At 49.2% G+C, this 71,296-nt stretch overlaps 1 protein-coding gene across 16 annotated transcripts; it reads right to left on the bottom strand.

Annotated features, from left to right (window-relative positions):
• Positions 1 to 14,162: 14,162 nt before the first annotated feature.
• On the bottom strand, positions 14,163 to 62,965 carry Adcyap1r1 (ADCYAP receptor type I). Of its 16 annotated transcripts, XM_063285464.1 has the most exons (21): positions 62,705 to 62,843; positions 59,472 to 59,587; positions 58,316 to 58,409; positions 54,811 to 54,934; positions 53,412 to 53,517; positions 43,436 to 43,543; positions 43,206 to 43,277; positions 41,461 to 41,481; positions 40,489 to 40,530; positions 37,763 to 37,872; positions 37,202 to 37,299; positions 36,697 to 36,829; positions 35,952 to 36,105; positions 35,573 to 35,633; positions 34,879 to 34,948; positions 30,960 to 31,051; positions 28,298 to 28,381; positions 24,677 to 24,757; positions 21,882 to 22,011; positions 20,607 to 20,648; positions 14,163 to 18,758 (listed from the first exon to the last, which is right to left on the bottom strand). In XM_063285464.1, exons 4-21 carry the CDS (start codon positions 54,856 to 54,858, stop codon positions 18,570 to 18,572), a joined length of 1,641 nt encoding a protein of 546 aa, XP_063141534.1. In that variant the 5' UTR covers positions 54,859 to 54,934; positions 58,316 to 58,409; positions 59,472 to 59,587; positions 62,705 to 62,843; the 3' UTR covers positions 14,163 to 18,569. The 16 variants fall into 16 exon arrangements, with proteins under 16 accessions (XP_063141534.1, XP_063141535.1, XP_063141533.1 ...); XM_063285465.1 differs by lacking the exon at positions 58,316 to 58,409; XM_063285463.1 differs by lacking the exons at positions 58,316 to 58,409; positions 59,472 to 59,587 and having other exon boundaries at positions 62,705 to 62,844.
• Between the last annotated feature and the right edge of the window lie 8,331 nt (positions 62,966 to 71,296).

The raw sequence follows: 71,296 nt of genomic DNA, 5'->3' as shown, positions 1-71,296 counted from the left end.
AGTCATAACCAGGTTTATTCTAAAGCAAATTTCTTGGCACACACATAATTTTACAATGTATTAAACACAAGCAAATTTGAATGTTAATGAGGGGCATACACATCCCAACTTTAGATAAGGAATTAAGTCCTGGCTATTTGATGCTGTAATTTGTAGAGCATTTTCAGTGTCTTCATAGTTGACTCATATTTTGGTTTTATAATCATCAGAACTGAGGGCCGCTCTCAGTTTAAAATGGTACAAAATAGCAGAATTATAACTGATGACATTTCTGAAATTGCTGGAAACTGTCCTAACTATAAGCAAAAGAAAAAAGTATTTAACATATTTTCATGAAACTCAAGTCATGGACTCAAATAATAATTTTTAAGATTAGATATTTTAACATGATACAATCCAAAGATATACTGATTTCATATACACTGAGGAATGGTGATAGGAAAATGTTTTATCTCTGTTTTCCATAACTGAGACATTAAGTTTCTTTAAGGACTAAAACTTTGCCAGGGTGTCTCAGCTAGCATTCATCATCAAAGTCTGGGCTCACATGAGAGCACACACGTGTTCAGAACCAAGCTGCAATGAAATTGCCCAATGTAACAACATGACTGTTCTGGAGACTACTCATTTCATGATTGATTTTGAATTAGGTTTTGATTGCTGCATGTTCAGAGACCTCTGGCTGCTGCCAACTTGTTCATGGCCCTCACTTTCAGTTCCAAGACCCCATCTGGGTGGCCACCCATAGTTAAGAAGCTCTGCTGTAGACAGCCCCTCTGCTCTGAAGCCAAAATCAAGTGAAATGGTTTTTAATGTTATTTGAAAAGCCAGAGGAATGTCCTGAAAACCCAAATATAGGCTTTGGAAATGCCTGAAAAATGTTTATTCAAAGTGAGTGTCCACTCCGGAAATCTAACAGATATTGACGCTGATTGGAGGTGAGGAGTTAGAGCCACAGGACAAGGTTTGACTGGATCGCCGAATTCCTCAAAGCTTTGGAGAACCACAAGGGTTACAGTGTGTCCAGCCTTCCACCTTCCCTGCAGGGCTTAGCAGACGTCACTTTACCCGATATTTATTTTCTTGTATATTTCTCTCATCATGTCATGGGGGGGGGGGTGCGATGATAGCCCAGACCCCGTCACGGTTGCTTCCGTGACCTGAAGGCTTAAGAGAGCACCGAGTTCAGGAAAGGCACGACATCAGGGCGACTGAGGAAGGAAGGAATACACGTGGCATAAAGGAAGAAATTCATCCTAGTTCCCTAGTGACAGAGTCTAGCATGTCAACCCTGGAACAAGTCACTGAGGGAAGCGGTACCCTTCAGAATCAGTGCAGAAGAACAAAAAAGGCCGAGAGAGCACAGGAATGGGCTAGGCAGAGATACCCAAGCCAAACTGACTTCGTCCCGACCGTGCACAATAGGCTGGCATATACACTGAGCCACAAAAATTGTCCCTCCCAGGACCATAGTCCTCTTCCCTCAGCCTGTCATTGGCTGTAAAATGGGAAAGGGAGTGGCAGAGAGACAGGCGTTATCCCCATTGGGTCTCAATCAGCAATCTATGGAGAGAGAACCAGCAAAAGCTACAGGGGCCCATACCTGTAGGAGCTAAGCTAGCACAAGAGTCAGCGCTCCCAGTAGCATCTGCTGGGTATGTTTCTCTGCATACCTAATTATCTCAGGCTGCAGCCCTACCTGACCCACCCCCCTCATCCCCATGTCCACAGGGAACCAGTTCCTGCCTTACCAAGTGTCATAGTTGCATATGTTTGTTGTACAAAATAGTGTACACAGTCTACATGTCTGCTCCCAGATGACTCAAATCATGTCTAGACGATACTCAGCCCAATGTGGGAGTTATGCAAATAACTGCTGAGTACCGATTTGCCCAGAGTAGTTTCCATGCGAGGTTTTCTGCATTCGCAGATAAGGAGCCCACAGGGAGGAGGGCCAGCCGAACTCATTAACCTCCCTACAGACCGTAAGCTTCTGGGGGATCGTGGTGGGAGGAACCCTCCTTTCTCTCATTTCTATCTTCTCCAAAGCCTCAATATGACAAAAGCAAATCCCCTCCATGAAAATCTGAGGTGTGACCAGATGTTCACGCTTACAATTAACTGTGAAAGCTCTTAGACACAAATACACGTTCTAAAAGGCACCAAAGACACTTTTGTATGCTACTTATATGTAGTGTCCAGAAATAAGTTTTCCGCGTGAGCATACAGAAATACAAATGTGTGTGCCCTGCGAGAAAAGCCATGCACGGTCCATTGTGGGTCACATTCTTCTTATAAGACATTCCGGATGTAAGTCTCTCCCCCCAGTGTTAATTATAGCAAATATTTAAGCTTGTTCATTCTCTCATTATCTCATTACTAGTCATGAGCGTGTTCCCTTGGACTGGAAGCACAGCGTTAACACGGTCATCAAACAAAATGGCCACCAGAGGGCAGTGCAGACCTATGAGTTGATGCCCCCCCCCCCCCACCTCCTGGCGCGTCCCACCCTCAATTCACACCCCTTTTGCCAGGAAAAATTCTAGATAAGGGAAATTGCTGGAAACGGTTCCCAGTTCTTGCATGTATTCTCAGGGCTCCCACCTCTCTTGCCAGCCCCTTGTGTTAAAAGTCTGTGCTCATGTCATTGCCTGTTTTAGGCCTCCCTCTGTTCCCTATGCAAAGGTATAATCAGGTGACAGAATAGGATCTTTCTTCCGCCGCACCACCTGCAAAGCCCACAAGGCTGATCATCAACCCCTGGCGTTCATGAGTGCTACCTTATGGCCGGGGAGCAAGTAGTCTCAGGGTTCATGTCTCTGGGACACTCTGTGAGACTCCGGTCTCATGCACACATCTCCTTAGATTTGAGTGTGGGGTTCCCACCAGGGATGGGCCCCCTCTGGTCCTTGGGCACCAACTCAAAGTTGAAAAAGGGAACATCAGAAGGGAACAAGGGCAGATCCTATTACTGAATAAACTACATAGGGAGTGCCCCTCTCTCCTCCTCTGCAGCCCCCTGGTTTCAGTAGAAGTTTCCTTTCCAGCAACTTTCTTGGGAGCAAATAGGATGGGGAATAGCAATTCTTTGGAGAAGGCAGGGACCTTCTCCATTATGTAAGTGTTTCCAGACCCTTATTCTGAAGCCTGGATTTGTCCACTCCTTCAGGAAAGGTTGCAGTATCCATGTTCTTTCCAAAGAAATTTCCCACAGTTTCTACCTTCCCTGGGCTGAGCCAATCCAATCTGAAGGCAAGAGCCTCTGTCCCTCAAACCAGTGCATTCGTCTCCATTGACCACTTTAACAAAAGAAGTCCTGTGGTCCTGAGCGTGTGCAGTCTGTCTCTACTAATCTGATCCAAAGAGGAATATAGAGCCACCACTTTCCAGCCAGCATTGCAGACAGCCACTTACAAGAGATTTTCAGATGCTGGCCCTGGGACGGCCACATGAGTCTAGGCTTTGTCTGGGGAGGCTTCTCTTGCTCCTACAAGCATAATGTCCGCCTATATAGCCTGAGCAGGGGTGGCTTATAACAAAGCTGCCCTACTCCTAAACAACGGAGACCTTGTAGCCAGTCATCCTGACCCAGGCAGCCACACCTCATTCTTGGGGTCCTCCTTGGCTCCCCTGTCACTGTACTTTCCTCCCCTGTCACTGTACTTTCCTCCTCTGTTGATGTGCTTGAGTCTCATCGCCTCGCTGTTGTCAGCTCCATGATGGCTTCCTCTATTTCCCAGAAAAGCCCCCAGCCTGATGTCTCAGGATCCTCTCTACAGTGAGAATGGTTAAAGCACTTCATCGAGAGGCCCAAAGGAGACCAGAAAACCCTGAGACCCAAGGCTGTGTGGCTGGGATGGTTGCAGGAACTGGGTGCTGCTTCAGTTTTAGGGATCACTATAGTGCCAGAGGCACTGTCTGAGAGCACTGCTTTCCTACTGACTGTGATTATCAGCCAAAAACAGTCCATGAGGGTGAATGCAGCAGAGATGACAGGCAGAGTTTGGAAGCCCCGGGAGTACCTGTGGAAATGAGGATACCCACCTACCTGGACCAGCTGTAGGGAGGCAGATCAACTTCACTTGGGGCGATTCAGGGCTTACATAGTCTAGGGTACTGAGAGGTCAGAATAACCAGCATGGGCAAAAGTCATTGGCTGAAGGTTTAAGATGATGAGGTAACTCATTAACAGGAAGAGGCATGCCAGGAATCTCAGGTACTAGCTGGAAAGATTCTGATCTGGAGAAAGAACCTTGACCCTGTAATCCGACTAAGGCTTCATGACATTCTGCAGGTAGAGGTGTATGTGGGGGGGGGGTGAACTCCCCCAAACAAGGTCAGAGAAGGGAAAGCCCTGCTAATGAATGGAGTCCTCCAATTTGTTCTGCCCAGAAGGCTATCCAGACAATGGTAGACTTTTACTCTAACTCGTGGGGTGTCCCGCGCTACGTCTCGCCAGCAGGAACGACGCGGCACACACAGGATCCTACTGCAGAAAAGCTTTAATGCGTCTTGAGAGGGAGAGCATAAGCTTACAATGCGGAGACGCCGAGTGAGGAATAACCGTCCCTTATATAGGAAACTATCCTCGCCTAGGACGTGTCACTCTCTGACTGGTCGCTGCCAATTATGCCAGATGACGTACCAAAGTGTACGTGTCCCTTTGAGTAGGGAAGTTACCAGGTGCCTGCGTATTGCCCTTTTTACTAGGTGCCTTCTGCCGGATGCCGGTGCCATCTTGTAATGGAGTATGTGAGGACAGCTCCTCACATATGTGAGGACAGCTCCTCGGACAGCTCCTCACAGTGGGGCAACACTTGACCTTGGAATTCAGTTCTGGGTGAGCACCAGAAATGCTGTCCTTAGCTTTTCCAGCATTTGTAAGTTTACAATTCCTCCTGATGATGTCATATTAGGAGTATAAAGAATGCCTTCTACCTTCCCTGACTGACCTTTTACTGAACATTGCCTCTTTGTGACTCTAGTCAGGAGCCTGATGCCAGGTGCTTTACCCTACACACACCTGAGCCAAAAGCATCTCCTGCTAGCTGTCTCCAAGTCCCCATAGCTACTCATGCATGGTAGTCTCTTCAACAAAAGAGATGTGTACCTGTTTTCCACCTGGAAAGCAGAGAATGAATGTAGTTAACAGCCTGGTGACCTGTGCTATCTGTACACACTTGAGTCTCCCCAGACTACTATGCTTGTCCCAGACTCTTGCTTGCAAGACCCTTAACCTGAACATTGTTTCTCAGACAATAGATCCCAGCCTTAGGGGAGATGTCACTCGTACTTTACAATAGCCTACATAACTTCTGCGCTATTGGTAGGACCAGGCCACCCCTGACTACTGCAAACTCTTATGTTGTCTTACTCATCTCCATAGAGGCTTATCTTGAACATTGTTTCTCAACCAATAGAATCCATCTTTATGAAAGAGATCATATTACTTAGCAAAGAATTTCAATGTAAGCATGTCTTAAGCGTCATTGTACATAGGGGATTGAGTGAATTATCGGAAACGTTTTTCCAAAATTGTGCTATGCTTAAATATGGCTAAAACAAACTATCCGGTGTGAAAGACTCTAAAATTTTGAACTAACACCAGTTGTTGAGTTGGGTTGAAATGTATTTCCTTCTTGCTTCATGTGGATCATGATGACTGTGGCATTTGCCAAAGCAGGCCCTGTACCCAAGGGTAGTTAGGACAACTCAAACTGCACTCAATGGAAAAAGAAAAGAAAGCTCAAAGTCAGATGGGTAGAGAGTAAGGATGGAGAGGGAGACATGGGAGGAGGTAGGAGGGGACAGATATAATCAAGAATGAAATACAGAGTTAATAAAAATATTTTAAAAGAACAATAGGTTAATTAAACATGGTAATATATTCATATGTTTTCGCTCTGGAGTAGGTTAGTGAATCTGTCATATGTGTCTTTGTACTTTGATGCAATGTCATGGTTTGAATATCCTTGGCCCAGGGAGTGGCACTATTAGAAACTGTGGCCTCATTGGAGTAGGTGTGTCACTGTGGGTGTGGGCTTAAGACCCTGATCCTAGCTGCCTGGACGTCAGTCCTCCACTAGCAGCCTTCAGATGAAGATGTAGAGCTCTCGGATCCTCCTGCACCATGCCTGCCTGGATGTTGCCATGTTCCTGCCTTGATGATAATGGACTGAACCTCTGAGCATGTAAGTCAGCCCCAATTAGTTGTTCTTATAAGAGTTGCCTTGGTCATGGTGTCTGTTCACAGCGGTAAAACCATAACTAACACTTGTAATTATTTGAAAATTTGACTGTAAGAAGACATCTTACCTCTCCACAGCCTGTTTAAATAACTCTTTCAACATTGGCCCCTACGAAAGTCCCAGAGGCCAAGGGTAGTCTTTAGTCAAGGCTAGACCCAGTAGGTCAAATGACAGTACCAGGGTCCTTGTTTTCCTTTATTTCTCCCTCCCATCTCCACCATTGCCTGGTTTGCCTCTGAGTTTCCTACTGAGTGCCTCTCTCCTAACTGCAGATGGTTGTGGCACCTGAATGTCATACTCTGATGGGCTCCTTCCTCTTTTCTAGAAGCCTTAGAGGTAGCTTAGAGGTAGCTTTTTCATGTGGCTCACAGGCCTTCCTTCTTAACCAGGAAGTGGGCCTGTTAGAGAGAGCATAATATACGTGCACGGTTATGAGAGAGCAATTATTCCCCAAGTCAGGAACTACTTGAAAGGAATGGTAGGTAATAGAAGTGACAACTACAAACAATCATCTTCGTCACATACCCATGGATCCCTTCATAGTGTAAGTATGGTGATTTCATAAGCAATGGTGATCGGGTTTCTTCTAGTCTTCTTCATCTGTGATGATAAACTTCTGTCAACTTGACACAGACTAAAGTTATCTGAGAAGATGGAACCTCAGTTGGGGAATTGTTTCCATCAGACTGGCCTGTCAGACTATTGGTGGAGCATTTTTTAATTAAAATTATTGATAGGGAATGGTCCAGGTCATTGTGAGCAGTGGCACCCTTAATCAGGAGGTCCTGGGTTACACAAGCCATGAGTAACAAGTTAGCAAGCAGCAGAAACAGAGAAACCATCTCTGTTTCAGTTCCTGGCTCCGATTTCCTTCCTTGAGTTCCTACTTCTGCTTTCCTTAAGATGGACTGCAGACTGTAAGCTAAAGAAACACTCCCCCCTACCTTGTATCTGGTCAGCATTTTATCACAGCAACAGAGAAGCAAACAGAGACACATGTGACTCTGAGTGCAGAGTGAGTTACATTGTTACTGGCATCAGTGTCTCCTCAGAGCTGCTACCTCTTAGTGCTGAGCAAGTAGTTTTGAATCTGAGGGGTGACCGAATGCTTCTGGCACATACAGAAGTATCCAGGAGGTGAAACTTAGAAGGCTCTGTGTCAGAGTTCCCAGGGACTAAACCACCATCCAAAGACTACACATGGACAGATGCATGGCTCCAGCTGCATGTGTAGCAAAGGATGGCCTTGTTGGGCACCAATGGAAGAAGAAGCCCTTGGTCCTGCCAACGCTGGACCTTCCCAGTGTAGGGGACTGTCAAGGCGGGCAGAGAGGCAGGGGTGGGTGGTTGGGGGGGGGGACACCCTCATAGGAGAGGGGGAGGGGGAAGGGACAGGGTGATTGTGGATGGGAAACTGGAAAGCAGATAACATGTAAATTTTAAAAAGTATCCAAAGGGGGGAAAAAGAAGTCTCTGGGTTTGTGAAAAACAGGCACATATATTTTAACAGAAGAAGGCTCTTCCTCTGGTGACAAATAGGCTTAGGTCTCAGCCATTGCTCAGTTTCCAGTCGCCAGAATCTCAGAAATGTGTTCAAAGGGTCTTGGGAGAATTTGTCCCTGATTGGGTGATCCCACAGCCTTACTGCAGCATGGCGTCCTCTCACCTCACCTCCTCACACTGTATGTAGTACTAAAGTAGCCAGGAATGTTTTGGTGACCAATCCAGGGAGAAGTTGTCAGAGAGCTACTCAGCCTGACTTTGGGGTTATGGATGAAGGAAGTCTGTTTCACTTTATAGTTGTTAGCTCTATTCCCTATCATACACAGGACTAGATGGCATGGGGCATCATGGAATGAAGGTGCCCTCTGGTACTACAAAAAGAAAGGGAGCCAGGCTCTATTCTGGAAGACAAACCCATCACCTGTGTGTAAGTGAGTTTTTAATTGCAGGATTCTGTTTTCATCAATATAGAGGCCAATCAAAAATAAACAAAAAAAACCTCCATTTTAATTAACTTTAGGACTAAATTATATTTCAATTAGTTATAACAATCTCATGAAAAGTGTTTAGTAAAGAATACACAAAAATGTTATCATTGTGCTTATGATTGCTGCCACACTAAAGAAAAAAACATCATTTTTGCCTGTTTCGTGTCAAAGAGGAAGTCCTGAATAACAGGAGTTTCAGACCCCATAGAACCTCTATCTGCCATGTTCACAGCAGACAATAAACAGGACTTCAACAGAAAGCAGTGTCATGGAGCTGTCTGTGGTGCTGGACAAGAAGCTCGTCGAACTCCTGCCTCCTGCACACACAAGTGCCTAGAGGCCCAGGATAGCAACCAAGGTCATGGCTGTCTCCATCAAACTGGCCTGAAAGCATCCCCATGGGGCATTCTCTTGATTGATAATTGTTGATACATTGGAGGCCCCAGCCCACTGGAACAGTACTACTCTAGTCATGTGGTACTAAATTGTACAAGAAAATAAATGGAACAAGCCAAGAGGAGCAAGTCAGGAGACAGTGTTCCTTCACATTCTCTGCTTCAGTTCTGACTTCCAAGGTTCCTGGCTTGAGTTCTTACCCCTCCTCCCTTCAGTCTTTTTTTTAAGTAGCCCAAGTACCAGGCCAGCCAGTGAAACTGCAAACCATTGTTCATTCCTACAGGTAAGTTATGCTTCTCAAGATAATATACTGAAGACTCGTTAAATCTTTAATCAATGGACTCACTAATTAATTAACTTTTCAATTAGGGTGATCTTAAGAGAAAGTTCTTTTGGTGATAAGAACGAACATCATAATTGACATGAATTCCTAATTAAGATGAGACGAATTGAAATCATACTGGATTGTGGTCCTAAATCAAATAGGACTTGTGTCCTTACAATAAAGTACAGCAAGGACAGAGACACAGACATAGAGAAAGCCATGTTGATGGTGGGAGATCAGGTTGGTGTATCTACAAGCCTAGAAATGCTAAAAGAAAATCACCTGCAAGATACAGGACTCAGGAAAAGAAGATAGAACATTCTCCCCAGCGCCTTCAGGCAGAGCATAGCTCCAACAGCACTTCGGCATGATGTCTAGACTCAAGAATTGTGAGAGAATAGATGTCTGTCCGATGTCTTATAGCCCCTCCATGGGCCTGTAGCAATGTATCATTGTATCTGTAGGAAGCCTCATTCCGAACACCAGAGCATTCACGTGTGGTGGCCCTTTACCTGGGATGCTCTTGCAATTGGCATCTGGGGAGACCTTAATAAAGTTGCAAGGCTTAGAGCATTATAATTCTCAAATTTCTATATCTCCAGCTTTCTGGATACCCACTCTAAAATAGCTACCCAGCCCCAGAATTGTTCTTTCTTTAACTGTTTCATTTTCTTCATGACACAAACTTCCACCAAAAATCACAATCTGTTTCTTTCCTTATTGATGACTCAGTAGAATATGACAGTGGGGACCATTCAGAGTAATCCAGTGAAGAATGAATGTTCAACAAGAAGCTACTGAATAAACAGATGAAAGTCATGGGCCTGGTCACTGCTGTACCTAGTCTTCCTTTTAATGAAAACCCGGAATAAATGCACAAGTGAAGAAAATGACCTTTACGATGTTGTCTAAAAGACAAGGTTTGATTCTGGACAAAATCCTCTCCTAAGAACTACTTCTCTAACCTAAAATGGGTGTAAGGAAGAGTGGTTGATACCCAGGTTTCCACAGGGAATTCTAATCTTTCAGCCTTAGCTGCAGCAACTGCACAGTGCTGTCCACTAGGGGGCAACCTAACAATGCAGAGACTGAGAAGCATTTAACTTCTACTTAAGGTGACAATTAGGAATTCATGTCAGTTATGATGTTCGTTCTTATCACCAAAAGAAATTTCTCTCAAGATCACTCTAATTGAAAAGTTAATTAATTAATAAGTCCATTGATTAAAAAATTAAAATTAAAAGTTAATAGTTAATGAGTACAGAAGATCCCGCAGCATAAAACACACTCACAAATATAGACATATGAAGGAGCTCAAGGAATGAAGGAAACCCAAAACACTGAAGCACATGTTCATCCCTTGATGTAAGCAAGGCTACAGAGGGTAGGAGTAATCAGTTCTAACTGAGGGACTTCAGGGTCATTCTGTGGTCCACATAGAACAACCCATGCCCCTTATTTGGTTCAAATAAAGTGGGAATCTAAAGATAGGCAGTCTCTACAGGTGTGAGAAGGGCCAGGTGACTACCATCAGACTTGCCAGAGAATTGGGGGCTTGAAAGTACAACGTGAACTATCTTTTTATAGTCAGTATACACTTTTCTCTTCCAGAATAATTGAAGGTGTGTTAGCTCGCCTGTTTTGATGGTTAGAATAGAAAATGCCCCCCGTAGGCTCATGTATTTGAATGCTTAGGCACCAGGGAGTGGCACTACTTGAGAAGGATTAGGAGGTGTGGCCTTGTTGGAGTATATGTGTCCTTGTTGGAGGAAGTGTGTCACTGGAGGTGGGCTTTGAGGTTTCAAAACTCTGAGCAAGGCCCAGTGGCTCTCTCTTCCTGCTTATCTGGATGTAGAACTCTCAACTACTTCCCCAGCCCCATGTCTGACTGAATGCCACCATGCTTTCCACCATAACGATAATGAACTAAACTTCTGAAATTGCAAACCAGCCCGAGTTAAATGCTTTCTCTTGTAAGAATTGCTGTGGTTATTGAGTCTTTTCCCAGTAATAGAATATAACTAAGACAAGTGCCTTGGAGTGAGGCACAGTGATTTGATTGACTAAATAATGGACAATGGGGAGATAGGTGCTTTCTCTCCCTTCACTCTTGAGTATGCTGTCATCCAGAGTTCCAGGTGCCATCTTGACTTTGAGACCTGGACTCACATGCTAAGGAATAGCCCCTTGGGGGACAATGAAGCCACAGCACCAGTTCCAGACTCTCTATTTCAGACTTAATGTGAGGAAAATAAAATTCTGCCTACTTTAGGCCATTTTTTACTGGGAGTTTTGAATCTGAGTATGGAATCTGAATTTGCCCCTAATGGCTCAAAGACCCAAGATGATTTGTATTCGTGGATCCAGATTCTCAGATCATCTCTGGTGGTCTACAGGACTGCCTGAAAAGCCATCTAAAGGTCAATTTTCTTGTGGTTCTTTGGGCCTCTTAAGAGAGACAGTGACCCCATGCTGTCGGTGTCTCTTTACTGTCTACCCCACTAAGAGTTGAAGCCCTGCTCAAGTCCAAGGCTCACACATGGGCTGGGGTATCCAGCCACGTCTCCTTAGGTAGAATGGGTAGAGCAGAAGTTCTTGCAGCGCTAGACACAAGCACTGCTGAAACCAAACTCAGCTACTGTGGTGGTTTCAGTAGGAATGGTCCCATCGCCTGGTGTGTGTGAAGATTTGGCCATAGAGACTAGCACTATTAGGAAGTGTAGTCTTGTTGAAGGAAGTGTGTGTCACTGTGGAGGCATGCTTTGAAGCCTTCCACACTCAAGCTATGCTGAGGATGGCAGAGTCTCCTCCTGCTGCCAGTGGATCAAGATGTAGAACTCTCCACTTTTTTTTTTAAATTGGATTTTTTAATTTACATTTCAAATGTTATTCCCTTTCCCGTTTTCCCGGGACATAAGCCCCCTATCCTATCCCCTCCCCCCGCTCTTCTATATGGGTGTTCCCTTCCCCATCCACCCTCCCTTCACCCCCCCAACTGGGGGGTCCAACCTTGGCAGGACCAAGGACTTTCCCTTCCATTGGTGCCCAACAAGGCCATCCTCTGGTACATATGCAGTTGAAGCCCTGGGTCAGTCCATGTATAGTCTTTGGGTAGTGGTTTAGTCCCTGGAAGCTCTGGTTGGTTGGCATTGTTGTTCTTATGGGGTTGCAAGCCCCTTCAGCTCTTTCAATCCTTGCTCTAATTCCTCCAATGGGGATCTCATTCTCAGTTCAGTGGTTTGTTGCTACCATTCACCTCTGTATTTGACATGGTCTGGCTGTCTCTCAGGAGAGATCTATATCCGGTTCCTGTCAGCATGCACTTCTTAGCTTCATCAATCTTATCTAGTTTTGGCGGCTGTATATATATATGGGCCACAGGTGGGGCAGGCACTGAATGGCCATTCCTTCAGTCTCTGGTCCAAACTTTGCCTCCATATCCCCTCCTATGACTATTTCTTCTCTAGCACCATGTGTGCTTGGCGCCATGTCTCCCACCATGAAAATAATGGACCACAGCTCTGAAAATGTAATCCAGCCCCAATTAAATGTTTGCCTTTATAAGAGTTTCCATGGTCATAGTGTCTCTTCACAGCAATAAAGACCAAACTAAGAGAGCCATGCTGCATCAGAAACTGCAGGTGGGCCCAGAAACATAAGGTGGTTCTGGTGCAGCTAAAGATTGAGAACCCTGGATACCAGAAAGGAATTTTACTTGTTACCAAAGAATAGCCAGGAGTTACCTAGGAAAAACTGGAGTTCTGGGGTTCTGTAGGACATAGGAAGAAAGAGGTTGAACTAGTCGTCAGTGTTAGGGACAAAGATCCTTAATTCCCACGAAGTATTTAGTTTGATGTTCACATTTGCCAAGAAATTCCACCTTAATATGGAACTCAAGATTCCCAACCTGTCAGCAGTTCTTTTCAGCTTTGATTCTTGAGTATGACCACTAAGAATGAAATACAGAGCCTCCATTTGTCCTCGTTCAAATGACCACAGCTCTAGGAAAGTCTTCTGAGAGACCGGCCAGCAAATTGACTCACTGAGAGATTATCTTTCAGACTCAGTCAAGGACCATGGCCTATCAATCTCCCAAAAGAAGAAAAGGACAGATGCAGCCTCAAATGGCAGAACAAGCTAGCTTCCTAGACACCGGAGAGGCCTCTAGGGCCTATCCAAGTAGAAGGCTGACATCTGTTGTCTTTCAACTTATCTCATTGGTGTCACTTCAGAGTGGTCTGATAGCTGGCGCAGTTATCTCTATAGTGACTGTGACTTCCAGGCGACTGTGACCAGTGCTTTCTATTTTCAGGCCTCCTGAATACTTTGGGAATGATTTCCAAATCTCCAGATTTGTAATCATGACCTGCTTTCAGAAGCAGTAAAGCGCCATGCCCGCAGGTGGAACAGCCCTTGGCAAACCTATCAGATGAAACTCTCACCAATGCCCTGTTAGAGGCAGGATGCTCCCTGCGGGGTGCTCTGCTGCAGATTATCTCAAGCAATGGACCTCAGAGGCAGTGACAACCCCAATGTCAATATCCCAGCACAACAGACTCATCGCTTGGGATGGTGGCAGCCGCTGTGACAACAACCTGGTCATCAGTTTTCTGGCATGACATGTAGCTCTGGGTAACTCGTCTTGTTTATTCACCCTAACATGGATTCTGTGGCTTTTCCTGACATCCTTTTGTTGGCAATTAAAATATTACTAACGTAATGAGCTAGAGAGTTAGAGCAATCACTAGGCCTTCGAGGAAAGGAGAGCTCCTTAGAATCCATTGCTTTGTGTGGTGGGGAGAGGGGTGTCTCTCCAGGAACACTGACAGGCAAGGGCACACCTGGGCTGGGCTGAAACACATCCTGCAGGCAAGCTTTCAGACTGTGTGGGCCATTCCTACCAAACTATGTGAAGGCCATGAGGCATCAAAGACTTTGGGGTAAACCACTTCCATTTTCAGGCACCCAAGTGAACAGAGCTCCACACATCATGCGAATGGCCTTTCGAGGCCAAAGTTTCCTTTCCTCCCCTCCTCCGTCTTCAGCTCTCCCAACCCCATCCTCATGCCCCTCTTCCAGAATCCAAAAGGACCTGAGGCCTTGCAGACTACATTATTATGAGATAATCAGATCTGGGAGGAGTCTCCTCCCCTTCTGTCTCTCTCCCCTGCCCTCCACTTTCAGCAATTTACAGGCACCGAGGAAAACGATAAGACATTTATTGAGTCATCTACAGCAGTTTGACATCCTTAAAATCCCAGACAAGGTGTGAGTACAGCGTTAATGGAGGCAGCAGTAGCAGTGAGGTCCATGGGGTTTATCTTCATTGTGGGAGATTAAACCCAGACCGGTCCAGCTCCCACGAGTGAGCCTGGAACCACATCTGGAGTACCAAGGGCTGAACCACCCCAGCCCTGACAGATGCTAAGCCTCAGGAGACAGACAGCAGACAAAACACACACGGCTGAGTACAGACACAGCACAGGACCTGGAGTTCAGGGGAGGGAGAAAGAATGGGCATTTGGTTCACTTGAGGAGTGTCCCATACCATTGAAGGATTCCTAGGCAGACAGCACGGAGCTGCTCACAGCAGAGTTCTCCTCGTCCTTACCTTCAAAGCAAACTAAACAGTGATGGTGGTAAAGCTGGGATTTGATGTCCACCAGAGCCCTCTGGCCTCATCCTCACATTCATGCTGGTGGTTTTACCAACGGGTTAACCCAGAAGGGCTCAAAGCACTGGACAGGCTGCAAAGGGTCTTCCCTCTAAGAATGAACACACAGCAATGTTGTTTTCAGGGCTTATAAACCCACAGGGAGCATTTCACCTCCACCTCATCCCTAGCTTGAGGGTAGATAATGGTGTAACCATAGCCACCTCGGGTTTGAGGGTAGGGAAGTGTGGAGTCCTAGAAGAGATGGAGAGGCCATGTTTGCTAGTAGGTATCCTTACACCAGGCCAACTCTGTTGCTTCTGCTGCACTGAACTGTGGACTCCTGGGCTTTCTGTAGGTACAGCCACTCCTGCAAAAGGTACCTTGCATTCCACAGCTGCTTGGAGTGTTGCATCTGGTTCACATGCAGGGCTGTGCAATACCGGTAGACTTCAATTCAATGCAATTCAAAAACAGGCTAGGCCCACCTGGTTTCCCAGTTCCCTAGGCTCAAGGGAAACTTGCAGTGTCAGAGGACTTGCTGTCTTCTCTTGGTGGGGGGCAAAGGGTACTCAAGGAGTTAAAAAGAGAGTCTCTTGTAGCTTTCCCTCCAAGGAAGAGAGGGTACAGACCAAACAGCAGAGGCCCTGAACTGGGCAACAGGTGCAGGGTTATTTCCACACCTGTCCCTGGCCAAGCCCCATCCCAGCTCCCCAGAGAAGTCAGTTTGGGGGAAATGAGGGTTAAGAAAGGACTCATTGAGGGATACTGAGCATGTCAGGGAAAACCTCCTCGCTGTACACTGAGAGAGCAGTCAGATCTTAAGCATGGTGCATACAGAGGCTCAAAGCTGCAGCACCTCTAAGTCCCTCTGGCTTCCTGACAGCCTAGGCATTCCTATGTGGAATACCATACTCTGAGGACCACATCCTCTCCTGACACTTGCTGCTTACTCTGTAGCTGGACAGTTTTGACAGAGATAAGGACAGGGATGTCCTCATCCCCAAAGTGGGATGGTCCATTTGGCCTTTAAGGTTTCATAGAGCAAGACCTCACTTCCCAGGAATAATCTTGCACTGGCTGGATGCCCCTTAAACCCGCTGTTCTTGCCTCCAGGTTTGCAAACCCATGAAGCCCTTTTCACCTACAGGACAGGATTTCCTTAACCTTTTCCCTTTTCCGGGTCCAGGCTATATTAACACAAGCCTTGCCTGGGGCCCATTCCAAGAGAAGATGGTTGGTGTTTAGACAGAAGCCCAGATGTACACTGGGATACACACAAATCAATAAGTCTTATTGCTTGCACTATGTAAGAGGGTCAAGGGGGAAGGGCTTTACCCAGCCTCGTGCTGTCCCTTCACTGCCTGCAGCCTGAGAGCCAGACCCTCATGGAACATGCAGACTCCTTCAGGTACATCTGCTCAGGAGACTAACAAAAGGATTCCTTCAGACAGAAAAACAAAGCAACAGGAACCTGGACGTTTTAGGAGGACACAGGCCCATGGCACAGGAAGCAGCGGGGCTCAGGTTATCCGATTTTTGCTATTTTGCAGTAATGCAACTAAAAAGTCACAGTTTTTCCTTCCACAGTGAAGCAGACCCACTGGTGGGGGTGACGACAAGTGAATGAGGTTCATAGCCCAAGGGGTGCACCTCAGATGGAGGGTGCCACAGGCAACCTGTCCCTGCCTGGCATAGAAGACTAGGTCTGCACATCATGCCTGAGGCCCCACTCAAAGGTCCGTGGCCCGAGCTTCCCTCTGCTCTACCAGCTTTGGATAGCATGTGGTATCCAAATGGGAAAATAAATGGAATGTCATTCCCCTCAATACACACACGCACGCACGCACGCACGCACGCACGCATGCACGCGCACACACACACACACACACACACAGACACGCACGCACGCACCCACACACTCATGTACACAGAGGCACACACGCATGCACACACGCACGCACACACACACTCATGTACACAGAGGCACACACGCTTGCACGCACACCTTAAATGATTTTCACAAGGATGCATCTCGGTTTACCTGCCTTAGTTTTTAACTAACACAGAACCTGGAGAGGCACTAGAAACCACCTCACTCCTTCCTTTCAAGCAAGGAAGTTGTGGCCCAGCACAGGGCACATTGTGTTCACAGTCATGAACCCAGCTGGAATCCTGAACCAAGGCTTCTGCTAAACAGCTTGGGCTTCCTAGAATTGTCCAAAGTGCAAGGGGATCAACTGAGTCTTGTTTGGCTGACAACCTGTTTCTCAGAGCAGGGGAGAGGATGGGTAGGGTGCAGGGGAGAAGAGCAATGAGTATCCTCAGTGACTGGTCCAAGCCACTAAATGTTTCTGGGAAAGAACAAGGAGGTCCTTTCCCTTTCCAGCTTTGCCAAAGACCCAAGAACTTACTTCACTGGTCAAGAACACAGAACACATCTCTAAATCATACCAACTAGAACCTTCTCCAGTCTTTCTAATGGCTCCTTCAGAAACACTGTCTCAAGTCTCCTAGAACTCCTTCTACTTAATACAACAGCAAGCAAGGCACCATCCCACACTCCCCATGCATTGCAGGGCACAATCATGAACACATCCACAGAGGCGGGGACAAGAACAAGCATCTACGTGGAGTGAGCTGGGCCAGGTGGCCCCATGGCACTAGTTTCCCCCTCTATCTTCCCAAATCTGGATGTGGCCTTATTTTAAAGTCTTAGGTTATGGCTGTGCAACTTCCAGCTGGAGAGCGAAGACGGGCACTGGAAGAGCCACCACTCCTTCCATCAGCAGCTTCTGCCCATGCACATGATAAACACAGTATCACTTCCAAACACCCTAAGAGGGCCCAGGAGTGACCCAAATGTCAAGGGCACATGGAGGAAGTCTTGCAGAAAATTCTGAGTTTAGTAATTGTGTCCAGGCTGGGAGCGGCATGTAGGAATCCTTGTAGTTAGTAGAGGTGGGGCTGTGGGGGCGTCCCTGGACCCAGGACTTGGCTCGTGGAAATTGAAAGTTGCTTCAGAACTCAGTGATTTCATCACAAGGTGGCTGGTCCGTTCTAAACATGGCTTTGACTTATGGAGAAACGAGAGGGGAGAAGAAAGGGCTTTCTGTGGTTGTTGTGGCTGAAAGAAGAGCTTCCTCAGACTGTCCATTGTGGACAAGAAGTGTAGAAATAAAGCCACCACATGATCCGGTCTTGAATCAGGGGCACAGTCATGGACATGGTAAGATCATCAGCTATCCCATCTCCTTCCCAATTGACTCTGCATTCCTGGCTCTCAGCTCTTAGAACAAATGAAAAGCACCAGAACTTTTCTCTGACTCTCACCCCACCTCAATGTAAGTCTTTGACTGAAAGACCCCGGAGCCCTCCTGTCATCCAGGCACACAGGAGCCGAGCACCTGGACAACTTAGATGTCGGGTAAGCAAAAGGAGCCTCAGGTTGACCTGCTCCAAAGGATGCTCAGGAAACTGAGCTGCATCCCTAGCCAACTGCAGTACTTGGTACAGGCTGAGAAGGGTCCACATCCAAAGTCAATTTGCTGAAAGGCTGCTGGGGTGGGCACTACCCCAGCCTCTCCAAAACAGGCCTTTCAGCCTCAGCTCACAAGGCCTTGTACCTGGGATCAGACTATCACTGAGGCTGGCCTTGACACAGTAGGTTGAGCTGGGGCCTGGCAGAGGTGAGCAGGGGCATGGGTTGGGGGCAGAGATGGGGCAACTTTCCAAATTTGAGGTGTATTTACATGTCAAATCAGGCTCAATGAATCACAGTAGGTGGGACCCAAACAGGAGGAGCAATATCAGCCTATACCCTATCTCTCTCTTCCCCTTTGGGGAGGAGCCCAGCTTCCTACCCAGGGCCTGCCCAAGGAGAGGGGAGAGGCACAAACATGCTCAGGCACTGGCCCGCAGCCCCAGCCTGTGCAGAAGGAGGAGGGAGACAGGCCTCAGGTGGCCAAGTTGTCGGCCGGGAGGCTGGACATGCGGAGCTGGGAGCTGCTCTTGCTCAGGATGGACAGCTGGGTTCCCCCATTTACTCCACTGCTGGCCAGGGACGGGTGCCGGTGCTTGAAGTCCATAGTGAAGTAACGGTTCACCTTCCAGCTCCTCCATTTCCTCTTAATCTCTGCCTGTACCTGCAATGAGCAACACGCACGTGGCTTCCACGACCTGGCCTGGTGCTTTGCCAGCTGCCATCGTGACTGCCCACCCACCTCCCACTCCCCAGCTGTACCCTGCAACTTCGTGCCAGTCTATCTTGGCAAAGCTCCTGCTGATAAGGCCTCTCAGAGACCAGCCCTTTAGAACTGTCGAGAAATCTTTCCTAGCGACCACTCGAAGCATATGGATCAAATAAAGATCCCCACCATTGTGTACCATTGTGGGATGCACATAACATTTACTCAGATAGCTTGAAATATCCCAGATGCCCAACGCCCATGAATGGTGATATCAACATCTCCGGATAAGACCTAGAAATCCACAGCTTTGGATACTTCCAAGATGAGAAAACTTCTGAGACTAAGAGTTATAAAATAGTCCATGCCTCTCGGCAGCCCCTCCCCTCACGTAGCTCTCCATATACTAAATGGTGGTCACGCCAAGAAAGCCTCAGCCTCCATATGTCACTTCAGCCAAAACCTTTATGCAGTACACAAACTGCATGACTAGAAGCAGCACCCCTACCCATTTTCCCCACTTCGTGCTTCCACTCCCTTGGCAAACTCCTACCCAGATGCCCATACTCCCACACCTTGGCTCTCCCAAGATCTCGAAGCAAGGCTCTCTCTATCTGATCTGTTGGAGCCTATCTTCACTATAGGTTGGCTCCATGGAGGTGAGTTGTCTTGGGTCTTAGATGCAAATAAGGGGAAGAGCCTGCTGAGGCCAAGACCTTGGCATGAAGACCAGAACCTCAGGGAAAATGCTTCTCTCCCCTGAGCCAGTCCCCACCACTTCCCAGGCACCCCTACTTGGGACTCTGCTCTAGAACATTACCCCAACATGCTAGAGAGGGTGTGTTGTGGATTGCCCTGGAGCTATTTGTATTTTGATGCTAATTCCACTTCCCCAAGAAGGGCTGCCTAGTCAGTCAAGTACTCAGTCTCAGGAAACTTCATCAGAACCTTCTCCCCATTTTAACATGTAAAATAAAGGCAAGAGCTGGTGATTGGGCAGGGGAAGGGAATGTGGAGCTGAAGAGTTGGGGGAAGAGAGGGAGAGGGGGAGAGGGAGAGAGGGGGAGAGAGAGAGAGAGAGAGAGAGAGAGAGAGAGAGAGAGAGAGAGAGAGAGAGAGATAACGGAGGAAGAGGAGGTGGTAAAAAGATGGAGTCGAAGCATGTGGCCTGGAGAAACCACAAGTTCTAAGGTATCTCATAGCTGGAGAACAGAGTAGTGCAGTGGTAGATCTGCTCAATCTAGATACACAGCTTGTATTCATATTAATCGAGTCGTGTTTTCTTTGTACAGGCTTATTTGGGTTGGAGAGGTTACTGCAACAAGGAAGCCCCGAAAGACAGCTCTAAAAATGAAATTCCTCTGGAAAGTTCTCCTTAGGCTCTCTTCCAAATTTTCATAGGCTCTGTTCTAGCAGGATGGACAGACAGACAGGCTGGCTTACTGTGGCTCAGCAGCATGGCCCACCACAGCCTGATGGCCTACAGGTACTCACTCCTACCCTCCAAGGAATGCTTTCTGGAGAAGGTGTGCCCTGGAGTTGTGTTCTCAGCAGATATGGTTCCCTCACCGTATCTGTACTCTACTCTGTCTACAGTTGTAGCCTTAATTGGAGGAGGTGGAATGATTCTGGAAGAGGTGGGAGATGCCAGGGAACGTTGGTAGCATATAACACTGACAACAAAGTCACTCACTTCCTACCCTCAGTACTGGCAACCTGGAAGATCCCATCGACAAATCTGCTCCCAGTCTCTCCCCAACGAACCCTACCTGTACTGCTGAGAAAGGTGGCCAAACTGTGTCTTACCTCCCCATTCAAGAAGCAGTAGAGTACAGCCACCACAAAGCCCTGGGGAGAGAACACAAATGACCGTAAGTCTACCAGCAAGAGACACCTCAGACACACTGGGCATGTGGGAGGAATGGCACTGGAAAAGATACCAGAAAGAAGAAAACACTGCAGTCTAGACAGGATACAGCTGCCTGAGGCTCTGAGGTGAGGCTGAGTATGTCATGCACTAAGACAGGCACTTCCATGAGGCCAAATGGCTGATAGACCAGCACCACTGAAAACACCTTATCTTGGATCTCACACTCACTTAGACAAACACTTCTCATTGCCAAAAACCATCTTCATCCCATTTCCTATGAATGTCACTCGCCCTTTCCAGTGAAAGCCACTAGTTCAGGCTCCTGGGAGCAGGACTCCTTCAGGACAGAACACTCATATCACCTTCACCCATCACTACTCCCTCTTCTGCCCTCCCTGGGCAAGCTGCTTCTATACAGAACCCAGTAAAGCAACGTGTGTGTGGTAAGCATATGAATTTAGGTCTTCTACACCAAACAAAGCAACCTTTTCCTGAATGTCGAAAACCAGGTCTGTAGCACCTCAGTGCCCTTGGGCTGTCATTTAAAAATGCCAGAGGAACGATGATTGGAATTTGCCAGTAAATATAAAGATGGGCGTCTTGGATTGCAATTTCTAGGTCAGAACTTCATCTCTAAGACTCTCGGTCTCATCAGAGTAAGAACGTGAGTTCAGAATAACAGCAGTTGAAATTCAAGTCAACTGCACAGAGTATTTTCTGGCCATCAAGCTCAAGTGCTAATTTAAGCAAGTGAGGGATCACCTCCCCTTTAGAGCCTACCACAACCACTTCATTCACTTTCTAGCTGTGAGGTGTGCACTTGCTTATAGCCATCTACTTTTTCCTGTTTCTATGTCATTGTGATGGTCCTCCTCTTGACCCGTACCCATGTATCCATTCATTTAAAGATCTGGCTGAAGTCAGAAGGTGGACACAGCATAGGATCCTAATGCCTAGGTTTTATGGAGAGCTCTCATCTCAAGTCACTCAGGGTCCTGGATCAGGATTCCTGCAGGCACAGCGACAGACAGACTCTGTTACATCTTCTTACAGCAGCAGACAGGACTATACAGGACATCTGCTCTAGTACTCATACCAGAGACAAACTCTGAGGTTAGAAATCGGTGTTCACAAGGTTACAGAGGGGGCAGCAGGTCAGAGGTCAGGGCTTAGCTTCCAACAAATGATGCCCTCTAAATACACATGCCTACCTGGAAGGAGCCCAGCCCAAGCTCAAACACAAGTCTTTCCCTCTTGCTGACGTTCTCTGGAGAGAAGGCGAATACTGTGTAGTGGATTCCGAAGAGTGGGATGAGCAGTAGGGTGGAGCGGGCCAGCCGTCTGTCAGGAAAAAGCAAACGTCTGTTCTGGGGACTGCAGGGCTTGTTTGGGAGCATGGAGGGCAGAGGGCCTGCCATCGGCCCTAGCTACCCTTCAGTGCCCCTGTTCATGGACTGCTGCTTGGTATCCTTAACTGGTGCAGGGGGTCTGGGAGCCAACTAGTGCCCAGGGTTCCTGGGATGCAGTGTGTGGGCTTTCCCAGTCTGCAGGGCACCTAGTTGGCATCCTGCAGGACCACTGAAAATGTAGCATTTAGAGAGCTCCCCTGAGTAATGTGTAAAGTCAGAGGAAAACTCAGGATAAGATTCCAGAGTCTTGAGCCAAAGCAAACCTATCCTGTCTCATAAGGGAGCTACATTAACTCAAAAATAGCTCTCCTAAGACCCACGGGAATAGGGCTCTTCTGTGTCTGGGTATAGATAGGGACAGTTGGTGTATCACTGATGATAATATGGAAGAACTTGGGAGGGTTTCAAGGAAGGACTTGATGACTGGACAGAAATTCTGCCTGCACAGGAAAGAGCTGCTACCCCAGAAAGTGAAAAATGGATGGGAAGGAAGTCCACCCTGAGAATGGGACAGCAAGAGAGTCCACCAGTTCTTCTGGGATCCTCTCCTACTCTTAGCTCTCGGGATAGAGCCAAGAGTGGGATAGGGCCCTTCTGTTCAGGGGCAGAAGTCCACAGTGAGGACATCAGGTTCACAGGGGCTGGGAATGCTGGTCCAGAGGGAGTAAATTATTACAGGGGCTTCCCAGAGTGGGGACCCATTTCTGCCCTTCCCAGGACCTGTACCACTTATAACCTCCCCGAAAGAGCCAAGCTCTCCTCTCTGAATGTTTTTCCCTCAGCTGTACCCAGCCCCCTGGGATCATTGGCTTCACCCTACCTTGTCACCATTTAGCCCTCAGAAGTGGATAGTATATATAAGGGTAACCATTTGACTGGGAGTAAATCTACCATGTGCCCCTCGTCTCCCACTTCGAATCTTACTGGGAGAAAGGATTCCATTGAATGCTGGAATCCAGATTTCTAGAAAAGCCAACTTGATAGCTTCTATATAAGTACCTTGATGTCCTGGCTTCTATTAGTGGGAAGAAAAGGAGGAGGAGGAGGAGGAGGAAGAAGAGGAGGAGGAGGAGGAGGGAGTAGGGGCTGGGGAGGAGAGGAGGAATATGAGCTTGAGGTGACCTTTAGGAGAAGGTTCAGCCCAGAAACTAGGAAGTCTACATTTGTGGGTCTCACAGTCCTCTCCTCGCTCAAAGACAGCACATTCTATAGTCACTGAGGGTCCCTAGACCAGGACAAGGCCAATGGGATCTGAGTGACTCTTGGCAATGAGTCCACATGAGTTCCTAACAGTCTGTCCTCATTGCTGTCCATACCTAGTGGCCCTGAAGAGGGCCCCTCTCTTATCTGTTAGGTTTCACAAAAATATCTTCAGTCCACATATAGTTCACACTGGAAATGCCTGTTCTGTGGAAGAGCAACAGGACTACCCAGGCACACAAGCTAGAAGAATCCTTAAAACTCAACATTTCCCTGGGCCTCAGGTCCTACTTGCCTCCCCTGCTTCCCCTCTAGAGTGGACCCACTCCAGGGTCTTGAGCCAGAACCTGGGTACCAAATGCCAGGCCTCTCCATTGTTCATAATGGCTTTATCTCTCTTGGGTTCAGTGTCAGTGCCAGACCTTTTCCAGACACAGGACAGATGTGGATCTGAATAGAGGGTTACCGGGGTGCGGCCCAAGAGCAGTATCTCCCATTTCACAGCTCCGATGCTACTCTGGTATAGTCCAGAAATGACAGCCAGGGATACCTCAGGGGACTTTGGCAGACAGGGAGTGGTGACAGATGAGGAGGTTTCATGAAGCCAGTATGTGGGACCTGTGGACCTCTGAGCTGATAAGCCTTGAACTGTGACTAACCCAGAGAGACCATGACATGGCTTCTACCTTTGCCCCTCTATCCCAAAGAGCCATCAGGAGGAAGAAGAGTCCTACAATCCCAAGAAGATCAGGCCACCAAAACTATCAGTGGGTTTCCAGAAAGGCCACACTTCCTACTCTGTGGGTGTCATAGGTGGCAGTGTGATTCTTAGGATGCTCTAGGTTTCTGTCCTTGCCTTCCCAGCCATGTAACTTACTCAACCTTGACCAGCTCCAGTTTCCTCATCTATAGAATGGAGACAGTGTAAGGAGTCACCTTATGGGATCCCTGTGGAGACTGAGCCTGAGCCAAGGTGCACATAACTCGCTCAGCACATGGTGAGCTCATCCCAGCTCTGAGTTTATACAGTTTTGCAGTTGCCAAGACCAAAGCGCAGAGAAGTGAAGCCCTGAGGAAGGACACACTTCTGTCAACAGCCACTAACTGCTGACTGGAGTGAGGTAGGACTCAGTGGCCATGAAGTCAAGATCTCCCTGCAGTGCCACAGCTCCAATACCCACATGCCCTCCAGCCCCACCCACAAGACTGCAAAGAACTCACAAGACACATATCAACATGCAACGGCCAAGAATAGGGTAGGCTGGGAGGCTCAGGGTGGCTCTCCACACTCCTCCAGCCGGGCAGAACACAAGCACAAGGCAGTGGCAGCAACAGCAACATGCAAATCCCCCACCCCTCCAGGACACCCGGCCACAGCCACGGCCACACACACTTACAGAGTAATGGTGGATAGTTCTGACATCTTGCAAGAGTGCTGCTGAGCCCGCTGTGGCTTGCAGTAGCATTTCTGCACGCAGCTGCTGGGTATGACAAGATTAGCACTTCTGTCAGCTGGGGACATTGGGCAATGAAGAAACTTCAGGAGGACTTGGGAAGACTTAATTCACAGGGCACAAGGAGGGCAGAAAAGTGAGGGAATGGAAACAAGCTAAAGGAAGTCACCCAGAGGAGGATGGGGAAGCCAAGGACAAGGGAATATATGTCTATAAATATACATGTGTGTGCATGGTTGTAACACACACACACACACACACACAAACACACACACAAACTGGGGCCACTAGTAGACAAGTAGTATTAAAAGATAGATATGTTCAGGAGATGAGGTTTGATACAGGATTCAGACAGGAAGTCAGAGGCCATCTCTGGTATCAGCCCCAGATTGAGAGCATGGCTTTGCCAAGGTTGCCCAGTAAGATGTTTAACTGGACATTCGTGCTATAGACCTCATGGCGGTGGAGTTCTATAGCTATGGCATGAAGAGTTCTGGGCTTGGTAGCAAAGATCACCATGAGTGTTCTGACTATCTCCCCTCACCTCACTCCCACCTCCTCTCAGCATAAGCACACACAGAAGAGCAGGAGGAGGCCAGGCTTAATGGACTGTTCATTAATCTAGACCTCTATTTACCTATTAAGGTAGCCACTGATCTATGTGGCTATTGAAATGAAAATTAATCAAAATCCAATGGCAAGAAAACTCTACTTCCTTGATCATTCTAGTCACAGTATTCTAGTCACAGGGCTTACTAGTCACATGTGGCTAGTGGTGATGTTGCTGGAGACAAAAACACAGGCCATTTGTGGAGTTCCACAGGACGGTGCTAAGCTAGGCTGTTCCATCCAGGTATATGCACAGGGCTGAAGAACAAAAGCCTGAGGAAACACATTGCCTTGAGGAGATAGCACAGGGGCCAGACTGGCTGTGCATCCCGCTGCCCTCGCTCACACAGTCACCTAGATGCACTCCTGCTTCTGCTGATTCTTTCTGATCCTGCTCGTGCTTGAGCCGGCATAACCCAGGGACACTAGTTTTCCTAACAGAGATCAAGTGTCATGTCACCTTAGATAACAAGTAATCTCAGCGTGGGGACCTGAGGCACCTCATACTGCCTAGTGAATGCATAATCACGTGTGGATGGATTAGATGCCAATGAAGACAAGTACACAGGCGCAGTTAGATACTCGACGTCCAAAGACCTGCTCTCTAGCTGAGAGTGGATCTAAAGGCAACTAGAGTCTGGGAACATGTTATTCTGCTGAGGCAAGAACATGATTGCTGATTTCCAGATGAGCCAAACAAACCCCAGCCTGCCCAGAAGGCTGTTTCTCTCCAGGCCTGTGGTGCTCAGTTTATATTGCCCATAAGCTGGTGGGTGCTGGAGGCCCACTTTGTAGGTGTTATTCGATGCCTTGCTACTCAAGTGTTCCCTAGACCAGCAGCAGGAACAGTACTTGAGCACATCTAAGAAACAGACTATAGCGCCTCCCTGGCCTACTGACCTACCAGCTCAGGAGACACATTTCAACCCCAGCCTGGGAATGTACTGGGGAAGCCCTATTGCAAGGTATTCATGGATCTCAGAAGTTTCTTGTAGGGCTGTGTGTGTGTGTGTGTGTGTGTGTGTGTGTGTGTGTGTGTGTGTGTGTGTGTGTGTGTGTGTAGAAGGGAGATCTCTAGGTACAACAGAACAGCAGCTATTTTTTCTTTATCATCTCCCTTGCCCAGACCAAATGGCCAACAACCCTTCAACCCTGGCTGAGGCAGACACCAGAGCCAGGGCCAGTCCAAGTCACTGCATATCCACATATCTGTTGCTCAGTTGGGACCACCTTGAATTCTTTCTCCCCCAAGACCCATCCTTTTCCCCCAGCACTTCCCATGTCCCTCCCTTTTGGGGAATCCATGGCATCCTACAGTAAACATGGGCTCTTCTGACTTTCCTTTAAATTGTTTTGAAAATAGCAAAAGGACAATTTAACAACACGTTCACTGGGATGGGACAGGAGGGTCATATAAAGGGGCAACAAAAGTAAGGGTGACATCAGAGGGATCTCAGGGGAGACTATCTCCAGAGAAAGAGGGGAAGAGACCCTCTCCCAAGTCCCTGTCCCTGGCCTGCAGGACTTACAAACAGACTTGCTGAAGAGCAACAGTATGTGCTGTGACAGAATTGCTGACCTGGAGCGTGAGAAAGGCAAGCATGAAACTCCCAGGACAATTAAGCAAGAAGGGAGCAAGGTCTCATCTAGAGATACACCGAGGTCAACCTGGAGGGTGACCCTGAGCCTTGGGAAGCACAGGAAACTCAGAAGTGAGCTAGGTGGGCTGCCCTGAGACGGGAGACAGAGACCTCTGGGGGTCAGTAGGAATTGCTGCACTGTGGGGATTTGGCTAGTGGTTGGTACAGAGCCCCATCTGCAGGTCAGGGAGCCTTAACTTCCAGGCCCAACCTAACATGGCTTCTCTTCATCTGTAGAAAGGGCAAGGCTATTCCAGGATCTCAATTCTCATGTCTGTACCTGGTGATTTGGCATACGGTTTCCACGGAGCCTTTTATGTGAAGGGCTGGCTGGACTACAGCTCCAGGAAACATCCAGTAGGACAGTAGACAGACACCAGCCTGTGCCCTGTGCAGAGAGCATTCCCATCTTCCCCACCTCTGACCCTAAGGATTCATGTAACACTGCTTCCTGGGCAGTCTACAGGGTACGGTGGTCTCCTGGTGCTAACTACACTCACCTGCATCTTCAGAACTCTGCCCGGTCTGCAGGAAGTATTTCTCAGAAATAGCATCCCTGCTGGAGTAGGGCTCAACACCACTTCCTCCTCCAACAGGGATGCAAGATGAGCCTGGGCTCCCAGAGGGGGTCCACACCAGGCTCAAGGTTCTGTGGCCACTGACTTAGTGGGCAGTTTTCTTTTCCAGGGTTTTTAGGATAACAAATTCACTAAATCATCCCAACAAAACTCTGGGGTGGGGGGAGGGGGCAGATGTTCCTCAATAAGGTGGGCATTACAGGGCGCAGGGACTGGAAGGCAGGGAATAAACCTGTAGGCAAAGGCCCTTGCTGGACACCCTGATTAAAAAGGCTTTCTGTGACACAAAGCCTGTCCAGGGAGGTGCAGGAGGAATCCCTGAGGAAGTTACACATAGGTTTCCCCTCCCCACCTCAGACCCAAGAAGTAGATTCCAATGCCCACCTCAAGAGTAGAGCAGGTCATGGGCAATAAGAATGAAGCCGAGCTGCCCATGACTGGCGTGAACCAGTCCTTGCTCACTCTGAGTCTTCCAGAAAACCTTGTTCTCCACCCTCCAGAGACAGGGAACTGTGGCTAGCAGAAACTCAGGCTTTGGGCCAAATCAAACTAACCCTGCCCAGCCCAGAACTGAAGGTTTGCACAGCCCTAATCTGAGCCCCTGATGACCCTAGGCAGGTCCAGACGCCCCGCCCTCCGAAAGGCGCCCATCCAGCAGATCCTTCAAGGCTGAGCCAGGAGCACATTGGTTGACAGTGAACAAACCCTTAGCATCTGAATGGCTGGAACCAACCTACAGGAAAGGGGGTGAATGCTGGTCTGAGGGCACAGGCAGGGGGTCCTCTCGGGTTTTCTTGGGGACTCTCAGTCTTAAATTTGTTCTGGAAACAGAGGAAAAAACCAGAGAGCTATTGTGGGCAGACCAGGAGGGACTTTAACACCAGAATACACACATCTGGGGCCCCAGGCACAGCCCTGGAATCTCCCACCAAGCCCTGCCCACCCCAGGTTCTCCCTCCTCCCCAGTACAGGAGCGGTCCCTTAGAGCCAGCTCCCCTAAAGCCCTTGGAGTAGAGTACTTCTATATGGGGGGACATCTAGAGCCTATGAGGGAAGGACAGCACAATGCTGATGGCATGCACTGTGGCCACAGCCTAGCTCCTTCCTGCAGGATTCACCAAGCTGCCTGGAACACTCGTGTCCTCTGCTGTAAAAGAGGCCTCTACTTGGTGATGGCTTGCCCAACTTGCCATAGCACTATATTGTCTGTGAGCATCTGTGTGCAAGTGTTTCTACATGCTCTGCAGCTCTGAGGCTTTGTCACCAGGATCAACATGGTCTCCTTGACCCTGGTGACACAAGACATATGGCTGAATCCAACAGGAGCAAGCTGGTCCCTGGTCGAGCCTTATTCTAGATTACAGACATCATTCACCTATGATTTTAATCTTTGGGGCTGGAGGCAATCATAGGTTTAGTTTTTGCTACCAAATAGCCCTGGCTAAGCCTGTGCGGTTTTTACATTAAAGAAGTAAACCAGCTAGCTGCTGCTTTAAATTCTGGAAAGCATCAAATATAAGCATAAACGCGTGCTAATCACAAGCGGCTCTCACCCATGCATTAGGAAGGCCCACTGTTCTTTCCCATCAGCCAGGAGTAATTGTTGATGTCTGGGGCAGGGCATCTGAGATGGCAAGTGTGTGATCAGACTTCCCAGAGCATCCTTATTTAGTAAGGCTGTGCCCCTGTGCATGTCTCAACATAGGCAAAGTCAGGAGAAGCAGGAGAAATCTCATTCAGCCCAAAGAAGATGGCTCAGAGGCCTTAGAAGACCCAAATCCTACCAGGATGGAGAGGAAACCGAGGAAGGTTGGCAGTGCTCAGGAGAGAATGAGACCACCTTAGCTTCTCACCAGTCCCAATTGCAAGAGGTTACAGTCGGTAGGGGAGCCAGTTCACAGGCAAGCAAGAGAAACTGAGGCTGAGCAAAAGGCGTGACTTCAACTTCCTACATTGGACAGGGAGGTGGGAGAAGGGAGCAAGGGGGCTGTTTGGTGACTCTCTGGGACAAGGTTAATTCTCTAGGGCAGGGCAAGGAACAACAGAACTATTGCCCTGCCAGAAGTCATAGCATATATCAAAGAATAACTTCTTATTACATCACAGATACAGATGAGTAAGGGTTGGTTAAAAATAATAAATAAGTACCTGAAAACTGAAAAACATGAAAGAGTAGAAAAATAAATGGTTGATAAATAAATAAATAAATAAATAAATAAATAAATAAATAGGACAAAAACATGAAAGAGGGATGGGATGGGCAGCAAAATAGCCACAGCATTGTCCTTTCTCAATGTCACGCCATTATTACAGAGGCAGAGAACATATGCTACACAATGAAAGCCCTGTGCTAACCACCGGCACATGAGGAGAGGGGTTATCCAGCCAACTAGACCAACCAATGGACCAAAGGCAACTCCATTCCCCCTCAAAGGAGCCTTGAGGAGGATCTGGCACTCAATCTCTTTGCAGAGTTCATTCTCTCCCTAAGAGAATGGCTATTGGAGCCCTCTGCTTCATTCTCTCCGTGGTCCCCCTCATTTTCCTCGGGGAAGCCATGAAGGTTGTAAGCATCAGGCTGGGTCTCTAAGGAAGACCCCAGTTATGCTATGAGAGCCCATGACTTTTCTCTTTGGCATCAGAAGTGTCTCTGCACACTAGAGTCCGTTCCTGAGCCCCAAAGGGTGAGGCGGCAGGAGCTCTGTCTGATTTAGAATGGGACAGGGCTCGGATTGAGGTGGTCCTGTATTTTAGGGGCAGCAACTGAAAAACTAGTTCTTGGAACACAAATGTCCATAAGCACAGCAGAAGGAAGCCTTTTTAAACTCAGTAGCAATCAGCTCCTCTGATAGGGACTAAAGGGGTTGAGGCAGAAAACCAGACAGATATGAAGACAGAGCTGTCCTGAGGCAAGCTACATGAAAGAGAATCCCCATGCAGTGTATGGCCAAGGAGACGGCCCCCCTGCTGACTGCCAGGCACTTAGAAGCTTCTGCCCAGTGGATGAAGGGGTGTGGCCTATCACAGCCATGCCTCCAATCTGCTCATCTTCCCACAGAATCAGCATCCCCAAAGGAAAGCCAGCTTCTAAACAACCAAGGCCTTAGCTACCCCAGGGAATCTGGGGCTCTCCGTTGATTTTCCTGCCATCGCGGAGTTTCTGTTAATCTTTCTCTCCCTTTCCAAGCAATGCCTATGGAGCTGAGGAGCTCTGGGTTGGCTCAGGCCTGGGAGGGCAGTTGTAGTTCACAGGCACTTTAATCAGGAAGAAATCTTGCAATTGCCCATGCTAGGTCAACCTGCCAGCAGAGTTCAAGTTTTGTCCTGCCTGTGACCCGAGTGCAGGCCATGTGGTCGGAAATGGCTGTGGCATCCCCATATCCCACATGACATACTTACAAGTAGATGCTGGACTCGTTGCCTCCCATGTCTGGGGACTGCAGCTTCTGTACAAGGATGATGATGATGCCGATGAAAAGCACAAAGTTAACCTGAGGAGTGAAAGAAAAGTAGACTCAAATCTCCGCCCAGCCTGGTACTTCCTAACAGGACCCTCTCCAGCCAGGCAAGTTCCCTTGCAGACTTCTCGGCCTCTCACTGAGTCATCTAAATGAAGGCAAACATCCAAAAGAAAAAAAAGAGAGAGAGAGAGAATTCTACACAAAGATCTGGAAATAGAGAGCATGGAGAGTAAGCCAGGGGGCGAGCACTGTCTGAGGCAGAAAGAAATAGGAAGGTGATGGAAAAGAGGTGGTGCACAGGTGACCCCAAGCTCAGCCTGGTGGTGCTGATGTTGGTCTGTAATCCCAGCTCTTGCGAACCCCAAACAGAAGGACCAGGCCCTCCAGGGAAGCCTTGGATGTACAGCAAGACCCTGTCTCAGAGAGAAAGAGGTGGGGTGGGGGTAGGGAGAGAAAGTTCACGTTCAGAGCCGTGGAACACAGGGAACAGCCACAGCATTCCTAATTAGAGGGCTGCCTGGGAACAGTGACAGCAGTGTGTGCCATCAGGGACAGATGCTTGCCCAAACAAAGTGGGAAGCTGCGTGTGCACTGAGAAAGGAGGGAGGGAGGGCTGCAAATAAATGCAAAGGAGGCTTAACAAGAAGACTGCACGCACACGGCACAGCCACAGCGACATCTCTGGGCCAGAGCCAAAGTCACCCTCAAGAAAAGAACAACATGGTTCTTTAAAAACAACAACAGCCACTGAGAACAGCTAAGCAACCGAAAGCTGAGGAACGATCCGAGTGACCGTCCTCGCGTTGAGTGTAGAGGAAAGCTGATGCAGGTGAAAGGTCACGAGGAAGAAACTGGAAGCAGCGGCAGGCTTGATCTGAAAAGCTCCTGTTTGCTCTTTTCTTTGTTGATCGGTTAGAATGGAACACACCCCTGCCCTGCCATGCTTGTTTCTGCTCCTGCCGCCATCTAATTAATGCTAGAATTAGCTCAGCAAATATTGCCAAGGAGAAAGGACAATTAAATATCTAGGGGTGAGGAAGAGGACAAGACAAGAGATAAACAGGCTGTTTCAAATCATGAGAGACCGTTGACCAAAACCAGAAAACTAAACTGAGCAAGAATGGAATCAGCATCCCCAAAGGAAAGCCAGTCTCTGAACAACAGCTAGGTGGAAAGCAGGTAGAGCAATGACGTCATCGAGAGCAAAGGCATCATCGGGAGGTTTAACCATCGTCAAAGTCTGAGCGCGCAAAGCACCAGGCCCAGGTAATCTTACGAACTTGTAAAGAAAAGGCAGCTTCCCTGTCGTGCAATTGTTTCAGAGCACACCAACACAAAAAAATTCTCAAAAATCCTACTTCAAAAAAAAAAACAAACAAAGAGGGGGCAGAGGGATAGCTCAGCCAGGAAAGCCTTACAAGGGTAAGAACTGAGTGTGGTTCCGGCGGTGACTCAGGTTAAGATACGGGGAAAAGACAGGTGTGACAGCATGTGCTTGTAATTCCAGGGCTGAAGAGGCAGAGACAGGCAGATCCTGGATTGGATTCCAAGCCAGTGAGAAAGCTTTCCAAAAGAAAATCCAGAATTCTCAATAATAACAGAGATTGGTCTCTGACCTACACACACACACACACACACACACACACACACACACAGAGAGAGAGAGAGAGAGAGAGAGAGAGAGAGAGAGAGAGAGAGAGAGAGGCATGCATGCATGAAAGCAGACAAAGAAGGGGGAGGTAAAAGGAAGATCATGAGCCTTGGCTATGTAGGGTAACCCTGTTTCAGAAGGCAAAACAAAACAAAAGCTATGTAGGAACACAAAACAAGCCCACAGAGACATTTAATACACACGGTAAACAGTGAACATCCTTTAAGCAAAGCGTTAACACACAGAAGTTGGGGGTACATGAAAAGAGCAGGCAGATCATTCCCACAAAGATCTCACCCTGAGAATACAAAGAAATGTACCGTTGTTCCTTATTGTGACATGAAAACAACAGGCTCCACCGTCCCTGAGAGAGCGGCAAATAATTAGTAATAAAAGCATCAGCATAGACCTAGGAGCACAGGAAGTGAGCCTCTCGCTCCCTGACCATAGCCATGAGAACAGTAAGTGCACACACTCTGTGTCTCAGAATCCTGTTCCCAGCAATTTATCCCAAAGACATAGCCGCGCATGCCCAAATCCAGGTAAATATATCCACAACACTGGAGAAAAACTGAAATAGTACATTTATTCTATTCTGTCATAGGAACATGATCTCTTCAGCACATCTGATAAAATGAAATACCCGTGCTTGGTTTTATAACACACACGAAAGCCAACCAGGAAGAGAAACTTGCCCAATTGCATGCAAGACAACTGCCAAAAACCAGAGCAAATATTGTCCTCCATAAAAACAAGGAATAAAAGGAACAAACATTGGGAAAGATGGGCAAAAGACTGTTTTCACTTACAGGTTGCATAATCTTCTATGTAGAAACCCCATGTGAACCAAATAAAAAAAGGGGGGATTAAACTCTTAAGAGAATTCAAAAATGTAACTAAGCCAAGAAATCACAAAAACTGATCGCTTCCCTGTATGGGCCCAGTCACCCTCCAGACAATACAGGGAAGGAAAGATCCTAGACTCAACCAGGGCCTGGGCTGGAGAACATCTCAGAGGGAGCAACATGGCAGCAAGAAAGACTAAACAGACAGGGCGTTTTGCTGTATTCTTGGAGAAAATCAATTTTCCTCCAAATTGGTATATAATTCAATGCAGATCTCCACCAGACCTTTTCTTGCAAGTTGAACATAAAGTTAAATCACTTCCTGTTCAAAAAATCTACCTGACTAAGTGGATGTGAAAAAAAATATGTCAACAGGGCAAGTGAGAAATGTGTATATAACGTGGTAAAACATACAGGGTCACAGTTTCCAGCACAGTTGCCCCTGGGCAGACATATTAGTAACAGGAGAGTAAAGGTCTCCGACCCACAGTGTGCACATGTTTGTGATAAATAACTTCCCAGCATATAGGATTCTGTAAAGCGACTGAGAATAGGAAATTTGCAGCCATCCAAAATAAAGATGTAGAAAAATAGCATTTTAGTAAAGACAAGATTAAACAGATCCTTTCTTAAAGATACATCCCGATAACCTAAACCACAACAGTACCATGAAGCAACTAAGAGGAGATTTGCACAGCTCATGCTGTTGGAAATCCGCCATAAATAAGAAATAAGGCTGACAATAAGAGAGGGGAAGCCCAAGGATCCCAGTGCAGGGAAGTCGTGCTGGCCCGGGGACGTGACCAAGTATGGAAGAAGAGTCACTGCTCCTCAGCTGATCAAAAAGACAATCTGCTAGAGGACAGCACGAAAGAAAGTTCCCAGTAATGTCCCGCTGTTTAGCAGTGAGTGCTCAGAAACACTACCAACACGCCCTTCAGAAACCACCCTCACCCTCCACAGGACCGTACACCATCAAACGACAGTACTGGGAGTACACTGGGGAATGGAGTCACCTTTCCAAAGGAGATGTGAATTGTTAAAGCATATTTACGAAATGCTACAAGATCTGAAATGTTAAATTTATACCTGTTTGACCAGCAATTCTGCATCTAGAGATTTGTTTTAAAGAAAAGTACATACAAATGCCCACGAGTATGCATGAAATTATTCCTAGTAGCAGCAGCTTCCGTACAGATTGAAAATGGAATAAAATGCTTGCCTAACACTAGGGCACTAACTGAATAGTGTGTGCACCATTGCTACAGAATATAATACAGCTGTGACAAAGACCCTTTCTTTCTCTTCCCTATATGTTCTCTGTCTGCTCTGCCTCCCCTCTTTGCCCCAAGGATACTCACCATTATAGAGCCAACCACGGGGCCTTTGATCACCCACCACAGAGCTGTGCTGTCATTCATATCCCAGCATCTGAAAGATGGGCAAAGAGGAGAAATCATAGCAGATCCCTGCAGAGCAGCACATGACTATCAGGGTGCCTGCTCTTCTCACCATCTGTGTACCCCTGACCAGAGAAACCTAAACGTAGAGGTAGGCTGGCTAGAAGATCCCTCACCCAAGGATTGCTCTTTCTCTCTGTTCCTGTCATGGCAGAGACTGGAGCCCAAGAATCAGGGTCATAGTGGGATCCTAGGAAAGGACAAGTCTCCCATTCAGATCTGGGGTCCTTGGGGTTAAGAGTGATCTCACCCTTAACATTGTTCCTCCTGTCCTCCAAAGGATACCTGATGTTCAGAGCTTCCCCAGAAGCTGCCCCCAAGTAGATGGGCTCAGAATTTACCCACTCTCTTGCTGGATTGTCAATTAAAACAAGGCTAACCACCAGGGGTGGCAGGGCTGAGGAAGGGCCTGGGACCAGGCTTTGGGCTAGGGCTGAGACAGGACTGGTCCCATACGGTGAGGACTCAGGTGGTATCCAAGGTTGAACTTCAGTTGGAGCAACGCGTCGGGGAGTTCACATGAAGCCAGGCAGGCACTGAAACCCATGCATGAAATAGACTCTGTACTAAGGCCTGATTTTCTGGTTGTACTTACCCTGCATCATCAAAATAGAGCCTCAGCACAGCCCACACTGTTACACACACAGTAGGTGTCCCTGGAGGGCAAGAAAAGGAAGCCCAATTTGTCCAGGACACTCTTAGTCTTGGGGTTCCTGGGGACCCTATTATCCCACATACTCCAGCTTTTCCCATACTTTCCATTTCCCCCAGTGCCAGACCCTCTGCTCTCCTAACAATGATTCCTGAGTATAACTCTCCCTCAGAGAAAGAAAGTTTAAAAAGTAGAAGCTCTGGAATTAACAAGAAGCCCGCAGTCTAGAGACAGGTCCATTATCTGATACTTCCTAGAGCCTGGACCAAGGACACAGCTGACTGAGTGGCCTGAGCCCATCCTGACCCAGCCAGTGACCTACCCCAGCCGATGATGGTGTACCAGTAGAAATATCTCCTCTCAGGGAAGAAGGTCTCCACCAGCAGTGTAAAGAGGTACAGGCCTTCAATGAACAGCCAGAAGTAGTTGGACACCACGCAGTAGTGGAAGAAAACCATGACAGCTTTGCACTCCACCTACAGAGACAGCCAGAGAAGAAGGCTGAGCTCCCTGCCCCAGCCCCACAGGGTGAGGGGAAATGCTGAGGCCTATCGGCCCTGGCTACTCAGCCTCAGGTCTCTCAAAGCCTAAAACTATAGGCATTCCCCACAGGAGGCTGTTTACACATCAAAGGGGGAGACATACCTTGGTCCTGGAAAATCTCTTCTCAAACATGTCCTCCTAGTGAAGCCCCCAAGTCCACTCTGTTCTTACCCCAGAGTATCAAAAGCCAGCTTTCTGCATATACCTCCTTCACACATCTGTGCTTGGGAAGGCACCGACGAAGACCCCGGCCAGCTGGCACCTAGAATGCCACCTGACTGGTAGCATGCCAAGGGACTAGTTAATCCCTCTCTGAGCCTCATTCTCACCTAACCTTCCTGGCCCAAGAACAAGACTGAGGGCCTGGCTGTGTTCTGTGTTAGAGTGAGGTTACACACTGGCTACAGTAACCCCTTCTGAATCTTCACATGACGGGGGATGAGACCTTCACCAGCAGGGATACACACCCCGAAGGGGGTTAACAGAGCAGAGTCCCAGGGTACTGGGCTGCTTGGCTCACTTACGGTGGAAACGAAGCAGTGACTGCTGTCCTGCTCGGCGTACAAGATCCAGTCCTTGATGAAGACGGAGATAGCCCTCAGCATGAAGGATACAAACAGGTTCATGTGGATGAAGTTGCGAGTGCAATGCAGCTTCCTGCGTGGACCAGGATGGGGAGGCCAAGAGTTCTCAGTGCTTCACACCCTCAGGGCGGGGCTTGTCTTAATGGGGGTCCCTCTCCCAGACCACCCTTCTCTCCCACCTTGATAATCCTCTGCTTTCCCCACCCTGGTCATCCGCTGGCCACACTTCTCCCTCCTGAAGCCTCTCTACCTAGACTGGGAAGATTAAAGCAAGCAAAGGAAATTTCTGGAAGGGACTATGCCTGACTGTGTGGTCCTAGACACATGAGCTGCCCTCTCAGGCCACTTTCCCATCAGCTGTTCTAGGGACAGGGCCTGCCTTCCAAGGGACTTTTCAGGGATGACGGGATGGACAATTCTGGCTCTAACACTACTGGGCTCTCACCGGAAGCGGCACAAGATGACCATGGCAGTAGTGAGGGTGGCGAGGGAAGTGCTGTAGCCGACTGTGTAGAGAGCCTTCACCGACAGGTAGTAATAATCCTGGAGCAGGGCACAGGACATGCAGGGCTCTGCTTGGGACCAGTCACTGCACCCTTAGGACCCACACCCAGTGTCCCAGACCAGACCCAACATCTCCCCTCTCTCTGCCATCACTCCACTCCTGGCTGGATGTCTGTCCCTCTCTGCACAGGGTCAGTACTCTAAACCTGTTCAGAATGTACTGAAGGCAAGGGTGCTGATATCAGACCAGAATGCAGTCCTAGACTGAGGAAGCTTCCTGCTAGACCCAGAATTAAGTCATCAGATTCTGGGCTATCTGGAGGACAGTGTCCTGGAAAAGTAGCCAGGGTCGATGGGACTTGTAAGACTTGTGGGGACAGAACCCAGCAGGGTGAATGAACATCCTGCCCTCCAAGTTCCAGGCTCAGTATACAGCAGGCAGGTGCTCATGAGTGCCACCCAGAGCCCTGATCTCCTCAAATTAACCTACCACCTCACTTACCTGATCTCCAGACTCAGGCTCATAATCATCAAACCCACAAGCATCGAAGTAGTGGGGGAAGGGCTCCGACCAGCCGTCCTCTGTGCAGTTCCGGCCCACGACCCCCATGTCTGCAGAGAACAGAAAACTAGGCAAGGCATGTGAATGGCTTAAAATGACCCTGAAAATGATTTCCTAGTGGGACTTCCTGAAAGCCCATGTGTTCTACTGGGGCCTCAAGCTAAAAGGTACGAGATAGAGTGACTGCTGAAGACCTGGCACTCATCTTCACTCACAGCAAGGGGAATGGAGAATCGGACGAATGAACAACCCGATCCTTTAATCGAGAATCTAGCATGTCTGTATCTCTCCTGTAATACTCCCCAACGCTCACCAGAAGACGATCTGGAGCCCACCTCAGGACCCAAGATCAGCACTACTCAAAATGGCAACATACAGAACCACCTAGAAACTTGTCACAAATGCTACTCTCAAGACCAACCCTGGATCCCTAACAAAGCATTCAGTATTTTCAAAGCCTCTTGGGTGACTGCAGGGTGAGAATTTGGCACATTCGAACTCAGAGCTCTGTGTCTACCAGCAGTTGTAATGTCTCACCCCACTGGGGGCACCTGGCTTCATTGCTTTTTAGCAAACCCAGCCATACTCTATCTTACTGCCAACCTTACAAAGATACAAACTCAGTGGGGTTTTGTTTGGTGTTTTATTTTTGCCTTTCAGAGTTTTGTCGTCTGCTTCCCATCAACCAATGTGCATTTCTTCTATTTGGATTGATATAAAGTTCATTGTGTGGGATGCTGGAGGGACAGAGCAGTCACAGGTACAGAAAGAGGCGCTTGCTGCCTGCAAAACAGAGTGCAGGCTATTTTTCACATAAGTGGGTTTCTTCAGCCTTGAATGGTATCATATCATTCTCCTGAGCTGGTGAGAGCCACCAAGGTCCAGGGAGCACTAAGCAAGTAAGCCTTTTCTTCTAGCTAGCACCTGATTACGGCCCCAGATATCTGTCCCTATCTAGCCGCCCAAGGGCTGCCAATCTCTTAAAACAAATAGAAAGGAACAGGATTCAAGATAATTTAAAATCTTCAGAGACAGAATCGAGGTTTTCCAAATTTCAGTTGTACACCTCTAGCCACCTTGTGGGCTTGGTAAAGTGCAGATTTGGGAGCCTCATCCTGGAGTCTGTGATACAGTCAATGGGTTTCAGGGGCGAGTGACGAGTATACGGTAAGAGACCTCTGTGGACAGGGAGTTTGGAGCATACACTGCTGGACAGATCCTGCTCTCTGTGATCAAGGTAGTCTCTGGGAAGCTCAACAAGGAGACAATGGGTAAGTGCAGAAGAGAAGAGAGGGGGAAAGACCCCTCATTTTTTGAGACATTTTCTCTGTGTAGTCCTTGCTCTCCTCGAACTCATTCTATAAATCAGGCTGGCCCTCCTCTGCCTCCTGAGTGCTGGGATTAAAGGTGTGAGCCACCACTGCCTGGCTACCCCATCTCTTTTATACCCAGCATCCTAATCCTGCTGGTGGACTCAGAAGGTGTACGAGAGTTGGCCATACCCTCCGTGGGAGGAATGGCAGAACAGGGAGCCTGCCCAGAAGGACAGTCTGCCCTGGGAGACTCTCCACAGTCTGACACCTGTGACACAAGCCAAGAAGGGACTCCAGCAGCCTGCATCACCGTTAGCCATTTCACCAGGTTGTCTCTGTTTCAGAAAAGTTTGTCTCTGGCTGCTGCTGGCAACCTCCCTGCAAGGCCCCTGAAAGTTCAGAATGTCTGAATGCCTCCCCCCACCTCAACTGGAGCCAGAGTAGAGGAGTCACTGCCCTCCCTGGGCTGCAGTTAACGCTGCCTTGCCTACCTCGCAGAGGTAAGAGGAAGAGAGAGACAAAGGGTGCAGAAATTTGAAAATCACTTTTTAAAAAAAAAAAGCTTCCTAGAGGGGAGAGCCATTTCCTTTCTTTTATTTTCCCTCTTTATTATTATCATAATAACACGATGTGGGCTCAGAAAAACATAAATGTTTTTGTTCCCAAAATTGCCCTATGAATATTGTTCTGATAGAAATCTCCGGAAGATGGAGTGCTCTCCAGACTGCTGAACCTTGCATGACTGCATCTCCTTCACTAGACTGTTTTCTCCAGCATTATCAGAGGATCATCACATGCTCTCTGAGATTGTCCCACCATATCACCTAGATATGGTGGCCAAGCATCTAGTCTCGATCCAGCTAGCTAAATCAGAGACTCGGGTGAGACCCCAGAATCTGCACTTTACTGAGTCTGCAGAGCGGGGGATTGGGATAAGGAGGCCATGCATCCTCCAGGCACACTGCCTCTTACAGCTCCAGTCTCACCAGAGTTGCGACTGAATGGCTGTGATGCTCAGAGTAGTGCATGGCTTGGCCTCATGCAGTTGACTGGAGTGCAAAGCTGAACCCTGAGAACCTCTATGGGAAGTTCGAAACCACCGAACACCTTGTAGTACAAACCACCTACAACCCATGATGGGCCCCAGGATACCCATGATTCCCCCACAGCACATGGTTACAGGCATGATAGATGTACCATCTTCTCCCTGGGTACTTGGGTACCATCTTCTAAGACAATACACAGCCCTGTCAGAGAAGACGCGCACTCTAGAGCACACAGAGGAGAAAGCCGCACTACAAAGCAGCTGCCCTCCACCCCACCAGCCCAAGGTGACTCCAGCACACCCCTCACCTGTGATCTCCAAGGAATTACTATCGGCAAAACCAGAATCTCCTGCAAAACACAAACATGGGTCAGTCAGAATGCTGTGCCACATCCACAAAGGCTAGGGCTGCCCAGTCTGTGGAGTGTGGGCAGGGGATCGAGAGGCTGAATCTCAGGAGCCACACATCCCTCTTCTGGCACACTGGCTCTGGCAGCACCAGTCTCACCAAAGCAGCAGCTGCAGGGCTAAGATGCTCAGAGTGGTGTGTAGCATGGTCCCGCCCCCCAACCAGAGAGCCTTTATGGAGAGAGGAAGCAGAGTGAATAAGCCTGGGGCTTGAGATTTTTCTTTGAAGTTCAAGCCCTGCCTCTACCCCAAGTCTGTTTTTCATCAAAGGGACCCCCGGAGCCCAAAAACTTTATCTGTAGACAGGTTTCTCTCCACACCATAACCTTTATTCTCACATGCATCTAAAGATGGCCTAGACATTTTAACGCCATTTCCTCTCAACTTTTCAAAATCCTATTTCAAAGCTGAAGTGCCACCTCCTTCAGGAAGTCTGCCCTGATCTCCTTCCTGTCCTGTCTGCATAATCTGCCTTTAGTTCTCTTCTGGTCTTTTGTTTTTTAGGTACGTTCCCACCTCATAGCTGCTGGGATGACAGGGTCTGTGCGAACTCAGGAACAGGGCCATCCTGCATGTAGGAATATGCATGCACCATTGTGCAAAACATACAGACTGGTTCTCTCCAATCTCTCCATTGGTGATTCAAACACATGACCCAGCTTGAAAGAGTCTTGAAGCCAAACACTGTATCTTCCATCCCTCTTACCCCCTTCAGGAAGGCCAAATTCTAGGGAGGAGGGAAGAAGCTGATCCCTGATGATCCTGCCATGATTGCTACCCCGTCATTCCAGCATCCAGGGGCATTGTTCTCCTCAGGCTGGGCTTCTGCTTGGCTAATGAAACTCTCTTTGTCCTCCCAGGGGGCCTCTTACCTATGGTTTCTGTCATCCAGACTGTATGTAGAGGGAGAGAAAGAGAGAGAACATGAGTAGAAATGCAGAGGTTAAGTCAGATCTGTCCCTACAGGCCATGTGTGCCCCCCAATTCCCCAACCCCAACTCTGAGAAAACCCTGGTAGGGTCCGGAAGGCCTGAGGAACCCATGCTAGAACCTAGCATGTTCACGGGGTCAGAGACAGATCTTCCTCCACCTCCAGGTCAGCATATGAGGAGGAAGGGGAGGAACTGACCAGGGCTCCCAGAAAGCCAGCACCTCAGGGAGGCCTATCCAAAACCACCATGACTGAGCTTACTGGGAATGTGAAAGCAAATGAGACAGCAGTTCAGTCACTTCTGTGGGGAGGGTAAGTCTCACTACCAAGCTTGTGAACAGAGGCGCTAAAGGCCCTGCTTTAATGAACCATTTAGAGCCAGGTGTAAATAACATCCCTGCTCCCTGAGGGTGCAGCTGAGGGAAATCATTTTACCCTTCTTCCTGTCACCTCTTGTGACTGCTGCTGTAGGAAAAAAAAGAGGGTTTGTGGCTGGAATCCTGCCTAGAGAGAATGTGCCACAAGCTTCAAATAAGTAACTGAAGTAAAGCAATGGGTGCATGGAGGAAGTGATTAAGCTGCCTTCCAGAGAAATCAATCTTGGGAGCTAGCTGAATCACAGGCCCTGTCTCTGACAGCCTTTATCTTTCCCCTATTCACTCTCTCTGCTTACAGCCTCCTCCAGAACTCACCCCATGGCCTGCTCTCGGTCACAGAGCCCTCAAGATGGGAACATTCAGAAACCAGCTTCTTGCAGACTAGCAGGAGGTGGGCAAGATAAGGAGAGGTGGGGTATCAAGATAGATCCCACCTTCTGTGGGATGGAGGCTCAGAACGCCAATGCACACTATTCTTTTTCCCTCTTCCTGCAAGCCAGGTAGAGACAAGTTACTGGCTGTGGCCTCACAGACAGGACCAGATATCTGTCCCCTCCATGAAGTCAGGTCCTTGGTGTCCTGTCTTCTGGACCTGTCCTCCAACCAACTCACATTTCAGTATCCAGTGTCACAGCTCTGTCACTGCACTCATTCATGGGGTCCCACTTTGGCCTCAGGAACTCTGCACAGTATTTCAATGGTACCAGAGACCATCAGCAGGCAGGATGTGAGATCCACAGAAGCCTGCAACCAGCTTTGGTTTCCTGTCACACATATGTCCCTGAAGCCCATGTCCACACATCATAGGCCACTTTCCTTCTGGACAGCCTGGGTTAGGGGAGCAGGACCCTACCTCCTCCCCCATGCGCGCGCGCGTGTGTGTGTGTGTGTGTGTGTGTGTGTGTGTGTGTGTGTGTGCTGGTAGACTGGCAGACTGGAAGGTGGGGCACCTGCCTACATCAAGTGGTTGAAGAATGTGGTCATGATGCCTCTTCACAGCAATAGAAACCCTAACTAAAAAAGGGCATTTTACAGTCCTATCTATCCATATCTTCCTCCGGACCTCTGAGACCTTTCTGTCTATGTCATCATCATCATCATCATCATCATCATCATCATCATCATCATCATCATCTCTATAAGTGATCATCTCTATATGTGACCTCGCTGTATCCTCACAGACCACCCGGGGAAGCCGCCACCGTGTCACATTACTATCTGGCAGGCCAAAAATTAAGGCCAAAGGTCCCTAATAGGGTAGACAATAGAGGAGCTATGGACTCTGTACCTAAGCCCAGATTGCTCTCACCTGCCGTGACAGTCACTTGGCAATGTAGACCTGGTACTAGGTGCAGTGCTGGAGAAGAAGTGTTTCCATGCCCTATAACAGCATAAAAGACGCCATCCATCTTGCCTGCTATCTGTCATCTGCCATCTGGGGGCAGCTGAGCTTTTAAAGCTTAGCTCCAGGCAGGGGTATGGCTGTGTGGATTGCAGGTTAAACCAATACAGTTGGGAGAGATTCTGAGTTCTGCCTACCTTGGTCCGGGTTGAAGATCCGGAAGACCTCAGGGCAGCTTACAAGGACCATCTCACCTACTTGAGCTGGCTTCCAACATGTGATATTGTCCCACATGCCAGGGCAACCTGGAGGAGAGAGCCACGGTGAGAGAGTGCCTGACGATATATACTGCACATGCACACAAGTGCACACAAGCCATGACCAGACACAGATACACATCCCACATATGCAGGCACACATAGGCACGACACAAAATATACATATTATAGATGTGTAGACACACATGCTCCACTGGAATGGTTAATTTTAAATATCAACTTGACCTGCTTTAGCATCACCTAAGAGGAAATGGTGAGGCCATCCTCTGGTGATAGCGTGAGCATCATCAAAGAAGATTAACTAAGGAGAGAGCCACTGTGAACATGGCGGTACTATCTGTGGGTGGGCAGGAGGAAAGGAGAAAGCTAACAGAGCACTGGCACACACACACACACACACACACACACACACACTCACACATGTACGTGTACACACACACACACACACACCATTTCTGTGCTTCTAAGGCACCATAATATGAGCTAAGCTGCTCTACTATGCTTCCCTGACCAGAAACAGAGTCCCTGAGACTGGGAATTAAAATAAATCTTTCTTCCCTTAAGTTATTTCTATTAGGTATTGAGAGCAGGTAATAATAATAACTTATAGCCACACACCATACACAGGTCACATGCACGCGCGCGCGCACACACACACACACACACACACACACACACACACACACACACTTAGCATGGACTGCTGAGATGCTAGCCCTACAGGGAGCAAAGAGTTTACAAGGAGAGAAGGTAAGTCTTCTTGTGTGAGGAAGGTTTGCTCCTATACTTGGAAAAACACCCCAAGTGTAGTCCACAAAGCCATTGCGAGAACTTCGGGGCAGGGAGCTCTATGGAAGGCCTCCTCTTCTTGTCACGGATACCTACATTCTCCCAGCCTCCATACCATTGTGGGGTCTGACCTTACAGTCACCTCCTCCGTGAGGCTCAATTCTCTATGAAGATGGAGTTGAGGCCAGACCAGGTGGCCTGAGGCTGCATCCCACAGCCCACCTCCCTCCCAGCACAGGCCTACAACAGGGAGCTGCTACCCACAAAGCTGGCACGTGGAGTGAGGTCACAGCTTGCCCATATGAGAGAAGCTTGGAAGTGACTGTGGAAAGACTTGGGACAGGAAGAGGTGATGGAGGCAGAGTCCTTGAGGAAGCCAAGGTCAAAGCCTTGTTGTACAGATCAGCTGGCAGAGGGAAAGAGACAGGTTCACAGTAAGGTACTCAGGAATCACCAAGTCTTCCTGGGGCTGAGCAGTGAGGGAGAAGAGAGTAGCAGGTGTGACTAGTTCTGATTAGGTTTGGTGGCTTCTGGGAACCTCTGTCTTCTGTATATTTTCTCTCCTCTGGCCACCATCTCTCTGCCCTCCTTTACACTGCAGCAACACTCATCAAGGTCAATAACAACCTCTTTGCTGCCAAATCTGAAGAACAATTTCAACTGCAGCCAAGCTGGACTCTGCCCACTGACTTGCTACAGATTCTGGAAGTCATCCTGTCTTGGGCTACCTTCCCACTCACCTTAGATGAGCTCATCCTACTCAGAGACTTAACAGAATTACATGTAGACATTTCTAGTCTTTGGCCCCCAGCCATTCTCTAAGTTGACCCCAGAGTCAGTTCTTTGCTGCATGTTCCCACTCTGAGGGGCCAAAGCCAAGTCAAACCAGGAGTCCTACAGTCCACCCAGACCCCCCCCCCCAAAACTAAACCCACATCTGTTTCAGACCAACTAGATACCCAAGAGTCACTTACTCCATTTACATCATGTGTGGCATCAAGTCTTGCTTGGTTCCCTCCAGACATCAATGGCATCATAGCTGCAGCCTCTTCCTAGATCTCCCTCAGCTAGGAGCAAAAGCCTTTCCAAATATGCTATCTTAGTGACTCCGTATCATCAACCTTGAAAATCTGTGTGCTTCACACCCCAGTTCCTAAGTATGACACCTGTTGTCCCTATCCTTACCTCGCCTTCCCAGGCTTACTTCCTCTTGAGCACATGAGCAGTGAGACAAAACATGTCTATTGGTTGTGAGCCTAGCCTTTAATGGATGAGCCATCTCTCCAGTCCATGAGTCATGTCTCCCAAGGAAAGGATGTGAAGAAGAAGAGCAAGGAGGAGGGAGCCCCAGACACTGCACTTGGGGTTAACAAAGGAAGCATATGCCATGATACAGTGGAGAGCGTATGACAGAGATACGGTGGGTTGGAGAGGGATGCAGAAACATGGGAGTTCAGAGAGCAGCACAGAGCCTCAGGAAAGTGACCTGACCTATATATAGGGAGTCTACAGACAGAAGAACCTGTGTCCCATAGGGAAGTGAGTGACGGCCCACTTACTGTCTCCCAGTACTGTCAGGGGGACTAATGAGTTCCTATGTAGACAGTTCTATGAACAGCACCACACTCCATATATGTTGGAGCTGTCACTGACCTTAATTTCATAATTTCCACTAGATGCTTCTGGGAATCACTCCTTAGGAGAGGGGTAACCCCTCTGGGGAGATTGAAGCTCAATGGCCAGCTCTGAGAAACTTAGAGGAAAGCTGAGCATGCAGAGGAGTGGCCTGGGGTAGGTTTCATGTCATCCTGGTTCTTCAGTCAAAGTCATGACTTGTGGTAGCAGAAGACATTCCCAGCTTCTAGATCTCTCAGAATTTAGCTCTTGCCACTCTGGAATTCACCCTGTCAACACTGGGCTATGGCATCCTGCTCATACAATGACACCGTCTAGGAGTCAGGAAACAGGCTAGAGATCTGTATGCTGAGTCCAAGTGGACAAGGACTCAGAGGACCAGATGAGGAAAGCCACCTGTCTCAACAAGCAGCTATCAATGATTCCTGTCTACCCAGGATGCCTCGCCAGCACAGCACAGTTGGCTGTGACATCATGTCCTTGAAAGAGACCCAACAGTGCATCTTTGGCTGCCATGCCCTGTGCTGACTGTGAAATGCCCATGGTGTATGACCATGTCTGGCCCATAACCAGAAGCCCAGGCCAGCAGATGTTCCCGTAATGTAGGACATTAGGCCCTGGCACAGCCAGCTGCCATTCCAACTGACAATGCTGGGGTGAGAGGGCATGAATGTGAGGGCTGGGTGCAGGGAGTGGCAGCAGGCAGGATCCAGAGCTTTGGATCAAAGGTAGAGGCGGGGTAAATAATTGGTGTCCTTAGTAAGAGTTTTCTGAGTGCCTCTCCTGTGTTAGATGTACATGAATCTACAAGAGGACAAAAATGGAGCAAAGGCAGGGCCTCCCTTCTGAATCTGCCTATGTGACACCAGATTTACGTTGTGGTCCTCTCTGCTGTGATTCACAGGCTAGTGTCAGAGAAGGGACTGAGTGACTGTCAGTACCCTAAACTGGATTTTCCAGAGCTGAAATCTGGAACTCAGGACTCGCTGGTCCCTGAGGAATAGCAAGTGCTATTGGGACTACTTTCTGGCACATCTGCCAAGTTCCTTGCCTGGGATTCCCAATGATCTACCTGTCACAAGCCTGGAAACTCTCCCAGTCCTTCACTCTATCCCCAGTTTTGTTTTCTCACAAGGTCAAGATAGGAAGAAAGCCCAGAACAAGATCCCTAAGACCCCAGAAGCTATAAAGACCCCACTCATAGCAACTGACCCCCTTTGGACTTGAGAGACGGGAGGCAGGTTCACAAGAGAATCTTGATGTTTTCTAGCTGAGGACAAAAACATATGTCCCTAACCCACACGCAGAATGCTAAGCCCTTGGAAATGAGATCAAAGAGGTGAATTAGTCTCCGATGCTACTCACAGGGCCTCTACTACTTTTCTATCTCTTCCTTCTCAGTAGCACCCTTGAAACTATATACAAAAGGTATCAGTATTCCAACAAGGAACCTGGTCTCTTACTGTCCAGGAAAAGCTAAATTCCATCTCCTCACTACAGCTAATCATACCAACCTATGACTTGTTAGAAGCAAAAGAATGCCACTGTGCTGATCTTTGGATTTGAAAGTTGGGTTGTAATTGCAGCATATCCTGTGCTCCACTGACTTATATACAAAGGTGGTAAGAAAGCGCCACTGATGGACGTCATCCTGGCATCTGACTTGGGCGCCTGATGAAGATATAAATGGGTGGGAAGATGGCTGGATAGGGGGGATGGATGGATGGATGGATGGATGGATGGATGGATGGATGGATGGATGGATGCATGGATGGATGGATGCATGGATGGATGGATGCATGGATGTTTGAATGTATAGATAGGTAGATGGATATGTGGGCAATGGGTGGGTAGATGATAAGTAGAAGGGGAGATGGATGAATAGACTATCACAATAAAAGGACTAGTTAGCAGTCAAATGGTGAGAGAGTTTAGACAAGTTGAAAATCATGTTTGGTCTCACACATGCTGGATTTGAGATAGTAGTAAGAGTCAAAATTAAACCAGACACGAATGGGTGAGGTGGCCAGGGTAGGCAGATGATTATCCAGTGAGAAAGAGTGAGAAGAATACACAAGAATGCCAAGGTTTAGAAGTGGAGCTGGCAGAGAAGGCTGCAGAGGAAAAGCAGGACAAGACAGTGACACAGCAGCCAGGAACACAGGTTCCAGAGAGAAGATGCTCAAGCCCCCACCTCTCTGTCCTCCTCTAACACAGGCCTTGTTTCTTTAGAGCTAGCTTTATTTGGTGCCTCCCCTACCCAAACCCCTCTTCCCTATACCCCAGTTCTGCACCAGCCCCACTCTTAACCCTCCCAGCTCAATCTACATGACCCCACTGAGGAATGAGAACACTATGGGCCAGGGAGTGCTTTGTACACTTTGTGGTCTGTGCCCATAGTCCCTCTGACATTTCATGTTGAGCAGCAGTGACTCCTGTGACAGTAGGGGTTGAGGGAGTGACAGAATCTACTCAGGCATAGAGCTGAGAGAGAATGCATGAGCCATTAGTCTTTGAAGGGAACAGAATGAAGAGCTAATCAGAGGTTGTCATGGTGATGATTCTGTCCAGTTCCACATAGAGTTCAAAACTCATGAGCCCAGAGACACCAGAGTGACAGACAAAGCCACCAATCCTCCCTTCCTTTCAGGACCCATCCAAAGATATTCAGGCTTTCTTAAAGAAATGCCTTCATTTGAGCATACAATTTCAAAGTGAAAAATTCAATTTCCTGAAATTCACTTGACAGTCAAGGTTTCTTGTTTCATCGAATGAGCAGTCCTCCCCGTCCCCATCTCCTTCTGATGATGTGAGGGAAGAAGCAGAGCTGAAGGCAGCAGGTCTCCAAGTGTTACCTGAAGCCAGACACACACCTAGTAGCCTCCAGGATTGCAGATGCTCAGATCTAGGTATGAGATACACTGGGACCACCCAAAAGTCTGTGCTTAACAAACCATCAGGAGACTGATACATGCTTGAGTTCTGACAAGACCAGCTTCTAAAAATATGAGTCTGAGCAAACCCCTCAGTCAGATTCCTATGAAGCCTACTTAGGATGAGTTTCTCAGAGCAAGGGTCTGTTATGATTGGGCCTGGTCAGTGTTGGAGCAGCTACAAGCCCAATGGGGGTGGGGAGCTGGTCAAGGCACCTGAATGTTATCTAGGACAAGTCTAGAAAGGCAACATGAAGACCTCTCTCCTGACCTGCCACAGTACCTCAGGCCTTGCTCATCGATTGCAGCATGTGGCATGTACTGAAGACTGGCCCGACCAGCTCTTCCTGCACACAGGAAGGTTCCCATGCTCATAGCCCAAGGCCCTGCAAAAGAGGAGGTGCTTCTGGCTACCATCTAGACGAACAAGCCCTGATCCAGATGGAGGGACCAAAGAATGGGCCTACAGGGGCCAGTTGTGCATAGACCGGCCCTAACACCTTCTCCTCTTCCTCCTCCAAGGGCACTGGCAGTGCGGCAGAAAGGGAACTCCCCAGTCAGTTCTGGGCACCCACCCAGAGCTGGCTGGGACTCTCCATGTGACTTGCCAGTGACAGCACCTCTGGCTCTAGCCGCTTCGTATGTCATGTGGCAGGGCCAGGCTCAGAGCTGGCTGAGGTTCCATGCAGGATCCAGGGATTTGGAATGAGAAATGAAATAGTGAAATAAACCTCCATCCCTGATCCTCCTCCCAAGAAACCCCTGCAACGCATGCCCAAGATGAGGAGGTGGTACTTCCAACCCTGAAGGACAGGAAGGTGAGAGAGTATGGAAACCACCACACAGTGTCATGCATGGTCCCTGCTTCCAAGAAACCAGGCTTTCGCTCCAACAGACCCAGCTCACTAGATATGTCATGGCTGTCTCCTTACCTATTCTGGAGCTGAGAAATCCCTGCCACCTGCATGCCACCACCATGTTCAAGTCACGCGTGGGTTTGTGGGGATGCTGGTGGGAACACCCCCTCATGGCCAGTCACGTGTAAAAGCACATGTTACATATGGTGCAAAAGAACTGACCATGCTCTTGGCCCACAGATCTATTGGACTGTACGTTTATCATTACTTCACAGTGTAAAGCATTGCTCCACGTTACATAGGCTCATGTCTCCTGTTTACAGTCTCTTGACTGCACAGAGTGCTGACCAGATGATCAGGGTCTGTCTGTATCCCTGCACTGTGTGGTGATTTCAGAGCCTGCCCAGCCACAGCATCCCCAGCTGGCCCTGACACTGAGAAGTGGGTGTGTGTACATATGTATGAGAGCTGTGCTGCGCTCACAGTCCCGGGCACTGAAGCAAACTGGCAGGCTTTCTCCTTCATTTTCAAATGTGTCTCAGAGTTATCACTACTTTCTGGTGGTGTCTGTGCTGGTAACTGCTTCAGGGACAACAGAGTTGGAGTGGCGTGGCAGGAGGAGAACACAGTTGACTGAGTCCCTACTCTACCAACCAAGGTTAACAACACAGCATAGCTCTTAATCCTGTGTCACGTCCAAGTACAATGAGATCTTAGCTCGGTTTACCTGCTCCATGCCCCTTTTCTCTCATACCTGACATCACATTGGCCCAGGAGTAGGGGTGCTTCACTAGGGTGATTAAACTTGAATACACTTTACAATCAGCAAGAGACTAGCTCTGAGTCCAGATGCTGCTGACCTCGGCTGTGTGTGGTGAAGGGCCGTTCACTGACACCGTAAAGTGTTCCTAGGGACTTCAATAGCACAGCACAGTACAGTGAGATGATCCCTGCTTTAGGGACACAAGACTGCTTAATTTGAAGATCCAGGTGAAAACACCCCTAGAGGCAGGCATGAGGCCCATATGAGGCTCAGAAGACATGAAGGCCCTCCCTTGGAGGCTGACAACAGAGTTTAGCTGTCCTAGACCCTGAACCCTGGCAAGGTGCCCAGCGTCTGCCTGTCCAGATGCTTGTTTTTGCAGATCACATCACAGGACTTTCAGACACAGACATGACAAATGCTACACTCAGCATGGCCTTCCGCAGGGGGCTCCATTCTTCTGCCCTTGCCCTTCCTTAGTAGCACCTACCACGACTGCAGCACTTAGGCAAACACCTTTGGCCTTGATAAGGCTCTGCTCTGAGCAGTGCAGGGCCCTCTTGAACACAAAGTTAAGTCCTCCTTCTCCTCCACAAACTTCCCTCCTGCTATGTGTCCAACAAAAAAGAAATCTGTTAGCAGAAAGACTTTGTGCTCTCCAACTGCAGCACTGGAGGGGACTTGGGGAGCTGGTACCTCTGGATCTATCCCAAAGTATACACCGGCTGTATCACACCCTGGTATAGGCTTCTTGATGGGCAAGGAAGCAAGAAAGAGGCTCTCTGCATGGGCAACCTCATGTTCAGGTGGAAGGAAACACCACTGCTCATTTAGGCTGGCAACATGTAGATGCATGAACACTGAAGACACACATCTGCTCTGCTAGGGCCTGCTCTGTAAGCGCTAGCCCACAGTTCACGCCTGTATTAGTTACACCACCCCTACCTAGGCTTCTTCTCTCATCCTCTCTCCTCTCCTCAGCTCTCTGAAGCCAGAGCTGATTCTCAGCTCTCCCTTCTCTTTCAGAAAGCCTTTCCGGGCAGTTCCAAATGGCATCTACCTCTGATGTAGCAGAGGGTGAGAAGCCTGGAGCTTTCCACACCATGAGATAGTGCAGTGACCCTGAAGTCCTCAAGCCGCTGCAGCTTCCCACAGACTACAGCTGCTAGGCATAACTCTCCTCCACATTATATCCAAGAAAACTAAGGCATCACATATCTTCAGAAGGTGATGTGGAAGTCATCCCAAGGCTCACAGTGTGCTGTCCTGGAGTGGCACGTTCCAGCGACTAACTCCCCCAATTCAGGCTCCACTCGCCTTAAGCAAAGTGCAGACTCTCCTTGCCCCCGTCCCTTCATCTGTGAAGTAGGAATGATTACAAAGGCCCTGAGCCTTCAGTGTTCTCCTGCTGCTCCGTGCTCACCTGAGGTCCAACGCCCACCCCTCCCTTGGATTGGTTTTCATAGCTCTACTTCTCACCAAAAGCTCCTGGGAGCTGTTGAATGTCATGTCAAGATTCTGGTTTAGTCTGAACTGTGGTTTGTGGATGTTCTCCTCAAAGGTCCTCTGGGTGTCCCAGACTATTCAATCCCTACCTGCTCCTCCCAGTCCTCACCTCTTCTTCTCTGAAGCTACCAGAGGAGCCTCTCCCACCACCACCCGCCTATCCTTTCATTAGGGCTATACTTCATACCTGTCTTCTTTAGCCTTAGCCTTCAGACGAGAACACTCTGTGGGCAAAACTGTCTTGTCAGGTCCTTTGGCCCAGTGTTCAACTGGGAAGTGCAGTTAAACTGTACACAGCCTCACACAGTGAGCCCTCATCTCTCTCACCTCCCCCTCTGAGAGACACCATTTGGGACCAATGACTCTAAGTAAGGAGGCAGGCTGCGTGGGGTCTGCCCACATGTAGACAGGCACTGGATAGCTATTGCCTTCAGACCTTTCCCACTCACACAAACAAGTCACTTCGATCGTAGATTCTTCACACAGTTCTTCACGGTGTACCCGTCTGCCCGCATTCCTTAGTCTCCCTGGTTGATATGGGCTAAAGTTCACTTTTTACTCTGGCAGCAAAACATGTTGGGAGCACCTTCCCCTGGCCGATCTCTGTGAAGGAGCAGCTGGGATGAAGCTGGCCCAGCAGGAATTCTGTTTAACTGGGCTACAGATTAATAAAGTCTTCAGGCAGATGGTTCTCAGAAGGCGAGTCCAGAGGGAAAGGTGTACCGTTAAGGCTGTAGTGGAGCCCCACCACTAAGTAGATTCAGCCTGTTCTGCAGGCCAGAGCAGGAAAAAGCATAGCATCTCCAAGATGCCCACCTAACCTCCCCTGCTCCTCGGGGGAAGTTGGAAGAAGACTCCTGAGTCTTACCAGGAGCTGTGCCTCTCCATCAGGATGTGAACTTGTTAGGAGGCACTTTTTGAAACCCTTGGAATCACTTAGAACAGACAAAAGGTATCTTTGACCACACATCCAGCATCTGATACAGCAGCCCCCATACAAGCCCCACATTAGGGAAGACCCTGGGATTGACTGTGGCTTTCCACCCTGACTTCTGCTGGACCCAGAAAGTAGGAAGTGACCCCACAGCCTTTCCTCCAGCTGGCCAGATAGTCTAGAGCCCAGCCACCATAACAGCTGCATTCCTGGGGTGGCTAGTCCCAGGTGGCCTTTGCACAAGCTCGTTGACAGCTGCTACCCAGACCAGACCCAGGAGCAACAGTGGCCACTCTAAGCCACCCGCAAATCCCAGCTCAGACTGGTACAAGGAGAGCCACCTAATGTCACCAAGAATGGCAGATATGGAGCACTGTGGTCTCAGCCAGCATTCTACAGACTTTCACACCCTTCCACCATTCTTGCAAGGCTAGCTTGTGTGTGCTGAGGACACCAAGACTGCCTGCTGCCCACTCACCTGGGGAAGACTCGTTTAGTCCCATCAGGTCGTTGGCCCTCTGGATCCTCTCCAGGCACATGGCTTGCTCCTTCTTGAAGATGCAGTCAGAGTGCATAGCAATAGCCTGTAGGATATGGGGAACAGACGATGAGGGTAAGGAGCCCACTGACAGCCCTTGTGCTTTAACTCAGAAGAGTGTTAGGGACGGATGTGGCAGGAGGGTGTCAGACCAACATCTGCTATGTTACAGATACCATGAGGGCTATCCCCAGACCCCAACTCAATGTGGGAGTCCCGCAGGCCCCCAACCCTCAGTCTCCATGCTATAGTGACTAACAGTTGCATGTGCTGCCCTCTAGTGGCAGGGCATATGTGTGCGTGCATGCTGGAGGCTCATAAACATGGGGGAGGAGGAACTATTTTTGTTTACATTCTTTACTCTCATAAACATGTAACCAAGTCTAGATGTTATTTAACTTGCTCCAAGTCACATGACTTGGTAAGCAGTGTAACAGGATTTGAATCTGACGTCTGGCTCCTGCTGCACTTTATGGGGAGGTGAGGGCTGGTAAACTGAGAACTATGGGAGCAAATGCCCAACCACTGCAGACAAAAGGGAAATGGTAGGATTCAGGGGTCTCCTCTCCACTCTATTTTTCAGGAGGAAAGAGAAGCACAAGGCTCAGCTCAGGTCCCACAGCAGCTCCAGGGACTTCACAGCCACGCCCTGCTATCATGATAGATGTCTAAGTTCATTTCCATCAAACCCTAGGTCAAAAATGATTCTCTTGGCAAGGAACCTGAGCTGTCACGGGCCATGTTCCATGACAGATCTAATCCCACCTGCTCACCGAGAGCGAGATGTGCATGTCCTTGGGACACACAAGGAGTTACAAATCAGGAGTAGGATGGATACCTCAGGCTCTGAGGAGAGCCTCATCCTGGCCCAAAATAGAACCAAATGGAACCTTCTTCCTTTCTCTCCTGATCTGCACCCTTGCTCAAAAGAGCTATGAACAGAGGACAGGATCCTGAGTTTAGGTGTCAGAGGGCCTCACAACATGGGGACCAGAAGACCATTCTGTGGCCCTAACCAGGAACCCTGAGCTAGCAGGATACTGTGTCACAGTAGCCAGATACTCTAAGTGTCACAGCACATGTCACCATCTTAATAGACTTGAAAATTCTGTAACAAGTCTCAGCCCAATCAGCACCAGTCTGGAGCAAAGTCGTTTATCTAATTCACACCACAGAAGCATGGGGTGGGGTGGGGTGTGTGTGGAGAGTTTCCAGGGACAGGGGAGGGCTGTTGGCAGAAATGCCAGCCTTGGGACAGCTTGGCTGAGAGTACACAGAAGTCACTGGGTCTCCAGGTGGAGGCTCAATACAGTTGCAGAGGAAGATTCTGGGCCCTTACCACAGGCAGCAGGAGAGCAGTCAGGGAGAGCTGCAGGACTCTGGCCATGGTGCTTCCCAGCCACTATCTCTGGCTATTGTTTCCAGACTTGGAGATTCAGTCACCGCCTGCCACTGTCCACTTGCTGGTGGGAAGGAAAGACAGCACACCATGTCACCTGCGGCAGGTCCCCAGTCCAGGCTTCCAGCCCCGGGTAACCCTCGGGGCCTTAACTCCCTCACACTTCCATTCCACTCACACGAGTTGAGCACCATCTGCACTGCGCCCACGGTGGGGCACCGAATGTGGGTTCACGCCATCTCAGACACCAGGCTACTGGAGCACTCCAGAACAGCTTCTTCCTCTGCAGAGACCAGCTGTCTCCACGTCTCCACATTCTCTGCTTCCACACAGAAACAGCGTTTTGGCTGGCATATGCATGCCCACCTAACAGTGACATTTACCAGGCTCCCTGGTTCCCAGGCATAAGCGTGAGCCTCTTGTGCAGGGCACACATGTTCTCGGCTCCTTCTAAATACAGGGCCCACATCTTCCATGGCAGACTGAATAATGTTCCGGGGGGTGGAGAATGACAATGGGATAGAAGCCAGCATCCCTGAGCAGACCGTGACAGCAAGACACCTCTCTAGCCTGTGTGACCTAGCTAACTCCACGCAGCTCTAGTATGGAGAAGCAAGCTCCTCTGCCATCTGTTCACTCTGAAAGGGCCTCTTTGCTCTCAGTGCATAGTTAGGACAAGTACATTCTGGTCCGCCCTGTCTCACTTCACTTTGGCTTCTGAAGGGCATGGTCATATCACAGTGCCGCTGGACCTCAAGGACAGTTGAGTGAGGACCAGGGCCCTAGAAGGGACCAGAGAAGCTACAAATAATTGGAAACTGGGGAAGCCAAACTCACACTCAGCCTGAGCCTGCTCTGTTTCTAGAATTGACTATTGACACAAATGCCTGGCCACTCAGGAGCTCTGCACTGGGAAAGGTTTGCCCTTGGATGAGAGCAACATATATGAGGCCACTCACTGCAGCAGCCACATGCTGCCCCTGCTAAGCAGATCGCTGTCGTCCCTTCAGAGCGATGGTGGTTATTACTCCATTGCTGTAGGAAGGATTGTTAAGTAGCCCTATCAGAGCACAGCTAACACACACACACACACACACACACACACACACACACACACACACACACGCTTCACTATAGAGGCCACGAGGAGTTGAAACAAGCTTGTCGCCTGTACCCCATGTACCGTGTGGGTCCAGCTTTTGTCACCCATGCCTCTGTGCCTTAAGTGCTTGGTCTTAACACCACTTTCAACCTTTTTGGGCTCAATCGGGAACAGATATCCAAAATAAGGAAGAAAACCAGTGGCAGGAAGAGAAGAGAGAAGACTGCTTCTCTCCAGTGTCCATCTCACTCACTCAGAGATGGTAAGGAGATATTGGCTCGCTGATAAGTACCGGGAAAGGGGGGCAGGTACAGCTGGGTGGACTGGGAGAAGCCTGGGAATGAAAAGGGGTCAGGCACACAGGCTCGAGTGCCTACATCTCCCCCGAGACCCCATACACTCCTGGTAGTTGCAAGCACTTTGCAACACTGGTGGTTCCTCGAACGTATACCATCTCCTATACCAGTCTGAGATCCCAGGCCCTGTCTGCAGAAATCACCTCAGGCTTGGTTAGGATGGGAGAATATCTAGTTTTGGTGACCTCAGCAGGCCTCAGTGAGAAAGGCCATCTTCCCCAGCTAATCAGGACAGAAAAACCAGTAAGAATGGGATATCCTGAGAGCTCAGGGGTTACTCTTGAGTAATCTCAAGCAGAAGACTCCAAAACAGAGCTGTGGCCCCCCAGGGAAGCCCTTCAGAACCAGGCTGTCCCCAAACACGCCTTCTTCCTCTGTATCTCAGACCCCCTCAGCCTAGTGCAGCCTGGGGCCAGGCTGGCCCTCCAGCTGACACCAAGTAGATTATAGTGGGTCTACAAACCTTTGTGAGAACCTTGGGATGTACACAGGGACAAAGAGCTGCAGCTTTAAGGCTCCCTCTGGTGGAGGGAACATGGCTAGAATGGGGGAGACACCCTCTTCTCTCCCCAAAACAAAGGAGCATCAAAAACATGTCATGTGCACAAACACTAAAGCACTTTTATCCCCAGGGCTTCCAGTTGAAAGCTCCAATATGATCATCTGTGATGCCAACTTCCCTCCCTTCTTCTCATATGTCCCTTCATGGAGACCCAGAACCACATACCGTAAATGTTCCTGTGAGGATACCAGCTCAGACACATCACCCCTGCCTCCCCAGATATGTACAGGGACCCTCAGTTCTGTGTGCACTCTCCTAGACAGATCATAACCCAGGGAGGTAGACATGGCGCTGACACAGGAGCCATGAATACAAGCAAATGAGTATCTCAGGTGGGGCAAGCACTGAGCAAGAGCCAGAGTCCTGGATACCATTGCTGCCCCACCTGGTCTCTACCACAGCGGTATCAGGCTTCTCGTCCTGTCCCTGGAGATGTCACAGAACACTACTCTCTGCTCTTCTGGGTGCTTCTCTCCTGTCCCCGCTCTTTCCCAGTAGCATCTGGTGCTTGTTTTCCACAGTGTTCTGTGGGGCACAGGCACGATGTTCTGTGGGTGGCCTTCCAAGATGTGACACACCAACCTGATGCTCCTCTCTACCCAGGCTACATCTGCCTCAAAACTCCTCAGAGATGCAGGTGTTCCTGTCAAGGAATGTCTGGCCACCACAAATCTGTCAAGCGCCCCACCCTAATGAGGGGCATTAGGCCCTTTCACTTGACTACACTGCATGTTTCCACTCTCTCCCTGGGGTTCAAACTGAGCCAGGCAGGTGGCTGAGTGGACAAGGAAGCTCTGCCTCCAAGCTCTTGGTGGAACTGAAGTGGGAAGTTTCCCCTGGAGGTTTTAGTCTTGACCCCAGGCGAGATACTTAAGCTTCCTGCTCAGCCTCTACTTGTCTCCAAAGTGGGAATGACAGCCAGGCCTGATCCACGGGCAGCGCTTCGAGGATGTGCCACAGCCCAGAATCTGTGAGGTGTCTCCCTCTCTGCATTCATGATTCTTCTGCCACTGTGCTTGTCACCTCCACCCTGTATCACATTCACTGGGAACAGCCAGCCAGCTACACTTTATCTCCTAATGGCCAATACTTACTAAGTACTCAGAATGTGCTGGACACTCCTCCAAGTTGAATACCCATCAAGTCCTGTAACTTGACTGACACTTATGAAGGAGCTCCTGGAAGTCTCCTCATTCTATAGGAGAGGCGACAGAGGCACAGAAAGTCTATGCAACTTCTCCAAGGTCACACAGAAAGCATCCCAGAGAAGAAAAAAGTGACTCCAAACCATATATGCCCCCTTGATTTCTGCTGCCCTGTCACTCATAAGGGAGCCTGTTGAGCCCCCATGTGACTTCTCACACCATCAAGGTGTGTAGATCCTCTGCTACTGGCTGCCATAGGCCTGTGCAGATGCAGGCTTACCTGAACCTGCCTGGTCGTCAGGAAGAGCAGCTGTGAACAGAATATTTCAGTCCCGCCTCAGATCAACTGGAAAAGCCACCTCATCATGGTAAACCTATGACCAGAGTAGGAAGGTGTTTCCCAAGGTTACGTGGAATAGAGCCTAGAGATGGGCCTAGCAGGGATGGGATGTGGACTGGGCTGCAGGAAGTGTAGGAGACCCCAAAACATGCCCACTTCTCCACCTAGAGAAAGTCTGCCCTCCCTGGACCTCACAGTCCTAAGGCCAAGCTGAGCAGGAACTGACAGCCAGGGCTGCATCACCAGTCAGCACTGAAGAACTGGTGACTCACAGGCCTCGAGACTTTCCTCGTCAGAAGAAGGTGGGATCTGCAGACCCTTCGGCACCCTTACTACACCAAACCCAGCAGAGGCCATCTGACACTCTCAGCGGGGACGTGGTTTCTACTGCAGGCTGCTTACAACTCCTCCCTCAGCTGCTCCAGACCCTCAGTTGAAGTCTGGTATCTCTCTGCATCCTTCCTTACCCTGAATTCCTTTGCCCTGTGGAGCACCTATAGAGGACTGAGCACAGCATAATTCTATCCCTCCTCTCTCCACACAGCCCTGGGTTCCAGACATGCCCTGCACCAGAGCCACCTTTAGAGCAAAACTCGGGAGGTGAGGAGGGGAAGTTGGAGCCAGTCTAACAGCTAGGGACACTAAAGGACTGTGCCAGGAAAAGGGGTAGCACTGAGTGAAAAAATATTGCTACACCCCCACCAAGGGAAGAGATTTTCATGGCCGGTGAGCAGAGCCATTTGGGATAAAGACAAGGATGATGGAAAGTGGGCAGAATTCTGAGGTTCTGGGGCAATATGACAGCAAAGTATCCCTGGAAGATGTGGCAGGAAAGAAAGGTCTCAAGAGGACAGCAGGGCAAGAGAGAAGCAGAGGGGGTGAGGGTGAGCTTGCTACCAGAGCCATAGGTTCCCAGTGAGGAGATTCCAAGCTGTGTGGTGGCTGCCAGTACTCTCAGCCAGTACACCACATGCCCATCTGCCAGGGAGAAGGTGGAGAAAGCCAGGTACTAACTCAGAATCCAAGGAAAGCTGGGAGGAGAGAGGCCACTCCAGCCTTGGAACACCACCTCCGGGAAGCCCACCAGTATACTTACTTATTCTACCCTCTGGCTCCAGCTCTGAACAAGGAGCTCCTCTCTCCTGCCTAGGCTGTTGAGGTCCTGCCAAGTTTACTGTGAGATCCAAGGTGAGATTCTGGGTTATCTTCTCCCTCATAAGAAGAACAGGAGAGGGGGCTCAAGAACTAATTAGCGTACTAAGACAACATCACAAGTATTTGGTGTGTGCTGTCTCTGGTTATACTGCAGGGATGGGGCCCAGAGCACAGTGGAGACTTCCCCCAGGACTGACAAACAGACACCTCTGGAAGACCAAGGAGAACAACTAATACTGAGGAATCTTGAGCTCCCAGGCCAGAAATCCTTTCTTTAACCTTTTGGACCCTCCCACTTCTAACTTTCCATTTCAGGAGGTAGCCAATCCTTCTGGCTGGACAGACTCACTTTGTTCCTAATTTTTGAAAAACCAGTACAGTTTCTAAAGAGTAGATTTTTAAATGAAGAGTGAATTGAAAGAATTGAGTTGCCTGAAAAACAGATTGCATGAAGTTAAAATATTGGGTGTCTGCAATGTTTGCTAAAACATAGTCAGGTGTAGTTTCTGTTCATATGTCCTCTGTGCAGGACAAAGACGTTCCAGTCAAGTGCAATGCCTACCGAGTCTAACATATTAGCTAAACTCACAGTGGGGAGGGGGTTACAAAACAGTGTACACACACACACACACACACACACACACACACACACACACACACACACACACACACCACCTGGACATTCATTAAGGTTAGCTTTGTGACCAAGTGTTCCCAGATCTTTCGTGAGAATGTCTTTCTGTGGCTGCCTTCCTCTCTTTCATCCCAGAGCCAAGGCAGGTGTCATGGGAAGCTTACATGCCTCCCCAGCTGTGTGTCACTCCTCTGTGTGTCAGCGTGGGGGTGGTTATCATTGTGTGCTTCTGACGGCATCCAGAGCTCAGTACAAACACATCACAGCTAAGGGTTTTCCTGCCTCCATGTTGCCAGGCAGCCGGACCATGAGGTCCAATCCGTTCAGGCGTAGAAGCCCAGTTCCTTCTATTCAGAAGTGGCCGGAAGCTTCTGAGGCCCCTAAGCCTTCTGGGGGTAAAATGCATCCACCTCTTCTACATGGGGCATCACAGCTCTGCTCACACATATCCTCAGGACCTTCAGTCACCAGGGTCAGCTCCAAGGTGAATGGCTCTCAGGTGAGCATGGTGCTCCTGATCCTAAACAAACCTCTCTGGCACTGCATTGGGCACCCTGGGTCCTGCCGTTTAGTCAATGCATCCTGAGTAATGAATGAAAGGCATCCCTGCTAGACCAGCTCTTGGTGAGAAAACCACATGGCCTTAGCTACTGTCCTTTCTAGACTCTCACCTGTATACTGCTCGGTAAACATCCACTGAGTACATGTCACCATTGAAAACAAATGGAAAGAAGGAGTGTCCAAAAGTAAGAGCATGACAGAGAGGTAACCACGTGAGAAAACAAGAGGTCCAAAGTGCCTCCCCAGTCAGCCCCTCTCAAGCCCGAAACACGAACAAAACAGGATGTGAAAACCAGCTTTAGCCTGACTCAGTCTTGGGAGTGCAGGAAAAGGTCCTCCTCCAAGCTCACCACAGACATGTCCCTCACTACACAGAAACAGACAGATCCTTAGGGATCTCAGCACAGATGCCCCACCACCCATGAACCACTACCGACGGCAGAAAGTAGGAGGGACCACATCTGACTCCCAGTCACACCACACACACTTGTTGATGGATTGGTCAGAAGACCTGGCTCAAGGCTGGCTCCAGCATGTCCTGTCTTTAATTTGTGTGTTCAGATTTTGGCTTGTGTCCAGACTGGGACCTTTGCCTGTTCTTTCCAAGGTCAGTGAGGAGCAGGAGTCCTAGGCCTGCACTTGGGAATGGAGGCTCCTCCAGACTTACCTGCCCACCACAGCAGATGCATCTCAAGGCCTTCTGAACAAACCTAGAGCTACCTGCTATCCCTGGGCTCCCAACGGCTCATTCACAGTACCTAACCCTTTTCTCAAACCCACAGCCACCATCCAGCCTCCACCTTGACCTTCAGAATGCTCTGCCTCAGTCCAACTGCAGTCTCAAGGCAGGCTGCCTTCCACATCCTCTCTCTGGGCTCTAAATTCTTACACACCCTCACAGGAATGCACCTGTGCTGCCACAGGGAAAAAAATCCAAACAGATGCCTGTTTCTCTTTCTTTGGGGCATGAGGGAATCATGGGACACGTAGCCTGAAGTAAAGAAAAGTAGCCACACCACCGCTGAAATGGACTGGGGAATTAGCAAGACCCATTCTCATGCCAAGATGGTTCAGAAGGCTCTGAGCTCCTAGAACTGAAGCTCCACTCCTTAGCAGCGAGTGAGATGCCATCACCATCCCTTCCTGTGTGCTTGCTCCTAGAGATCTAGTTCCATGCACTGATGCCTGGTTCCTCCGACCCCCAAACCTGCCATGCTCTTGCTGATGATATGGCCCTGCTCCCAGCAGCCAGCTAGCTACTGCAGAGCCGAGGCCTTTAAACCAATCATCTGGGGTCTCCGGTGGGCCCACTTCAGCAACCCCACTACCACAGCGATTTTTTCCCCACAGGCCCTGCAGGGCGTTTCCTTGTTAGACCACCAAACCCCAAGCATCTCTTACTCAACCTCTCTGGGCTGCGGGGGAAGGAAACGTAGGACTCTGCTTTTTAAAACAATGCCAAAGGTTATCTCCATTGGGGGACAAACTAAACTGATCCCTATCCTACCTCCGCAGCACATAGCTTGTCCACCCCACAAACTCCCCGCAGACTGTAGAATCGAGTCCCCAAGAGACCCTCCAGCGTTTCCTTCCAAATCCACGTAGGCGCTTTGATCTGCCCTGGAGACAGAGAGATAGATCTCTTGGGGTCTCCCTGGCCTCAGTGTCATCTGTGCCCCTTTCTAGCACCAGAAAAGGCTGGAGCAGCTAGGCCGATATTCCCTGAGTGGTCTAGAGTGATGCGCCCCAAGCCACAGTCCGACACTTGGATGGGGCAGAGAGAAGCGTAGACAGCCTGCGGCGGCGGGAGAGGATGGGTTCTGACTCTGCGGGGCGCTGGCCCTCGCCCGTTCTGGGTCGGCGAAGCACGCGGCTCCTGGAGACCTCTAGGCTGAAGGAGGGGTCCCAGGGCCCCGCTGGAGAAGAGTCTGGCGCTGGGCGAGTGCGGGGCGGAGGGACAGGCCAGGGGTGGTCCTTACCTGCTGGTCTCCGGGCCGGTCCAGACTGCTGGGCGCCGGGACTGAATGTGCAGGAGGGCGCGCAACCCGCGAATCCGCGCCCAGAGCCGCACCGGCTGGAGCGTGTGCGCCGCGGAGCGCGCGCCGAGCCTGGTCTCTCGGTGCGTGTGGCCGCGGGCAGTCGGGTCTGTGTCCCTGCGCCGCGGCGTGTGCGTATTGCACACCGGGACCGCGTTGCTCCAGAGCCTCCGCCAGTCGCAGCCGGGAATCGGAGCGAGGCGCCCCTCGTCTGCTGTCGCCCACCCCGTGCTGCTTGGCCCGCTATGTCCTGCGGGAGAGGCGCCGCCTCTGCTGCGCAGCCAGGCCCGGGGCCGAGGGAGGCGACAGACCACCGCCTCCCCGGCGGACCTCGCAGGCGGGGGGTGGGGTGCAGACCAATGAGCGCCCGGGGGCGGGGTTAGGCCCGGGACAGAGATGGGGAGCTGGATGAGGACCACCGCACTGACACAAGCCAGAGCTGCGGCAGAGACCCAGGGCGCGGAGGCGGAGGTAACAGCCCCCCTTTGCCAGTTCTGTCGCAGAGCTTCCGGGCTGAGTTGTGCCTTCCTCGGGGCTCACCACCTTTCTGTCCTACCGCAAAACATCCAGGAGGGAAAGCCCTCTCACTCTACTCTCTGTGTCCAAGCCTCCTTTGGCAACCTGCCACCTGAGCAAGTCCCAGGCCCTTTTTGGGCGCTTCTTTGCTCACAGTCTGGGGTCTGCAAGGGTTGGATTGCAGGTGCCTATCTAGATGTCCTCAAATGAGACACCCCCGAGAACACCTCTATAGCCAGAAAAGGAGTGGTGGTGCTTATGGGAAGTGTGTTAAAAATAAATGAAACTGTCCTGCCAGCTCTGTGAGTTTGGGTGTGTGGCCTAATGTTTCTGAGCCTACACTTCTTCACCTGCACTATCGTCATCGTTCCTATTTCTGGGGTCATGAGAACAACGTTGAATAGGAACAGTTTGTGTGCCAGTAGTGAGGTTGTACTAGGTTCGCAAATTCACTGAGGCTAAACAAATCACTATTGTTGTTGGTGATGTGGTCTGGTCACCCTTCTCCTGGTACAATTTGATAAGTGGGGGCTTAATGAGCAGAACTCAGCAGGTTAAGGTTACATAGCCAACATCCTGCCACCTCCAGCTTGTCATAACTGTCCCCAGTCACAACATCTTGAGTTCTCTGTATCCCCATCAGTCAGCTCTCAACTGGCTTCTGTCATTGTCCATTCAGGTAAGTTCTGGGCTTCCCTCCCTATGTGTCCTTCTGAGGAATCCTCAAGAAAGAAGAGGGAAGGAGAAAGGACTTAAGCCTTTTGTTAGCAAGGTCAGTCTAGCTGAAGACGAAAGGACCAGGAGATGGAGAAGAATTGCAAATGGGAACCATACAGAACCCTAACTGGTAAGATCTGACTATTTTACATCCCATTTCACAATGAAAACAGTAAGGCTAAGAGTGGGAAGCAACCTGTGCTCCAGAAATGTTTGGAGTGCCCTATATACAGACAGCAAGTCCACGATTCCCCCCTCAGTCCAGGGAGCACTGGTCCCACCTCACCAATAGCTGGCACTCTCTTGCGTTCTTTCAGGCCATGTTCCAAAGCAAAAGCAGTGGAGAACATGTCTTCTCTCTTAAGATTGGTCAGGGCCACTGTAGAGAGAGCACAGCCAGATGCCGGGCAGAAATCAGCACTCAATCAAGACCAGCTCTGGAATGTGCTGTATCTCTTTCCAGTCTGTTTTCCCAAGCTGGAGGTCAGTTTCTCTACTTGATCTCCATCCCTGATGTAGGACAGATTAAATGAGATGTCACCTGTGAAAGTACTCTGTAAACTGTGAGACATGCAACGGGAGGCAGGTCCGTTGAGAGCTTCCACACAGGAAGTGGAGCATGAAACATGGGACATTGGCACTAGGGGATGCATTGGTGGGGGGGGGGGTGTAGAATCACTTACCCACAGTAGGCCAGATCACTCCAGAAATGTTCATAGTCAGACTCCATTTCTGGAATCTTGACTCTTTGAGATTGTGCATCCAGTTCCTGGTTTATCGCATATTCTGGTTCTTCATGTCTGTGTCTGGGAACCAGAACCCTGCTCTCTGTTCTTTATTAGTGAGTGCACATCATGCTGTGTGAGAAAGGTAGTCACAGTGTGTACTCTATCCAGGCTGTCAGCTACGCAGAAAGAAGCGAGAAGCTCATGTAAGTCCACCTGTCTTCCGATTGCCTCACAGCCTATGGCTGAAGGTGAGTCCCTGGCAGACCCCAGATAGAGGGCAGACAGACTTATGGTCCTACTTGTACCCAACCTAAAAGGAGCTCTAAGGGCAAAGTGAGAATGGGAAAGTATGACGCACAGAGCTAGGTATGTCTGATGTCATCCAAGAGTGATGCTTTTTCCTAGTTAATTCACCTCTCGGGGGCACAAAGACAACTTACCAGAGCCCAGTAGATGAATGGGTTGTGAGCTATCATTCTGTACTCCCAACATGGGCTTCTGTGTCTGTGCCTGATGCTGACATTTGTCTCTGGCCCTATTAACAAATATGGTGCCGTGAATAAGAACTGCATGAATTCTGGTACCCAAAACCAGACACCTCCAAGAACAGAGCCAAGATTTCCCATTATCTCTATGTCACTCATCCAAAAAGCCAACTTTAGGTCAAATTCTAACCTTAACTCCAAACTCACCATCCCCATCCTCGATGCCAGGCTCTGAAAAGTATTGGGGTGGGAACTAAAGGACCACTCCTGGAAATAGTGTCCCAGAGCCCTCTTGAGGTGCCTTGCCTCCCAGAACAGGAGAATAAGGGTCCTCCTTAGCCACTGTTCCTACCCTGAGGTGATCACTACCTCATCCCTCTCCACAATCCAGCCGGCTGGGCAGGCAGCAGCTGAAAAATATGGGTTTTAATTCAATTTCCTGAGACGAGGGATTGAGGGAGATGGATGCCAGGCCACCCTACCCAGCATTCATCTCTCCTGCACAGCAGTTCCTTCCGTGACACAAGCCCAGCCCTGGCGCCACTCAGACATAAGCAGTATCTTCCAGAGCACAGGTGTCTCATGGTGGAGAGCTGGCATCTCTGACGTTCTCCCACTCTGTAGAATCAAGGCTGCTCTGGATTCCTGGCACTCTCTGCTGGAGAAAGGACCCTTCTTAACTATTCTCCACAGAATCTCTTCACAAGCTTTGAAAAAACACCCCTGCCCAGGCCTCACCACCGCAGATAATTAGATAATTGGTCTGTGGAGAGGCTTGGGTAGGAGTGTTTTTTGAAAGCTCCCTGGGGTGTTTTAACGTACAGCTGGAGTGCTCTGGAACACTGTGAGAAGCCCTCCCCATGCCTTGCATGCAAGCCTCACAAGGTGGTCTGCTCATACAACCAGAACAAGGACCTGGTGGACCTGATCCACAGACCTCAGGACACCCTGAGATAAAAGAAAATGCATGTTAGTTCTCTGTCAGAGCCATGCTGTGCAGACAGTGGTCTTGGGGTACTTGAAATCCCCTAAGATGTTCTGGAAACTACCTGGAGTTGAGGAGGACAGACAGGCATCATCAGAGGTACTAGGTATTCCTCAGAGGCTAGGCTTAAGTTCTCTCTGTCCCCCACCCGTTCTACAGCCCAGCAGTGGATAGAGATGAGTAAGGCAAAAACTACTTGGAATGAGAGATAGGGAGGTAACAGGGGGAAGAGTTAGGACTGTCACTCATAAGGCTCAGGATCCGATATGATGCTCCAGTTACAAGGCATTTTGGCTACCAGCAGAGCAGGCCTCCGATCAACCAGAACTGCACCTCCCTAACGCTCAAACAAGAATATACGCATCTGGGAAGTCAGAGCGCATGGGTGTTGGGATAGACTGGGTGAGATAAATAATTCCCTGAATCCCAGAGGAAAAGCAAGAGACCTGCAGACCTACATCTCTTTAACCTATGTACATAGATATGCAAATACTCCATCCAGCCCAGATGAGTCCACAGGCAAAGACACACACTCACTGCCCCTTCCCATGCAGCATTCACCTGCAGAGGTGTGGTCACAGATGAGCCGGTGCGTGCTACCACACGGATTCCTGCTCTGAATATGCATCTTCTCCTCTGGGATAGAGATCTCCTCTCCTGAGGGATCTCAAGCAGACAGCAGGGCCTGTCTGCAGAGGCATAGCTTCATCATTCTTAGGCAATTCTTGTCAAAGAATGAGTGACATTTTCCATTCACCTTCTGTAGTGCCTTCCCCAGGGACTCAACTGGTTACTCATGGGAGCCAGACGTTCTGAGAGCCTGTAGTCGATGGAGAATGAAATATTTCTTTTCTCACATCTCCTCTCCCTCTCTCCCTCTCTCCCTCTCTCTCTCCCCCCTATAGGATTCTTTTCTTATCCCTAAATCCCTTGCTCTGTCTTCTCCACATCTGGAAGCACAGCCTCTTCAGTGGCAGAAGATACACCAGCCTATATCACAAATTATACACACGAATTCAAGGCCACTTTGCACATACCTACCTTCAGCTAGGAGCAGGTCTGCTACCCCTGGCCTGCCCTAGCTCCTGCCACAACAGATTCTTACATCACCTCTGTCTGCTCCCTCCTTGCAGACACCACTGTCAAAGCCAGTGCCCACTTGCTGCCCCTGCAGTTTCTTGGAGTCTGTCTTAACTGCTCTAAAAATGACGGTATGCCCCAGCCCTACACCATTCTTGGCTCTAATAAAGGGCCTCTGCAGGCACAGGGGTGTAGAAATTGCAGATAATTTGTGTGGGAGGAGGTAGCCTGCGTGAGGCATGAATGCAGCCATTCCCAGAAAAAGCAGCTCAGACTAATGTAGGGCCTATTATAGGCTGAGACCTGAGTCGGTGTCATACAAATGATGTTGATAATTATATCAAAAGTACAGCAAATAGAATGCTAGTTGATGGCCAACTTTGGGAACATGTTGGCAAGTAATAAAATACTTTTTTGTGTGTCGCTGATGGGAGAACTATCTGCAAGAAATTCATAGGATCCTTGGGCTCTAGACCCTTAGCTGGTAGGAAGAGGCCGGCCTAAGGCTTTGCAAACATTCAAGTCAGAGACGATATGGTTTTGATGTTCTAGTGCTGTGCGAAATGTTGCTGCAAACTTAATGGTTTAAGGTAATGTATACCCTGCATGTGTCACAAGTTCCCTGCATTCGGGGATTGGACAGGGAGTTCTGCTTGGGATGTTATAAAGAAGCAATCAAAAAGAGACCAAGCAGGGTTGGGGATTTAGCTCAGTGGTAGAGCGCTTGTCTAACAAGTGCAAGGCCCTGGGTTCGGTCCCCAACTCCAAAAAAAAGAAAAAAAGAGACCAAGCCCAGGGTTTCCATGCAGTCCTGGGATCTTATCCCAAGGTGTTGGCCAAATTCAGTTGCTTGCAGTTGTAGAACTTGGGCCTTAGCTTTTAGAGATGCTGCTGATAGCCCAATCTTGGCATCGCAACCATCAACATTGGCTGCCTCTCTGTCCTTGATACCTCTTTCAAAGGGCTCATCTGATTGGCTTAAGATCTTTCAGAGTAAGTTCCCTGTTCCTAAACTTGAAGGCAAGATTTATTGAGTCTGTTCTCCAGCAAGATCCATTCCTCTTTGCCCCATAAGAGCTCCAATCAGGAAATCAAAATCACACTGTGTTATAGGTCCTGTCCACGCTCAAGAGGGTGGGATAGTGTGGGACTACACACCAGGGGCAGGAACTGTAGGTACTTTAAATTTAAATTACCACAGTCCCATCTTCTGGAGCCTAGAGTGTGAGGGCTGGACTGGGGCTCTCCACAACAGCAGCTCTCTGAAGTCAAAGCCTGCACCTGTCTGGTTGCGCCCCCAGTATTTGGCATCCACTCTGTGCTGAATACAAGTGAGTCGCCAACCCCTGTGTCTATTATACCTCTGTGGGAAGTCCAAAGCCCAGGACAGAGAGATAACTACATCAACCTGTCTAAAGCCACGGATGGTAAGGCTGAAACAATGTATGCAGTACTGTTCACGAGGAGCTTACGATATGACAGGCTCTGAGCTGTCATCTGAGGAGCTCAGGCTATATTGGTTAGGGACGTGGTAATCATACGTATGCAGGTAAAGAACCCAAGTCTCAGAGAGATGAAGTCATTTGTCCAAAGATGCTGCCAGTCCTCTCAGTTCAACCCTAATGCCACTGACACTACTTCTGTGTATCAGGGGACCGATGTGCAAGAAGAGTCAAAGATGCTTGCTACCACCTCCATCGCTACCCTTCTGTTCATGTTCCTGGGAAATCAGCCCTGGATCTATTTCACCCTGGAATGGCTGAGAGAGAGAGAGAGAGAGAGAGAGAGAGAGAGAGAGAGAGAAGCGTTTGCAATTATTCCTAATTAGCCTGACTGACCATCTCTGTCACCAGGCTGTCTCTTTAGCTGCTTCTTCACCTTTTGAGGACACTTCTACAGAATGAGGAAACTCATCTGCAGTGGCCTGGAAGGAAAGGTCACAGAAGGATGCTGGCCAGTGGTGAGCGAAGGCATCTTTATATGAGTCCTGGTAGCTCTTAGAGCTGCTGCTTCTACTAAGTCCCTCCAGTTCCTGGCATAGGTGCTGCCTCCATCATCCTTATTGCTGGAAAGAGCCACCAGCCCACTCCCTAAGGGACCCATCTGCTCAGAACCCTTTCTTCAGATCTCCACATGCATTACCTTGCTCAGTCTTGTGGACATGTCGCTGACACCATGAGCCCTGTCCTCTCCTCCTGCTTCACTAAAATAAACATTACTGGCAAGGCAGAGACTTGGGGACTAGCTAGCCTTCAGGGTTCAAACTGCCATTTCCACACAGTTATTTAACTTTCTGTGCCTCTATTTCCTCACTCAGAAGGAAGACCTAAATAACAGCACTGGGTACTTGAGATTGTTGGGAAAGTGTGTGTGCGCACGCACGAGGGTGTGGTAGAGAGATGTATGCTGCTTAGCATGGGGTAAACATGGTTTTTAAAAAATGTCAGGCTTTCCTTGCTTGCTAATTTTCATTTTTCATATTTTTTTTGTCAATTGGTTTGCTTTACTTTTGTTTGTTTTCTTGCTTGCTTGCTTTTGGCAGGCTTTCCCTACTTAGCCCAGGCTAGACCAGAGATCCCTTTGCTTCCTGGCAGTGCTACAGTTAATGCAGGGCCACACCAATGCTGACCTTTTCTTCCACAGCCTTTTCTGTGCACATGCTACACACCACCTTTCTCTTTCTACAAGACTTGTCTCCCCTAAGCCAACACAAACTGCCCGAGGACCAAGTCTTTCTTCACTTGTTGTTCTAGCCTCAGCTTAGGTTAGCTGGACTCTGTTGTTAAACTGGAGACTGGATCCCAGCTTCCCTATGCACCCTCAGAAACAGAATTTCAAAAGAATAAAAGGAAGCATCTGTTTTGCCAGCATCTCTTGGCTGTGTCACCCTGATCCACAGCCATAGACCCCATTTCTAGATAGCACACTCCTCTACAACATAGTCACCAAGTACTAGAGTCCGGCCCACCAAGTCTGAGACCCCTGCCCTAAAACCATGAAGGTTTTGGTTTTCTAGAATAGACCACATGACTCAGAGATTCCACAATAAAACTACCCGAGCATCACTGATAGGATGCAGGACACTTGGAAAGGAAGCTTAGACTTTCAGAAGAAACTCAGAACTGAATCATGGGAAGATCTGGAGAGACCAGCTGGCTCCCTTTCAGTTTTGTTTTTGTTTTTTTTTTTTTTTTAAGGCAAGTGGTGCTTGTGTGTGCTCTGAGCCTAGGGCTGGGCTGGTGGACAGAATGGTGGGAAAGGACTCCCCTGTGAGGGTTGCTAGGCACTGGCAGCGCTGGGGATGGGGACAAAGAGCTGCCTGGCCCAGTCAGCACAGCCAACACTGAATCCTAATCAGGATACTGGGGGAAGGAGATGGGCGGGACTGGTCCTAATCCCATTACAGCTGCTCATCCAGCTGCCAGTGCTGGCAGGACCCCAGACCCCAGCGCTGCCCTCTCCTCCCTGATCAGGATAGTCCTCAGACTAAGTCTGCAGAGAACCTTAGATACTGAAAGTTTTCGCTCTCACTGAATTCTCAAGCCCTGTGTCTGTGCGGTAAATGACAGGGAGGTAAAGGCAAGGACAGTGACACCCTGAGCCTGGAGAATAGGAAGACTGAGCTGAGAAAAGATGGCGGGAGTATGTAAGAGCACCGATCATGCCCTAAATAGACTCAAGCTGCCATTACTGCATCCCAGCGAGGCCTGGCCCCCTATCCTTTCTCAGACTGGCCTCTAATCCCGGCTTCTGAGAGAGCCTTGGCTCAGGCCACAAAATAATCATTCAGGACAGATCCCTGACCCTACTCAGAGTCTCCAAGCAGTGGGCATCTCTGAATTTCTTCCAGTTCCATAGAGCTTTCTCAGAAGGCAGAATTCTTCTTACAGAACAGTCTGTTCCCTGAGACCTACTGGCCTCTAGAAACTCACAGCAGCCCACACTCCCTTCCCATGCTCCTGAACACACATCCTGCCCTGGTGCATGTGGGTCATTAATTTCAGTAGTTTTGTGCCAAATGTCC

This window comes from Rattus norvegicus, chromosome 4 (genome assembly GCF_036323735.1).
Source record: "Rattus norvegicus strain BN/NHsdMcwi chromosome 4, GRCr8, whole genome shotgun sequence".
Taxonomy (NCBI): domain Eukaryota; kingdom Metazoa; phylum Chordata; class Mammalia; order Rodentia; family Muridae; genus Rattus; species Rattus norvegicus.
The sequence above is the reverse complement of the archived record's forward strand: the minus strand, read 5'-3'. Positions and strand labels throughout refer to the sequence as shown.

Excerpts from the sequence above, each read along its gene's own strand:
- Adcyap1r1 (XM_063285463.1), bottom strand. The coding sequence starts at position 54,858 with ATGGCCAGAGTCCTGCAGCTCTCCCTGACTGCTCTCCTGCTGCCTGTG. Across the intron at positions 36,830-37,201 it reads GTCATCTTGTGCCGCTTCCG|GAAGCTGCATTGCACTCGCA; the intron begins GTGAGAGCCCAG and ends TGGTCCACGCAG. Across the intron at positions 36,106-36,696 it reads GTCACTGCTTCGTTTCCACC|GTGGAGTGCAAAGCTGTCAT; the intron begins GTAAGTGAGCCA and ends CTGTCTCTGTAG.